The sequence below is a fragment of the Papaver somniferum genome, chromosome 1, assembly GCF_003573695.1.
Source record: "Papaver somniferum cultivar HN1 chromosome 1, ASM357369v1, whole genome shotgun sequence".
NCBI classification, from domain to species: Eukaryota; Viridiplantae; Streptophyta; class Magnoliopsida; order Ranunculales; family Papaveraceae; genus Papaver; species Papaver somniferum.
Window position 1 is genome coordinate 124,676,495 of NC_039358.1, and position 72,089 is coordinate 124,748,583.

General features: G+C 37.2%; 4 protein-coding genes and 1 long non-coding RNA gene across 6 annotated transcripts; 2 read left to right on the forward strand and 3 right to left on the reverse strand.

The window, feature by feature from the left end:
• Positions 1-11,554: 11,554 nt before the first annotated feature.
• LOC113350383 lies at positions 11,555-12,070 on the reverse strand. Its single transcript, XM_026594511.1, has 2 exons — positions 11,680-12,070; positions 11,555-11,595 (listed from the first exon to the last, which is right to left on the reverse strand). The coding sequence occupies exons 1-2, from the start codon at positions 12,068-12,070 to the stop codon at positions 11,555-11,557; spliced, it is 432 nt and encodes a 143-aa protein (XP_026450296.1).
• A 476-nt stretch (positions 12,071-12,546) lies between these two features.
• LOC113350391 (protein FAR1-RELATED SEQUENCE 5-like) lies at positions 12,547-13,566 on the reverse strand. Its single transcript, XM_026594523.1, has one exon. The coding sequence runs from the start codon at positions 13,564-13,566 to the stop codon at positions 12,547-12,549; it is 1,020 nt and encodes a 339-aa protein (XP_026450308.1).
• A 10,028-nt stretch (positions 13,567-23,594) lies between these two features.
• Positions 23,595-28,007, forward strand: LOC113299459 (cellulose synthase-like protein D4). The gene is made up of 5 exons (XM_026548477.1): positions 23,595-24,408; positions 24,496-24,891; positions 24,991-26,206; positions 26,298-26,638; positions 26,728-28,007. The coding sequence occupies exons 1-5, from the start codon at positions 23,951-23,953 to the stop codon at positions 27,689-27,691; spliced, it is 3,375 nt and encodes a 1,124-aa protein (XP_026404262.1). The 5' UTR covers positions 23,595-23,950; the 3' UTR covers positions 27,692-28,007.
• Positions 28,008-30,409: 2,402 nt separating this feature from the next.
• Positions 30,410-35,972, reverse strand: LOC113299468 (AT-rich interactive domain-containing protein 5-like). 2 transcript variants are annotated; one of them, XM_026548491.1, is made up of 12 exons: positions 34,862-35,972; positions 34,734-34,773; positions 34,149-34,201; positions 33,994-34,039; positions 33,186-33,278; positions 32,977-33,075; positions 32,827-32,875; positions 32,645-32,744; positions 32,088-32,160; positions 31,931-31,981; positions 31,318-31,410; positions 30,410-30,961 (listed from the first exon to the last, which is right to left on the reverse strand). In XM_026548491.1, the coding sequence occupies exons 1-12, from the start codon at positions 35,689-35,691 to the stop codon at positions 30,857-30,859; spliced, it is 1,632 nt and encodes a 543-aa protein (XP_026404276.1). In that variant the 5' UTR covers positions 35,692-35,972; the 3' UTR covers positions 30,410-30,856. The 2 variants fall into 2 exon arrangements, with proteins under 2 accessions (XP_026404276.1, XP_026404272.1); XM_026548487.1 differs by having other exon boundaries at positions 32,088-32,175.
• Positions 35,973-36,358: 386 nt separating this feature from the next.
• LOC113332513 lies at positions 36,359-37,825 on the forward strand. The gene is made up of 4 exons (XR_003351552.1): positions 36,359-36,493; positions 36,622-36,687; positions 36,820-36,898; positions 37,797-37,825. It is a non-coding gene; the product is annotated as an uncharacterized LOC113332513 (long non-coding RNA).
• Positions 37,826-72,089: the final 34,264 nt, after the last annotated feature.

Sequence of the window (72,089 nt, forward strand, 5' to 3'; positions counted from 1 at the left end):
AGTTATTCGCGCCGTGAGAAACCCCCGCCCCTACATCTGGTTCTTCAGGGCCTTCCTCGGGTGGGAGCGTACCTTCAACGTATAAGGGGAAGATTGTAAAACCTGCTGGTGGGGTTGAACCATCCAAGTAGATTTTTGTAGAGAGTTGATCTTTGTTGATTATGAGGCTTCGTGAGATTCCTTTTGTATTTTCTTGTTTCCGCGTATCATTGCCAAGCCTGTAATCAACTTTTAATGAATTGATCATTGTTTTAACTTTTATCTGTGTTGTCAGACTTTTTTTTTTAAATATTGTTATGGTTAATTTGGAAAATAACTGAATGTAATCAGGGATAGCGAAGTGTTTGAGTGCGAACCCGAAGATATGTGTATCTTCGTGAACGTCTTGAGACCTGTCACCCCACTGGCTAATCCTGGGACAGAGGATTCCCAGACGGTGGGGGTCGGGGCAGCGTTCTAGGATATGAGTTGTTTGGAATGTACGTTCATTCCGTCAACCTGCTGCCATAAGATTGGTTGGGTATCTCTTTCTGCTGGATGCCTTCCCCATGGTCCCACACTTATAGACGCTGATAGGGGAGTCCCGAGAGATTGTAGGTGACTACTTTCTCCAAGTAAAATATAACAACAATTAACACCAGCGTTTACGTGGTTCGACAGCAGAGTGTCTACGTCCACGGGTGAAAGATATGTGTAAGTGAAGTGTTTGAGTGCGAACCCGAAGATATGTGTATCTTCGTGAACGTCTTGAGACATGTCACCCCGCTGGCTAATCTTGGGCCAGAGGATTCCCAGACGGTGGGGGTCGGGGAAGCGTTCTAGGATATGAATTGTTTGGAATGTACGTTCATTTCGTCAACCCGCTGCCATAAGATTGGTTGGGTATCTCTTTCTGCTGGATGCCTTCACCATGGTCCTACACTTATAGACGCTGATAGGGGAGTCCCGAGAGATTGTAGGTGACTACTTTCCCCAAGTAAAATAGAAAAACAATTAACACCAGTGTTTACGTGGTTCGATAACAGAGTGTCTACGTCCACGGGTGAAAGAGGGTTAAAGTGTCTATTCAGTTTGTTGAGTTACATTTAAAAGAATTCCATTGATGGAACCTCTGAGGTAGTAAATAGTAAAAAACAGGAGGATGAAGTATTGACGCGGAGGCTGTATTTAAAGGTGTAGGGTTCTCGTGAGGTGTTATACTTACACGCAGTCGTCTTGTTACTATGTTTCTCCATGTATTGTGACTATTTTTTGCCAAAAGTTTGCTTGATTGATAGGTTGAGGTTTGCTAGTCCTCTCTCATAGATAGAAACATGTCGATCGCAAGCGTCGTTTTCTTCTTCTGGCGCTCTTCATGCAGATGCAAGGTCTGCGTTGCCCTCTACGTGTATTATGGCTTGAGATATTTTGCATTCCATGGGTGTTTGAGGATCTCCCCTTTTAGGTTGCGCAGATAATAAGACCCATTTCCTGCAACATCATGTATGACGAAGGGTCCCCCCCCCCATGTTGGTGCTAAATTGCCCCACTTCTTTTCTCGTTGGTATTGGGGAATGGTCCTCAGCACATACTGCCCTTCTACGAAATTCTAAGCTTAACCCTCTTATTATACTCCCTTGATAGTTTTCTTTGATAGTTTTCCATTTTTTGTAGTGCTGCCTCCCTCCTCTCTTCTAGATCATCCAACCTTTCCAACATCATGTCCGCTGTGAGGTTCTTCTCCCATGCTTCAGTCTTCGTAGTTGGCATGATTATTTCTGTTGGGATAATAGCTTCGGCTCCATAGGTGAGTAAGAATGGGGATTCTCCCGTGGCTTATCTTCGAGTTGTCCTATAAGCCCACAAAACGTTGTGTAGTTGCTCACACCAATGCTTATTGTATTCGTCCAACTGCTTTTTGAGGATGAGTGCGAGGGTTTTGTTTGTGGCTTCTGCCTGACCATTGCTTTGAGGGTAAATTGGTGTTGACTTGTTCTTTCGAATTTTGAAAGTATCGAAGAGTAAGTCGATGTTTTTTCCCTGTAATTGCTTGACATTGTCAGATACAATCTCAGCTGGTATGCCAAACCTGCAAATGATGTTTTGAAAAATGAATGTGAAGACATCTGCGTCTCGAGTCCTTGACAAGGCTTTAGCCTCTACCCATTTGCTGAAATAGTCCGTGGACACTTTCAAGAATCTTCTCTTCCTTGATCCTTCGATTAGGGGACCCACGATGTCTATGCCCCATTTTGAGAATGGCCAAGGGCTGTCTACTGGGTTCAACATTGTTGCGGGTGCGTGGATTTTTTGGAGAAACGCTGGCATTCTTCGCATATTCGTGACATTCTTGCAGCGTCTCGTATCATTGTTGACCAGTAATATCCTTGAGTTTTTGCCTTATCTGCTAGGGATCTCATTCCACTGTGATTGCCTGCGTCGCCGCGGTGTATGTCTTTCAAAATCAATGTCCTTCGGATCTGGATAGGCAACGTAATAATGGTCCGAGAAAAGATTTTTTGTACAAAATTTCTTTTCTCAGATCATATCTTCCTGCCTTTGACTGTATTTTTCTGGCTTGCTTTAGATCCGAGGGTAGTATTCTTTCTTTTAGGAAAAGATGAATCTCAGATCTCCAATCTTCTTCTTTGCTGAAGTCTTCATCTTGATCTGCCTTAGTCATGATGTCGTCTTCTTGGAAATCATCCGCGATGAATTCTCCCACGTCATCATCTGCAATATCTTCTTCTGCGTGGTTCCTCTGCTGTGCAGCGCAGAGTTATTGAATATCAATTGAAGGCTCGTAAATCCTAGTTACTTTGATTGCTTTGACGCCCTTGTTTCTGAGCATCGATGATATGTAGACCAGGGCATCCGCGTGCCTAAGTTCCTTCCTTGCCAGGTGTCGGAATTTGATGTTTGGGATTTGTGATGCCAGTGTTTGCACCAATACCATGTATGCTGACAATGTTCTGTCATAAACATTATATTGCAACCCTATTTGTCGAATGACCAGCTTTGAATCGCTTGTCAGACGCACGTCAGTTATGCCCATTTCTATTATCAACTGAAGGGCATGCACCACTGCTTCATATTCAACTATGTTGTTGGTATTCCCCTTGAATTCTAACCTGAAAGCATGTATGATCATGTCTCCTGTTGGGGTGGTGATTACGATGCCTATCCCCGCCCCTTCTTTATTTTTCAACCCATCTACGAAGACTTCTCATTGCCTAGGATTTTTTGGTTCCAAGATGTCTATAGGGTCTTTACCTTCGTCCATTTCTGGTAGTCCTGCTGCCTTTCGTCCTTCGATGATGACTTCTTCGCAGTTATCCAATGGTAAGTCTGCTAGGAAATCTTCTAATACTTGTGACTTCTGAGAGTGTTGTAGCTCATGGATGATATTGAATTGATCTAGGTGAGTATTCCATTTTGCAATTCTGCCTACTTTTCCTGCGTTTTTAAGGACTGCTTCTAGCGGAGCTTTGCATGGGACGCGGACGTAGTGAGTCAAAAAGTAAGTTCTGAGTTTCAGGGTTGCCCATACTAATGCCAAGATGAGCTGCTCGATCTTCGTGTAGTTCCTTTCTGTTGCGTTCAGAGTCTTGCTGATGTAATAGATGGGCTGCTCTATCTTCGTGTTGGTTTTAACCAATATTGCGCTGACTGCATCTTCTGTTGCTTCTATGTATAGTGCCAACACTTCATCAGGGTCTGGTTTTTGTAATATAGGGATCTCAGCCAGGTATTCTTTGATATTTAGAAAAGCTTCCTCGCACTCTGACGTCCATTCGAATTTGCTTCCTTTTTTGAGAATGTTAAAAAAGTGCTTACATCTATCCGAGGACCTGGATATGAACCTCCCCAGCGCAGCCAGCGAACCATTGAGTTTCTGAACCTCTTTTAAATTCTTTGGGGATGGCAATCTTACGATGGCTTCAATTTTAGCGGGATCGACTTCAATGCCCCTCTTCGTCACCAAATATCTGAGGAACTTTCCGGAAGTGACACCAAAAGTGCACTTCTCTGGGTTTACCTTCATGTTGTGCACTCTCATTGCTTGGAAAATATCTTTTAGGTCTTGGTGATGATCTTTGCGCAGCTTGCTTTTAACGAGCATATCATCCACATATACTTCCAACGTACTTCCAATCCATGGTTTGAAATTGCATCCACCATTCTTTGGTAGGTTGCCCCTGCGTTTCGCAGTCCAAAGGGCATTCTTACATAGCAATAGAGGTTGTATGGTGTATAGAATGTTGTATGCTGCTGATCTTCTTCTGGTAGGAATAATTAATTGTATCCAGAGTATCCATCCATGAATGACATTTCTTCGTATCCTTCAACTGCCTCGACAAGTTGGTCGATGCTTGGCAGTGGATAGCTATCTTTAGGGCAAGCCTTATTGAGGTTGGTGAAGTCGATGCATATCCTTACTCCGCCATTTTTCTTCGGTACGATGACCATGTTTGAGATCCATGTTGGGTACTTAACTTCTTTGATGAATCTTGCGTCCAGTAGTTTGCGGAGTTCCACTTCAACTACTCGATGGTATTCTGGAGCTACTTTACGCACCTTCTGCCTAAAAGGGGGGTACCTAGTTTTATTCGAAGTTCATGATGAACTAACTTTGGGTCAATTCCCGGCATGTCCCCCAATTTCCAAGCAAAGATGTCTGCGTATTCCTTTAGAAGTTTGATTAGCGCGGCTTCTCTTTCTTCATCCATCAAGGTGCCTATTCTGATAATCTTCGGGTTTCCCTCAGTACCTATGTTGACTTCTTTAGCTGCTTCGACAGGTGTAAACGTGGGTTTTGGTTCCCCCAAGAGAGGAACATTATTTGATTGCTATTTGGTGGGCTATCCGTCTTCTTTTGTCGCGGAGGTGCTGGCTTCTGCGCTGCCAGTGGTGCTTACGTTCAGAAGGCTTTTTCCGGAGATTTCTTCCAGATATGTATCTATGGTTATTTCCTTATTTTTGGCTCTTCGGGACTGGTGTTTTTCTTCCCGCTCATTATTGATCTGATTCTGTAAGGTCTGACATTCCCGTGCAGTTACTTGGTCTCCTTTAATTTCCATGACTCCCTGGGGCGTTGGGAATCTGAGATATTGATGGTAGGTTGTCGCTACTCCCTTGAGCTTGTGAACCCATCTTCTTCCGATGATGGCGTTGTAAGGTGAAGGTGCATCTACGACGCTGAATCGAGTGTCCACTTTCATGGCCCTGCGTCTACTTGTAAGACAATGTCCCCTAGGGGCTTTGTAGCTGCGTCGTTGAATCTGTAGATAGTGTAGTAAGATGACAGCAGTTGCTCGTCGTTGAGTTCCATACGTTTGAACATGTCATAGAACAGGACGTTGACTGAGCTTCCTCCATCGATGAGAATTTTCTTGACATTGCACCCTGCTATTGGGAGTGTGAGGACTAGAGGATCATTATGGTCTTCCATGTCTTCTTCCACATCGTCTGCACCGAAAGTCATGGGCGCGTCCATCCATTGTTCGTGCCCGTTTACCTCTTTCCCATCGATCTTATAAAGCTCACAATAATCTTCGAATTGTTTTCTTAATCTCTTCCCAATCTGGGCGGTTAGGGATGGTCCTTGAATCTCTGAACATGAAATCGTGTTGAGGGTGCGGTTGCCTTCTGGTAATTGAACCTGCTTGCCTCTCATGGTTCTAACTTCGTTATCAATCTTCCGTATATATTGCTTCAGGTCTCCTGCGTCGATTAGTTTTTGAATCATTATCTTGAGATTTTTGCACTTTTTTGTTTGATGACCGTTGAAACAGTGGTATTCACAGTATTCCTTGGATTTTTATGATCTAGGAGGCTGCTTTCCCTTGGACCATGGCCAATCGAAGTTATCCCTCCCTTTGATCTCTCTCAGGATGCGCGAATAACTGATATTCAGATTGGTATAGATTTGATCTTCAAATTTTCAATCACCTCTTCGTCTATCATCCCTTCGTTCTTTCCTTTCTTCGTTGGGACGTTCTTCTGTGATTCCTCTTTTGGACCCGCTGGCTTGATCCACAGAATTTGTGCATGTGGGACGTTGAGTATGAGCTCTGGGATTTTCACGCTGAATTTCTTCTAACATTGCATGCTTTTCTATGATTATCCGGAGATCTCCTTCGGTGGTAGGGATGATTCTGTGGATCTCGACAAATAAAGGACTCATCCTGTCCATCCCCCATTTGTAGCAGTTGATACTAACCACGGGATCTACGTTGCCAATAGCTTGGAAAATCTTGTGCCATCTATTAGTATATTCTCTGATGGTCTCTTTGTATTTCATCTCCAGCGATAATAGTTTGTCCATGCCGGTATTGACAACCTTGTTGTACATGTATGTTGCTAGAAATTTTTCTGTGAGTTGTTCGTAGGAGTCGATGGAGTTTGATGGCAAGTTATCAAACCATGACAACGCGGACCCTTTTAAACTTGATGGGAAGTATCTGCACAGTATGGAGTCTTCGTTATCCCAACGGGCCATCATTAGATTATAATATCGAAGATGAGCCGCAGGATCAGTTGATCCGTCATAGCAATCGAAAGCAGGAACCGAACACTTCTGCGGTATGGAAGCCCTGGCCAAGTGTGGTGTCAGCGGGGTAGTGTTCGCTTCCTTCATCACTTGCTCTAGCCTTCCGCCTCCCTTCCTAGTCTTTAGCTCCTTGATTTCTTCCAGCATCTCAGCACGCAAAGTTTCCATTGCGATCTGGTGTTCCTCATGAATGGTAGATTTTGCTCGTGGGAAGGTGGTACCGTCGTAGTAGTCCGAGTTCTCGGGATTGTAATCAGGGTCTGATCTTTGGCTGCTCCTTGCTCCTCTTCGATTCAATGGAAGTGGGTTGTTTGCGATCACCATTCTTCTATCTTGATTAGGTGCTACAGCCTTGGAGTTGGCTTCGTTGTGTTGGTTTTAAACCTCTGCGCTATGAATGATTCTTTCCTTTAGTGTCTGGTTCTCTTGTGCTAATATCGCCACAGCATCTGCGTATGCCTTCTGGTTCTTCCTTAATTCTGTCAGCTCGGCTATCATCTGAGCGGAATGATTTGACCCTTCATTTGGTGTTCCTGCCCGGCTATGGTTTGTTCCTCATCCACGATCTGTATTACTGGTTCTGGTGGGTCTAACTGTGCACCTTGGGACCTCGACGGTTGTTGTGAGGGTTGGCCTGCTATCAGAAGCGGTTGCTTGGCTGGAAAGGGTATTCTGTTCGTTGGTTAAGGGCATCTCATAGAGGGGTTGTTGTATTCCTGACTCTTCCACGACTTCCTGATGTTCCTGTAGTTGAGCATTTGTTACTCTGGGAGCTCCAACTTTGGATCCGCCAGCTCTTGAAGCTCCTGCTTTGGCTGTCGCGGCATTTACTGCGTTTGCTGCGATGATGTTGGCATTGATGGGGGCCATGCTTTATGCATTGTCCTGCGCCCTATCCGCTGCCTTTATCTTTTCACCTCTCTGCTTACTCCTAGTTACCACTGGGGTTGTCCTTGGCATCTCTTTTGAAGGAGCTTTATCCTTCCCGACATCTTTGCTTCTCTCCATCTTTTAATATTTTCCTGAAAGAGAGAGAAAAAATCACGAAGACAATGAGCCCCACATGATATCTATTAGCGTTTTGAGTCCTCAAGGTGTATAATCTTGAAAATACTTAAGGCGTCCATCTGTGTAGATGACCGCAGATCTGTTCGAAGTTTTGATTTTCAAAGACCTAAAAACATAGAAAATGCATGAAGAATCAGATCTACTTAGATAAACGCGGATCTGTTCATAATTTTGATTTTTAAAGATCTGGCGCCAGATTGTGAACACAAAGATCTGGTATCATCTGAGTATTCACAAATAATGCGCGCAGACTCATGACAATACAATAAATAAGCTGCGGCAGAGGGGAATGGATAGGTTATGTCGAATCCTTGACTCAGAGTTCTAATACTCTTCCTCGTCTCATCAACTACAATCATTGTTCTTGGCTCATACAATAAGATAAATAGTGGACGAAATATAAAGTGTACGAACATGATATACCATAAGTATCGAATTGAACATGTAAAGTATAAATGCATGAATATAGATGAAACGATTAACTTATATGATTCATCACTCAGATCTCTGTCTACGGGATTGGGTTTTTCATTATATGTATGAGGGTTACAGAAATAGTCGAATGACTTTGAGACCAATATAAGCTTGTGTAGCAGGAGGAACTTCACTTACACTTTCTCTATCTCTCTGTCTCTCTCCTATTCTCCTCTCAATCTTTTTCGGCCCCCTCTTCACTTGGGAGAGAGGGGTATTTATAGGGAGGTTACGTGGGGTCCACTTCTGAAGCCCGTTATAACCTTATCCTCTTGTGTTTTGTGTCACTCACGCACAAGTCTTCGTGTTCTCGGCTGCATCTGCGTGTTCTGTCTGGATACGCAGTATTATCTGCGCTTCCAATACAGGCTGACTGACACGTATGTTGTTTGAGGGTATTTAATGCAGGTAGTTGAGATGTCTGTCCGCGGTAGACAGCTGTCCTCTGCCCCTGTCTTGTCTGCGTCAGTCTGACTATCCCCAGCCGTAGATCTTAGATCTTTCTGGGGATAGGATAAAGTGACTCTTGGGTTATCCTCCAGTGCTTCGCAGTGTTCTAGTGTTTCTGTCTCCTCGATCCTCTACCGTTGGATCTGGTGGGTGGTGACGCTGTCTTGACAAGGTGCGTCTCTTGGCTGTCTACGTGTGATATCATATCTTGATGCTCTCAGCCGCATGTCCTCGACGTGTGTCTTTGTGGATACGTGGCGGAAGATGAAATGTGTACCTACAATACGAAATTGGAAATATTGTCAAATCATGATTAAGGAATTTTAGAACGTGCTGTTTTCATTTTTTATTTATTGACACTAGTTAATTAAAAAAAAAATAAACAATTATAAGTTGTTTCTTAATTTTTGTTAATGTGAAAGCAAAGAGGCCGATTATACATGTATCCTTTATGTGTCAATTTTAAGTGATAATAAACATTGGAAATTTGTGATTTATGTAAAGCCACAAGTATATATTAACCAAGTCAAGTCATACTTTTATGTTAAAAGTGAGTGGTTTGAATGTTCTTCGGATGAAATTAAAAAGATGATGAAGATTCATTAATATTATTTTACAATCAATCTCATATTTCTTGAATTGTAATCAATCTCCTAATCGAATCAAATAATTAGAAATCAACAGCAATAAATAGTTTCTAAGTCAAGTTTGGTTGTCCACCAAACCCCGCTTTACTTTTCTGTCTTTTGGAAACCTCAATTTTCTCTTCCCGTAGAAAAATGGACTAAGATAAAGATACAAGTTCATGATCTGCTTGCCACTTGGAGGCCACTACTAATTTCATCATATAAAATAGAAAATATAGATTTTGTAAATTTTGCTACGTTTTACTTCCAAAATGGAAAAACTTTCCAAAACTTTTAAGATAGCAAACACGGTTAAGTTAAAGAACAAGCTTTTTTACTGCTCCCTCCAGTCCTAGTTTAGATGCAAAAATTGGATTTTGCACATAGATTAAGAAACACAAAGAGAATAGTTTTTTTCCCATAATTATCCTAAATTAGTATTTAATGTTCTCAGTTTTTAGATGTCTAGATTTTAATTAGAAAAATTCAAATTAGAAGAAATATATAGAGAAAAGTATTTAAGAATGTGTCTTGAAAATTGAAATACACAATTTTCCATGTTATGGCATGATTCCAAATTAGGGACAAATCAGGATAAAAGGTGGAAAATATGGAGTATATCAAGTATTCTAGGACAAAAAAAAATTTCCCTATTAGACGGAGGGAGTAAAAAAAAAAAGCTTTCCTACTAAAAGGCTAAGGCTTCACATCCCACAAACCACATGCATTTTTTTGATTAATTAGGCCAGCACCATGTCGAGTTCCACTATGTAAAGTTCAGGGAGATTGAACCAAAACTTCGGCACCAGCTAAAAAGAAGAAAAAAAATACCTCATTTCTCATGAGTTAGTATAGTGGTTAGTTGTGGCCCCTAGATACTACTAGCAATTACATGGTCCGGAGTTCGAATCCTTACCATGAGTATTATCAGGCCACTTGATGGTTCTCATTCTTCTGGTACATCTAGCTTAGGGCTGCAATAATCCGCTCACATCTTCCATTTTGGCCATGGGAGCAGATCCGTAAACAAACTGTTTTGAGAAAAGAAAAAGACAAACCATCACAGCCGTTGCATTGCATATATCTGAGGGTCAGTATTACGATGATGTGGCACTCCGTATTAGCTCAATTTTCTTATACGGCTAAAGCGAAGCCAAGCCGTATCTTTAATTAAGGAAAGCTTAATAATTTCCTATATCTCCATAATATTTTTCTTTTGTGAAATCTCCAGAATCTTTTTCTTCTGCGATAAAAAGCTCTTATGAAACCTGCAAATATCTGAAAGGCCATTGTATATATATTTTGATCGTAAATTGGAATCCTTATCCAATTTTCTTTAGCTTCAAATGAAAGGCATCAAAATGGATACCCAGAAATAAGACTATTTACGTCATTAATTAGGTATTATATCCATTTTTCCTGCACTTAATTTTACTCGTCTACGGGCGATGCAGCATCACATGATTGGAATCTCTAGGAGAAGCTTTGCAAAAATGCAGAGATATTTTTGAGTACCCCTATTTTAAGATGGATTACAAGTAATAAGCAAACCATGACATAGTCCAGGTTAACCTTCAATAACATGGGAAAATGGATCTTAATAGTCTGTGCGTATTCACATTTTCAGAGATATTACGTTCGTTTACTTCAAAAATCACTCAATCCAACTACAAATAAGGATTGTGAAGACCCTAACACTAAGACAACTGAGTATATCATCACTCCAAAATGAAATGCCTTAGACATAAAGATTGTTCTCAATATAAGAGAGAGTGGTCATCTGAGTACAAGTTCTGCAGCTTGAGTACAAGGCTCCAACGGATCAACCATCATCATATACCAAGGCAGAGAAACCAAATGACTCAACGACACAGTTTAGAAAATATCCATAGAATCTTTTGGATAATTGCAAAAAAAATTATGTAGCTTTCAGTGTTAAGAGTTGAAACGAAACCCATCATCTGCGGTCAAAACTAGTCATTCTGGAAGAAAAAAAACTTGTTCAATGATCTAACATATTATTTCGAAAAAGAAAACAAGTAAGAATTATACCAAATAAAGTATGATTCGGTGGCATATCTAGTACTAAAAATATGAAAAATTAAACAAGAAATAAAGTGCTTGTTCTCTTTGTCCTTGCAGTATATGATTTTTGTCTTTGGCACCTTCTCCATATCTGCAACTCGAGAGGTGGCATGTAAGTCCTTATTATTGCACCTAAACAACTCCGTAATTATGTTGCGAACTAAACATATATATGCTGACTCTTTTAGTGACATACTTGATTGAAGATCTCGGCACATGTACAAAAGTTAAACTTACACACTTAATATCATTTCCATTCATGAGAGCAGAATATTTATAAGCTTTTATCATAGAAAACACACCTACTGCACTTTTCATGCTATATACGCATCATCACACTGGCGTCTTCGCTGCTTAAACCTGCACGTAGATGAAAGTTTGCAATAACTCGACATTATTGAATAGTAAAAATAATGCATATATAAAAGACATACTACTACTTACCAGGTTCAACAATATTTAGCTGCTCGGAATCCGGTGGTTTTGGACAATTTCTTTTGTCATGGCCTTTATTCTTACAATTTGAACACTTCCTTTTCTTGACACCAGTACACTCAACAAAACTTAGCATTCTACCAGTGCTACTAGTCTTTCTTTTCTCTTTTTCTTTATCACTAGGCCTACCTTTCACCTGAGATACATGGGGCTTCCCGATGAACGGTGGGCAAGATTTTTCAGGTGCAACACCATCTGGAATTTCAGAGTTCAAAACTTGAGTGGTTTTTTCAGTTTCAGCCACCTTATTGTGATCATCAATGATTCGAGCAAAAATCTCCTCTATACCTTCAATTGCCTTTTTATATAATATATTTGATTTTGAAGCAAAACACGACATCTAAGTTGACCTGCGACAAAGATGGATAACACTATGTTTGTTTACTCCCGACTCATCTGAGTCGTCTGGATCTGAGTCATCTGGATCTGAGTGAAATCACCTGACTCATCTGGATCTGAGTGAAATCACCTGACTCATCTGGATCTGACTCAATATGTTTGTTTTGAGTCAGATCTGACTCATCTGACTCAAAAAACGTGAGTCAGTGGTTTGGTCCCGTGAGTTAGGGGTATTTTGTTACCTGACTCAAATGGGTCCGAGTCAGGGGTTATGTCTGAGTCATAGGTCGAGTCAGATCTGACTCAAAATGCAAAACAAACGGTCTGACTGCTGACTCGGCCCGAGTCAGAGGTTGACTCAGATCCAGACGCCGAGTCAGCTGCAAACAAACAAGATGTAAGTCTGAAGGCTTCTGAATTCTCATAATCATTATATGTTGATGTTTCATCTATTATCCTAAATGAGTTGGCACCTTTCTACCATCTTTTCAGAATGAAATGTGAGGGAATTGTATCCACATCTAGCTTCGTCAGGACTTTTAACACATGTTTGCAGGGTAAACCTTTGAATTCAAAGTATTGGCACTCGCAATATCCTTCATACGTACCTGGCTTTATTTTTACGGTGAAAGTTTGCGGATAACCAATCTTAGAAGTCACCGAAAAAGTGCTAAAATCATCATCTCCATCTACCTCTTCAGCCTTGAATCGTAATGCAACTAATAATTGATCGCTGAGCTTGTTAAAAATATTTCGGGTATAAATTTCAGCAGCATGATTAAGTATCAAATTGCTTTCTTCGATAAAGCGGTTGGTATGCTCCGATACAAAATCTTCCTGATTTTGTTTATCAACGATCTCTTTCAACGCCTGATCATATCGAACAACAAATTCTTTGAGATTAGTTTTTGATGAGACAAAAGCTTTAAAAAAGGAATTCACTCCCTCACTTCGACTCGTCGTATTCATACCCGCATAAAATGTATTTATATGGTAAACAGGTACCCATGATTCTCGAATCATATATAAATCGTTTAACCAAGTATTATGGGTTAAACCAAATTCTACAATCATCTTGTTCCATTTCTCTTCAAACTCTTGTATTTTGTATGTATGATGGATACAACTTTTCATATCACCTTTGAATTTTGACTTTTTAAAATATACATGAGATAATTTCTCTGCAAATTTTTTCTTTATGTGCCACAGGCAAAGACGGTGACGACTGTTCGGGAAAACCTTCTTTATCGCCGTAGTCATGGCAGCGTCTTGATCAGTTATGATCGCCGATGGATGTTGTCCTCTCATAGCTTCAATCCAAATGTGAAATAACCATATAAAAGTAGGTTCAGTCTCATCTTGCAATAACGCACAGCCAAATTGGATGGTCTGGTAATGATGATTTACCCCAGTAAATGGTGCAAATGGCATGCCATACTTATTGGTCCGGTAAGTAGTGTCAAAGAACACTACTTCCCCAAATTGTCCGTATGACATACGTGACCTCGCATCTACCCAGAAAAATTTACTGCCCTACTATGTTCATCAACTTGAACCCGATAAAAGAATTGCGGATTCTCACTTTGTTTCATATGTAAATAATCCATGACATATTGGGCATCACCAACTTCAAGATTTTTATGCATAACATTATGTAAGTGATTCCAACGGTCTCTTTTTTTAATCCAATCGTTGCACCTCCAAAGACTGATGGAACTTTTCCGACCTGAATGTTTTCCAAATTAAACACCTCTGTTATATCTTTCACCCCTTCCGGCATGCATCTATTAGACCGCATGCGCATTCTCTTCCTCGGCGATACAAATTTGTGATTGTGATCATCTGAGAATGACATCACTGTCCAGATATTGTTTTCTTCATTAAAAAGAATATGCATCTTTGCGTCACAACCACATTTTATAGTATTACAACGTCGACCTTTTTTATTTATTCCCTCTACTTTTTCCTTTATTTCCTGTTTTCCCTCTCGTGAGCATACCATATAAGCTGCAGTCACTTCTCCCACACCTACACGAGTTTTGTTTGTTGATTGAACTCGTATTGTGAAACCATTTCGATGCCCATACTCTATATAATACTCTTTTGCATCTTTAAAACTTTTGAATTCCATACCTTCGTGTGGCGTTGTAATATTGATGTTTTTTTTTGGAGTACGGCAAGTGTCATTAGCATTCTCTTTTTCTTCTGTGAATTTATTTGCATCACCTATATCAAAATCAGAATCTTGGGTTGGAAAATTAGAGAATTCATCCACTGCTCCTGGATTAGAGATAAAAAGAAGAAGTTAAAAATACATAATCACCAAAAAGAAATCAAGTACTAATATTGTTGTTCAAGAGATAAAAGAACCAATACATGTCTTCATGAAAATGATATGTGGTTACAGAAGAAAAAGAAAATCAAATAAACACAACTTAATCCTAATGAGAATAATATTGAAATACCGTTGATGTGTGATAGATCGATTCCAGGGCATACTAGAAAACAATGAATTGGAGAAAGTTAAAGATGAACTACACTGCATTTTGACGATTTTTTGTATGAAAATTGTTATGAGAATCCTTACCGATACGGTTAGGGTCTATTAAGATTTCCTTAATTAAAGATACGGCTTGGCTTGGCTTTAGCCGTATAAGAAAATTGAGCTAATATGGAGTGCCGCATCATTGTAGTACTGACCCTCAGATATATGCAAAATATTTCCTTATATCTAGATCATATCCTTATTATTCATTATAGTCAACGATTTGCTGCTTTAATATTAGAAAAAATCAACTCTGGTTTCACTTATTTAGTCGTTCTCATTCACTTATTTCTTCTTTATAATCAAATGGTAATTCTTCAATACACCTTGTAGGATTCTACAATACGATATGAATCATGAAGATTGAACACTCTAATTTGAAATGGAACATTCAACTCGATTTCATCACTTCTCCTCGAGCACCATCAATATCAACACTCAAAACTATTCCGACTATATGAAATTAGGAATTTTACATTATTATGGTCTTGTTTTTTCTCAATGTCATGAAATTTATTGATGGGTATTGTTTAAGTTCATTCACCTACCCTGCATGCGTGGTCAAATGTGTAGGATGAAAACTGACCCGCTGTATCAATGGGTAGGACATGGATAATGATTTTTGGTATCCTCCATCGACAGGTAGGATGACAATATCGCAACACTAGAAAGTATTATTTCCCGATATTAAATCTCAATTTGATAATATCCAAATATACGCTTTATAAGCCTAATTTTGAAATTGTTTCATTCATCCTGACAAATTCGGTAATTAGATTTCATCTCTTATATATATTTAACATAAATAGAGTGATCGACTATATATATATATATACACACACACACATATATGTATTCATTTTTGATAGAATGAAAATTTTATTGCTCAAGGAGGTGGGAAGTTTTGGTCTCTTGCCATAAAACTATAGAATTCAGCTGAAAAGTTGTTGGGAAAATATGGTGATGATGCTGATTCTCTTGTAAATTTAGCAACAGCATCAACCACTTTATTATCATCTCTACTCACAAAAGAAAGATTACAATAATTAAAACCTAAACTTAAATGTTTAATCTCTTTAAGAATGTTTTTGTTCTCCCACTGAATAAGAAGAGAATTCGTCATTATTGATTGAATCACCAGTTTAGCATCGGCTTCAATGTGAATCTTGGGTAGTTGCATCTCCTTTTGCCCATAGTAAAACTTCACGTATCGCCATGAATTCACCAGTTTATGGACTTAGAACTTCATCTACATAGTGTCCTTTGATGCCTTTGCATGTACCTGCATAATTTTGGAGCACAATGCCCGTCCCATGTTGATTAGTGTTATTATCAAACAGAGCATCAACATTGAATTTAAATGTATCTTGCATAGGGGGTTTCCAGCAACATATTAAATTTAATTGTATATTAGGGGTAGGCATGTCATTATTATGAAAATAAGAATTTAAATGAAAATAATTTTTTGTGCACAGATTTAAGAGAATTGAGAGATACTCCCTGAAACACATAATCACATCTATCTTTCCAAAGAACGCAAGCCCCTATCATGAGTGTGTATAGCCGCTTTAAATCATCAAAAATTATGATATTACCAGCAAACCAACTCTTTTCCCATTCCGAGACACTATTGTAACCACCTTTCTTAGCTTCAATGTTTGTATTAACATCTATCCAAAGTGCTTTTGAATGATTACATTCAAAAAGGAGATGCTCTATTGAATCTACACTATTTTCGCAGATCACACACTTAGTTTCAGATAAATCATTATAATTAAAGAGCAATTTTGGATCTAGTTGAGTGAATACCATGGATGCATTTCCAAACAAAAATCTTAATCATGTGAGATGTGTTACTTTACTACAAAGATTTTCACACTGAGGCTTGAACTGTCCTCCCATTAATTTTAATATCTATGTTACTCATAATTAGCATCTTTTAAGTACTCTTGACTGTAAATTTTCCATCTTTTGCTGGCATCCATATCATGACATCTTCTTTAAAAGTATTCATGAAAATACTGTGTATTTTGAGAGACGTATCTAGATCAAAGAGCTGATTTAGGAGACCAATGTTCCAAGTGTTTCTATTTGGAATAAGAAGCTCTTCCACCTCTTGGTAAAATATGTAGAAGTCACTCACTGGAATTGGTCGTCCAGTCAAACCAGAATCCCTTTATTAAGCCAAATCTTAGTCTTCTTGCCATTGTTGACCTCTATGAAGAAGTTTCGTTGAAGAATCTTAAGACCTTTTGTGATCCCATTCCAAGTATAAAAACAATTTTGTTCCTCTATCTTATGATGTTGAATGTTTCCATCCTTAAAATACTTGGTGTCCATAATTGCCACTATCTTATGATGCAGAATGTCTCTATCCTTAAAATACTTGTCGTCCATAATTTGAGTCCAAAGAGAATCTTTTTCAGTGCATAGTCTCCAAGACAATTTAGTAAATAATGCAAAATTAAGCATCTTTAGATCCCTAAAAGCCAATACACCCATGTCTTTAGGTTTGCAAACTTTACGCCGTCCTATAGGGTTTGAATCCATATTTAAGTTATATCCCCAAAAAAACTTTCTTTGAATAGTAATAAGCTTGATAATGAGTTGAATAGGTATTTTAAAAGTCCTCATTTAATAAATATGAACAAAATTAAGAACATGCTTGACCATAGTTGCTCTTCCTGCTTGAGAGAGAGAAATAAAAGACCATGTTGGATACCTTTTCTGAAAAATTTCTTCTAGAGCTTTGGAGGCTTCCTGTTTAGAGTGATCAAGGATGAGAGGAGAACCTAGGTAACTTTATTTAGAAGTTATTGTTTTAAATCCAAGAATATGGGTGAGTGTTTCAGCTACTTTTGGCTTGGTATATTTGCTGAAATAAGCTGAAGATTTCTCAAAATTGATTAGTTGACCAAATTGAGTAATGAAACTATATAGAAGATCTAGAAGATGATTGACTGAAGTGATACTTACTTGAGTGAAGATCAAGCAATCATCTGCAAAATGGTTGGGGATGTGCAACCACCGTAATACCTTTGATGGTGTTATTCTATTGTGCTGAGATGAATTTTCTGAAAAGGAATTTCATGCCAAGAATAAAAAAAAAGTTGAGAGAGGATCATCTTGTCTTATTCCTCTTGAAGGATGAAATTCTTCACAGGGAGATCCATTAAGCATAACAGAAAGAGAGGTAGTATTGATGCGTTGATATATAAGATCATCAAAAATCCTCACAGAAGCCAAAGTATCTGAGTACCTTTATAAGAAAGTTCCATTCAAGTTTGTCAAAATCTTTTGACATATCCAGCTTTAAAGCCATCCAACCAGTCTGGACGTTATTTTTCTTCATGGAGTGAATGATTTCTCGAGTAATCATAGTATTTTCACTGAAAAGTCTTCCAGAAACATAAGCTGCTTGAAAGGGAGATATGATTTTCTCCATAAGTAGCTTCATCCTGTTAACAAGAACTTTAGATAGAATCTTAATGAAGCATTGCAAAGCCTAACTAGTCTATAATCAGCTGCGCAAATAGGTTTATTCTTCTTAGGAATAAGAGAAATATAGTTTTATTGATCTGTTTTAGAATATGCTTAGATTCAAAAAACCTTGTCACCATCATGCATACATCTTCACCCACTATATTACGCTGAATTTTATAGAAGCATGCTTGGAAACCTTAAGAGGATGGAGCACTCCGGTTTTCAATGCTCTTAAGAGTGTCAAAGATTTCTTGATAAGAAGGAGTTCTTTTCAGAAGAATGTTTTCAGCTTCAGTAATAATTGTAGGAATAAGATTGTATAAAATTATTCTAGAACTTGATTGGTAGAAGTACTTATTTTTTTGAAATAAGCAGTGAGATGTATACAAAACTCTTCTCTTGTGTGTAACCAATTATTGTTATGGTCTTGAATAGAATCAATGTTTTTCTTAGCTTTCTTCATATTGGTCTTGGTATGGAAGTATTTGTTGTTATTGTCCATGTCTTTAATGAAATGATCTCTTGATTTATGCTGATAGAATTCATTTTTGGTTTTGTGACATTTATGTAACTCCTTGTTAATGTAGAATATTTTGTTGTGGTTGTGTGAGGTTGTTTTTGAAGCAGATTCAACTCCTTTTGCAAATCATCAACTTCCTGGTTTATATTACCAAAATGTTCTTTATTCCAAACTAATAATTCCTTTCTTGTAGTTTGAAGCTTTTTAACTAGCTGAAAACCAACTGAGCCAGAAACACTAGTCTCCAAGCATTTATAATAAAAAAATCACAAGAAGCATCATTCAACCAAGTAAAGAAGAATTTAAAAGGTTTCCAACAGTTGGGGTTGTAACATCAGTTACAAGCATGACAAGATATGATCACTTCCTACTTGATTAAGATGCATGAGTTTAGAGTTAGGAAAGTGTATATTCCAATCCCCATTTCCTAGAGCCATGTATATTCTTGATCTTCTAGAACTAGTACCTAAATTTTTACTAGTCCAGGTATAGCCTTTACCCACAAAACCAATGTCCTTCAATCCACGAGAATTAACTATATTAACCATCAGTAGAGGAAGAGGTGCCACTATCATTATCTATTAGATGGAAATTGAGGTGACCTAATAGTATCTATGGAGTATTAGTAGCTCTACTAATTTGATGGATACATTCCCATTTTTTTTTCTTAGTATAATTAGAGTAGCCATACATAGAAGTCAGCAAGTTCTCGGGTTTACTAGGGTCAGACTGAATCACAAGATTAAACATGTTATTACTAGAGTCTACGACATCACCAGTGAAACCATTCTTCCTGAGTAATAATAAACCACTAGATATCCCAATAGGTTCAATGTAAGCCTGATTTGGGTATTGGAATTGATCAAGGAGAGAGTTACTCTTTACTTGACTGAGTTTTGTTTCAAAAAAAAAGAAAATTATGTCAGGGTTTTGAGATCTAATGCGATCACTAAGATGATTTCTTGTGAAATGATCTTCATTGTGAGATAATTAGTAGGACTGAGAGCAATGCTAACTTAGGGGGTGATTGACATCACTGAAATGGCTAAAATAATTCTGAGGTGAGTATAATGAAATGCAAAGAAAAAAAGGCTTAATATGAAAGCTATAAATTTAATAAAAGGGATAAGAAGAGTGCAAAAACTAAAAATAATAAATTTGACAAGAATGTTGTGAAAAGAGAAGGAGACAGAAAATAGAAAGAGAAGAAGAGAGAATTCTCATTAGATGTATGTAGAATTACAAGGAATTACATCTCTCTCTATATATAGGAACAGAAGAAACCCTAATTGTAAAATTTGACAAGAGTGTTGTGAAAAGAGAAGGAGACTGAAAATAGAAAGAAAAAAAGAGATAATTCTCATTAGATGTATGTATAATTACAAGGATTTACATCTCTATATATAGGGATAGAAGAAACCCTAATATTAGATACAAGGGCATCTTAGTAAATAAATATTAGTATACAACACTCCCCCTGATGACCATTGTGTCTGAGTCACTATGAATATAACAGGAAAACTCAAAAGAGAAAAACTTGAATATGCACGACTTTTAAAAGTGTTGGACACGCACACGTTGCCTCGTTAATACCTTGACAAAGAAAACCCAGTAGGAAAAACCTTAACCAAAGAAAAAGAGTAGAACGCGATAAGTCCAGTGAATGCACCTTAATTTAGTGATGGTGCTCCTCCTGACAAGTACTTCAATCAATTATTGGCATCCAAATCTTTAAGACGAGACTTTCCGATTTCGATGAATGAAATTCTTGAATGCAGAAGATATGCTTTCCTGATGAAATTTTCTAGTGGATGATGTCTTCTTTTGTGTTCGTCTTCTAATAGTAGTGTTCTCGTGTCTTCATGCTTTTCTAGATACATTGAGACTTGTTTCTTTGGTTGCTAGATTCTCGGAGATGATTCGCAGAAGTTGTTGATGTAGTTTCTTCAACAAAGTGCCAAGATGTAGATAAATTACCATAAGTTAGCAAAAAAGTATTTATGGTCATACAGTATGTGGATCAAAATGACATCCAAATTCCTGAGGTTTGTTATGTTTATTTGGTCAAAAAAAATGAGCTAGTTAATGGTGAGTATCCACCGAATAACCTAAATTGATACAACTCCCCCTTGGATGACAACCATGTTCAATTAAATTGTCTCACTAGAACCTTGCCAATAAAACCCGATGGGAAAAAATTTGGACAAAGGAAAAAGAGCACAAATATCAACATTTTGAAGAAAAAAAATCAACGTCAGCGAGATGTTGCCTCGTTAAAACCTTATCAGGAAAACCACATTGGACAAAACCTGAAACGAAGTGAAAAGAGTACAAATTTTAACGTAAATATGGATGTTTACCCAACTATATAAGTTTCACAAAAGACAAACATCAAAATAATAACTCTAGTCTATCTCAAAGACGAGTTTAAGCTAGCATAATTTAACTTGAGATTTAAGAAATAAAAAAAAATAGAGTTTATACTCCTAAAGCGTGGATTTTGGTGCTTTTAAGGACTCCTCAAGAGACCTATAAAGTTGAAATCATCAACTAATTAAGCCGGATTTTTGGTCTTGTACCAAATTTCTAAAAACACACATAAAGGATTGTTAAACCTGGCGCAATCGGTTCTGGTGGCTGCCTGAATATAACTTGAATCCTTTAAGGATTACAAATTCGAATATGTTCTCTGATCACATGAGTCCTTCAAGGACTACCACGCTAAATGCAATATATAAGGAGAACAATCATTGAATCAATTTTAGGGTCTAAGCAAAAATAAAAACCTCAAATCATTTTTACAACAAACATATTTCTCGTTTAACGCATTATAACCACACCAACATGTAAGTAATCGGCTTGGAAATTTCAAGGTGTAAGTCTTGGATCCAAAATTGCGTTAATTGAGAAATTAATCCAATCTAATTTGGATTGTATGCCAACAAATCATAAATGTATAGCATTCTGCGGAGGGGTTAACAACCATTATCATTTGTTATTTCATTAGTTACTATAAATTAATATTCGACATCTTTAGCATACTACGATCCCACAAAATTCTCAAGTGTATGCATATCTTGGAGAGAGAGAAAAATTCGCGGAATTACTGGTACCAGCGCTCACGGACATTATAATCTCCCCATCTTCCATTGAGGAGATATGAAGTATAAGAATGTAGATCTTTTTTTGATAGACTCAATTGGAGCACTATCCGTAGCCTCTTCTAAAACGCTACTTATTGATATATGTGATTGGATTTTCCTTTCAACGAGTAAACGTTTATAAAAGCAAAATGAAATACTCACAACTACCGTGAGTGTTAGTTCCCACGGATAGTGCCTCGTTAAGCGTTTATAAGCGTAACGGATAGTGCCTGGTTAAGAGAAATATTTTATTAATAGTAGCCTCTTCTAACACGCTACTTATTGATATATGTGATTGGATTTGCCTTTCTATGGAATCTAATTTCATCCTAGTTTAATTGGGTTAGATAGAAATCCAATTCCATAGTATATGTTATGACCATTTTGTAAAACTAGATGAATGAATCCAGTTTCACACTAGTTTAAATGGGTTAGAGAATTCAATTTCATATGAAGCCATGACGTGGAAGAGAGAGTTTTATATGTAATTAAATTAAATCAATATCGTAATTAGAGAAGAAAAAAATCGGAAAAAAACTTAAAATTAATAAGTACAAATAGTTATTATCTTCTTCATTGTAGTGATTAAGAAAACAATTGACTAGGGTAGGGTTTTTTATTTTTCTTCTTTGATTTGATCAAAAGGCACACCGATGGTGGAGAAACAAAAGGGGGCGATGGTGAAGAACGATGGAGCATATTTTATGTTGGTAAAGAAAGATAAGAGATGGTGGAGAAAGAGGGAAGATCTTGCCGATGGTTTTGAGGTAGGAGAAACAGTATTATTAAAGGTGTATAAATATATATATATATATATATAGTTCAGGGGTACGACCGTCAGTTGCACATTTAAAAAGTTTCTGTCCATTTCACCCAACACAAATCGTACCCGTCCATGAGAACCAGGTTTTCTATTTCTGTCCATTTCACCCAACACAAATCGTACCCGTCCATGAGAACCAGGTTTTCTACCTTTCTGGTCAAATCGCCCATTTTCTCTCTTATTTTCAACACAAGCATGCCAATCCTCAAATAACTTTAAGGAGAGCTATAAGCTTTGCTAGCTATATAAAGAGTTTATATGAAAAGCAGAAACCTAAAAATTCTGTTGTGCATCATAATATATCACTTAGGCATCGGAAACCACCTGCACCACCTTTTTTTTACTTTAAACTGTGATGCTTCTTATGATACAAACACTGGACTTATAGGTATTGCTTTCATCTTACGTGATTTTGCAGGACAATGGTGGGGAAGTTCTGCAAAATGCTATGCAGGAGTAAAAGACTCTGAACAAGCGGAATGTCTGGCATTTTTCGAGGCTGTCAAATGGAGCAAGGACTTACAACACACACATGTCGTTTTGGAAACTGACTTGAAAGGGATCGAAATCTACATCAGTAAGCAGGTACCGGTAATAATTTGGGAAAGTGAAGATATTCTGCTAGATTCCATGAAATGTCTTAGAAGTATCCCAAAATGGGAATGTCGTTTTATTCCTAGAAATTGTAATAAACCTGCTGATAAACTAGCTAAGTTCAGCGGGAAATATGGAGTCACGAGGGTCTGGCTTGACAAACCCGTAGTATTATTGAGAGATTTTTATTAGCAGATAATGTACCTATTTTAAGTTAAAAAAAAAAAAGGAAAAAAGGTACTTTTCCTAAATAACCTATTATTGGCCCCAAAAGTGCTACAACCGTCAAGATGTATCATATCGGTCACTTCCAGTGGCAGTGACCCGTTTTTCTTAACCTTGCGCTTATCGCCACCTTTTTTCTTCTTCTCTTCCTCCTAAAAACATGCAGAAATAACCAAACAAAAATTAACTCATTCATTCACCATCCAAAATTCTCTCAATTCTCTGATCTCTCCTTTTCTCATCCATCACAAAAACTCAAAACAAACAGACAAAAAAAACATTTGTTTCTCAAATTTGTTCTTTTTTCCCTCCATCAATGATGACAAGCTCAGACCTGCATTTGCAGGTTCCATTTCCATGCAGTAAACAATAACACCAAAACCATATCTATAGAACAAAAGTTTCTTTTTTAATTCATCACGGCATATTTCTGTTTTGCTCTGTTCTGCTTGCAGGTCCTTCTTGTTTAAAAGGCATTTCATTCGTTATTAATAATGAATGATTCAAATTCTATATTGTGATAAAAGAAGTGCTCGTGCTCATACAAAATGGACTCTATATCACAAAATCCATCAAAAAAGGGAGTCAGGGGAGGTGGCTCTATAGGTGATGGATCTCAAAGTGGAAGTAGTCGAGCGGTGAAATTTGCGAGACGGACGTCAAGTGGACGGTATGTGAACCTGTCAAGGGAAGATTTAGACATGTCGGGAGAGATATCTGGTGATTATACAAACTATACGGTTCATATACCTTCTACACCTGATAATCAGCCAATGGACGCTTCATCGGTTGCTGGCAAGGCTGAAGAGCAGTATGTTTCGAATTCTTTGTTTACCGGTGGATTCAACAATGTGACACGCGCTCATCTAATGGACAAGGTGATCGATTCAGAAGTAAAACATCCTCAAATGGCAGGAGCCAAGGGATCAGCATGCATGATGCCTGCTTGCGACGGCAAGGTCATGAAAGACGAAAGGGGAGCTGATGTCATGCCTTGTGAATGCAGGTGCATATGTTTTTCCTAGTTATAATATTCGTTTGACTTATGATCGGGCTTTCAAGTTAATGTAGTATGTATGTAATGGTCTTGAAGGTTCAAGATCTGTAGAGATTGCTTCATGGATGCACAAAAAGCTAAAGGTTTATGCCCAGGTTGCAAGGAGTCATACAAAAGAGAAGACTACATGGACGGCAGTACCAAACAGAGCGGTGGTCTTAACAATGTGAATTCGAAGATGGATAGAAGGATGTCACTGATGCACCCAGACAAGTCTATGTCAAGGGGTAGCAAAGGAGGTGAATTTGATCAGAACCCCTGGTTGTCAGAAACCAAAGGGAGTTACAACTATGACAGGGCATTCTCATCCAAAGACTACGATGACGATGAGGATTTGGATGGCCACAGAGAAGAGCACGAACTACTGGATAGACCATGGAGACCTCTTAGTCATGTAATTCCTGTACCACCTGCCATCATAATCCCTTACAGGTGTGTTCTTATTCACTCGTTTTATACTTATAATACAGATATATCTTTTGGTTTGGTTCTTGCTTTATGGGTGCTAATCATGTAACTGACACTGCACAGGATACTAATTGCGGTTCGGCTAGTGGTTCTATGTTTCTTCTTGACATGGCGTGTTCAGCATCCAAACGAGGATGCATTGTGGCTTTGGTTAATGTCGATTGTGTGTGAGATATGGTTTGCATTTTCATGGATCCTAGACCAAATCCCAAAGATACACCCTGTCAACCATGCCACTGATCTTGCTGCCTTAAGGGAGAAATTTGACATGCCATCACCTATGAACCCAACTGGAAGATCTGACCTGCCTGGTGTTGATGTCTTTGTCTCCACTGCAGATCCAGAAAAGGAACCACCTCTTACCACCGCCAATACTATCCTATCAATCTTGGCTGCTGATTATCCCGTAGAAAAGCTTGCTTGCTACATATCTGACGATGGTGGCGCACTCTTGACGTTCGAGGCCATGGCAGAAGCATGTAGCTTCGCCAATCTATGGGTTCCCTTCTGCAAGAAACATGATATAGAACCAAGGAACCCAGATAGCTATTTCAGTTTGAAGGGTGACCCTACGAAGAACAAAAGCAGGTCTGATTTCGTCAAGGACAGGAGAAAGATAAAGAGAGAATATGACGAGTTTAAGGTGAGAATAAATGGGCTGCCAGATTCAATAAGAAGGAGGTCTGACGCGTTTAATGCGAGAGAGGAAATGAAAATGCTGAAACACATTAGGGAGACAGGGGGTGACCCTTTGGAGCCACTAAAGGTTCTCAAAGCCACATGGATGGCTGATGGTACTCACTGGCCTGGAACTTGGGCTGTTTCTTCTAGGGACCATAGTAAAGGTGACCATGCCGGGATTCTTCAGGTGATGCTTAAGCCGCCTAGTAGTGACCCACTTATGGGATCTTCAGATGATGAAGACCAGACGATTGATTTCTCTGAAGTTGATATACGCCTTCCAATGTTTGTGTACATGTCGCGTGAGAAACGACCTGGTTATGACCATAACAAGAAAGCAGGTGCTATGAATGCTTTGGTGAGGTCCTCAGCTGTCCTATCAAACGGCCCATTTATGCTCAATCTTGATTGTGATCACTACATCTACAACTGCAAAGCCATACGTGAAGGTATGTGTTTTATGATGGACAAAGGAGGTGAAAATATCTGTTACATTCAGTTCCCTCAGAGGTTCGAGGGAATTGATCCATCTGACCGCTATGCCAACCACAACACTGTTTTCTTTGATGGAAACATGCGTGCACTTGATGGTTTACAGGTATTTGGTCATGCTATGTTTTTTTGTACTGAACTTTCATCTTCAGCTTGGTATTTGTAACTTATGCGCTATAATGTGCGTCAATTCACAGGGGCCAGTGTATGTGGGAACTGGGACAATGTTTAGGCGTTTCGCATTGTATGGGTTTGATCCCCCACAGGTAGAAAAGATTAGGCAAACAGTTCCCGACTCCGAGACTCATGCACTCAAACCAAATGATTTTGATGCCATTCTTAGTGCTAACCTACTACCTAAACGATTCGGAAATTCTGCCATGGTCTGTGAATCTATAGTCATAGCTGAGTTTCAAGGTCGGCCCCTCGCTGATCATCAAGACGTCCAGTATGGCCGCCCTCCTGGCATCCTTAGGGCACCTCGTGAACCCCTGGATGCTACTACTGTTGCTGAAGCAGTATCTGTCATCTCCTGTTGGTGTGTACATACTATGACATTGCGAGGTGTATTACCTATCAAGTTGAACATCAACCTTAAAATTGTTGCAATTCCCTGGGTGTTTGCAGGTACGAGGACAAGACTGAGTGGGGTGGTCGAGTAGGTTGGATCTACGGGTCTGTTACCGAGGATGTGGTGACAGGCTATCGCATGCACAATAGAGGATGGCGCTCAATCTATTGCATTACCAAAAGAGATGCATTCCGTGGTTCTGCCCCCATCAACCTCACTGACCGTCTGCATCAGGTCCTTCGGTGGGCGACTGGGTCAGTGGAGATCTTCTTCTCTCGCAACAATGCCATGCTAGGTAGCAGCCGTCTCATGCTACTCCAGCGTCTCGCCTACATGAACGTCGGAATCTACCCATTCACTTCTATCTTCCTCATCGTATACTGCTTTCTGCCTGCGCTTTCTCTCTTCTCCGGACAATTCATAGTTGCAAACTTAAATGTAACTTTCCTGGTTTACTTGCTCACCATAACCATCTGTCTCATCTCTCTGGCTCTCCTAGAGGTGAAATGGTCTGGGGTTGCCTTAGAGGATTGGTGGAGGAATGAACAGTTCTGGCTCATCTCCGGAACCAGCGCTCACTTGGCTGCTGTGGTACAAGGCCTACTGAAGGTCATTGCTGGGATTGAAATATCTTTCACTTTGACGTCTAAATCAGCTGGAGATGATGTTGATGACATCTATGCTGATCTATACCTAGTGAAGTGGACGTCACTGATGATACCGCCGATTGTGATAGCAATGATGAACATAACTGGGATTGTGGTTGCATTTTGTAGGACCATCTATAGCCCAACCCCTTCATGGAGTAAGTTTGTGGGTGGAGGTTTCTTTAGCTTCTGGGTGCTGGCTCATCAGTATCCTTTTGCTAAGGGTTTGATGGGTAGGAGGAGGAAGACGCCAACCATTGTATTTGTGTGGTCGGGTCTGATTGCTATCACGTTATCTTTGTTATGGATCGCCATTGATCCACCAAAGGCAAGCAAAGCACAAATTGTAGCAGGTGGTTTTCAGTTTCCATGAGAGTACTGTTGTGGAAAAACATCACGACTGATATATGTCTGAAAGCTGGGATCATAGAAAGATGGATGGATAGATGGTGGAGAACCTTTTGAAAGGGATCGAGGACTGATGTTTTGGGTGCAAGAAATGAATTCTCATCAGAGGGAATTGCATCTCCAGTTGCATAGAAGAATTAAAACATTGCTGAGAGATGCATAACATAAGCCTGTGAATAAATTTATGGCATTTAAATGTAAACTGAAGTTTGAGGTTCGAGAACTTTTTTTTTTGGGGATTTTAATAAAGTGCCACACTTCCAATTTGAAGTTTAAGAAAATGCCACTGTTTTTTTCAGAGTTTATTTAATGCCACACGTTTGACCTTTTCCATCCAAAAAAATTGTTGCCATCAGTTAGTGCATAGGTGGCATTTATCCAGCTTAGTAAAAGACATATACACCCTCAAATCTGTCACCAACTCACCAAACCCATCCCTTATTTTGAACAGTGTAAGTCATTGTCGGTCTGAGTTGGCTGGTTGGATCGGTCATCGTGCTAACCAGAATAAGCCATCGCCGGTACCGAGTTGATTCAACATAACAAAGATTAGATCGAGTTTCAACTGTTTTCTGCGCTTTTCTCAGGCAAATTTCAGCCATTTTCCCTGCAAATTCCTAACATTCATCTATACTTCCATCGCTGCTTCATTCTTTTCAGTTCTCTAACATCCAATAAACTTATCGTGTCCCTGCAATGATTCAATCTAACACAAACACATTCAATTTCTATCTTGAGCCCTAAATTCTTCTCTGCAACCCATAACTCAAACTCAAACACATTCACAACACAATCATCTCACAACACTACTAGGACCATGCCTATGAATCACTACCTCAACTCAAAACCCCTCTTTATCACAGACCCATTCATTCCATGGCAGTGAGCTTAATGTGCATTCGATCAGTCAACAACAACAGGAGCTTCAAATTTGTCTTTCCTTCTGTTAAATCTCAATTCCACCAGTGCTTCCATCTGCATAGACAACACCAACAACATACATTCAAACCCTAAATTCTAAACTGTAATCATGGCTTCATGTCATAACCACCATACTCATCTTATCCATCTCAATTCACTGTCTATAGATACGTCCATAAATTCAACAACAAAACTGCATAACTTAAACAAAATTCATAGAGAAGAACAATTACCTCAAACTCATTTACTCAAGCACCAGCCAGTTCATCCCAGATAACTTCATAATTCATCTGAGTTCCAAATACAAACTCTAACTATTGAACTTAAGCAAGTCTCCAATCGTAACTCTCAATTCAGATCAAACCCACCTCCAATTAATCATCTAAACCCTCAATTCAGTTCATCCATCAACATCAGTTCTTAACCAACCCTAATTCAATTCCCAAATATTCTATTCTCTCAATCAAACTCAATTCATCCATCAAAATCTTCCAATCTATTCAACCCATCCTTTAATTCCTTCTTATTCACCCTTAATTGAATCTCGAAATTCATTTCAGGAACCCTAATTTCTTCACAATTTCATTAACATCTCAATTCTTCTTCAAGACAATACTACAACTTCAATTTAACAATAACCCTTTGATCTTCATCTGTTAACATCCCGTTTAGCTTATCAATTCCAACTAAACTCAACATCAAACTCTAACCTTCACAGAAACACTTCGCTTCAACTCAATCGTGGATTCTAACCAAACCCAACTATGAACTCATCAGCACCACACTCGGTTGATTGGTTTCACTAATTTTCTGCAAGGTTTTCTCAACAGAGATTTCATCTCTGGAACGCCGGAGAAAAAGAAAAAGGAGAAGGAAGAGAAGAAAGGAAAGAGAAAGAGAATTCAAGTGTAGTTAGGTAATGTTGCTTCTTGTGACTGATTCAAATCGACCTAATAGTGTGAGTCATTGTCGAGTTTGGACCAAAACGAATTCAAGGGTAGTTAGGTAATGTTGACACGTTGTATTGACTTTTTCAATGATTATAGACCGGGTTAGTGGGCCCTGCCGGAATATCTAACGGTTGTGGCATTTAATAAACTCTGAAAAAAACGGTGGCATTTTCTTGAATCGGGATTTGCAAGTGTGGCAGTTTGTTAAAAATCCCCTTTTTTTTAATAGAGAATACTGCTTATTAGTAAAGAGTCAGCTAGGAATGCAGTTTGTAGCTTTATACTCCCATTGCTCTAAGAAACAGTTGAGCTACAGAATATTTATAAAAAGAAAAAGACCTCACACAAATCTTTAGTTCTTTACCCAGAACAACACAACAATAATTAAGAAACAGCAACGGCACCACAAGGTCATCACATTAGAACCCTATAGGGAAGAATGACCACTGGCAATGCCCAGGGTAAATACCCAGGGTACCATCTCCAGTGCAATGCCGAACATGATTGACCCAGACATCAGTCCGGAGATGCAAAACATGAAAGCCTGCAAGTACAACTATGCAACTCAAATGTGGACTAACTTGATTAGTAGTATCAGTAAAGTTTAGGGTGGGATTTAGTCCCCGTTGGAAGAAGGAAGAACCTCCTTTCCTAAACAAACCCAAACTCTACTTGCAAGCTTTTAGCTCAAGAAATTTTCCGTTGAACTGCAATTATCATTCTTAGCAACAAACACTATATACAAATTAAGAATAGCGCTTCATTTTCTTCATCAGAAATTCGATACCTTGAGTTCTCAAACAACCAGCACATGCTGAAGGGAACCATTTTAATTGAACGTGTAAAAATATATCATCAAAACAACCACCTGATTATCATCATATGATATATTCTACTTTTTAAACCCAATAACAAACTCCATCCATAATTGAATCAAATTCACCAACCACCTATTATCATCATCAACAACTAAAAATTAATCCCAACCAACCACTGATCATCATCCTACTACATTAACTCCTATCCTTGCTAAAACATGTTTGGTGGGGATAAACAAACAAAACACATTAAAGAATCTTCCTTCATCATAAGCCGACTAGACTCTTAAAAGTTTGGTATTTAGTCACTTGTACAGTAAGTACGGGAAAAAAAGTGCACTATAGACCAAACCGAAGCTTGTAATTAGTTGCTGCCTTTCAATATTTACTGCTCCCAAAAATTTCTGGAGATAGGTTGTTGGATAGAAGACCGGTAAAGTCCTAAGAATCTAACTGTTCAAACGGCACACGAACAAACAACTGGCCGTGCAAAGTGACAATGGCGGATGTCTGATGCGGATCAATTCTCGAGGGTAAAGTAATCACCTGCAACAAACAGAAACCCGACATTCGTTAGTACAAAATACCGTGAGAAATCCCTAGGATTATCCCGTGCCTTTTGGGAATGTGGTTTGATCTAAAGCTCTAAATGCCATGGATCACAGGGTTCCACATCCTTAAATCGAGTGCAGGATCTCTGTACGGAGTATCCACGGGATTTCTCCCAATCAGTTTAGTACTGCCTTTTTTTTTTTAAAATCAGTTTGTTCTCGATAATTTCCAATCAGTTTAGTACTGCAGTTAGTAGCATTAATGACCCGACTCAACATCTAATGAGGTAGCTCTTATCTCCGTCGCCCACCAATCATACAGGAGAAATTATTAGTTAAGTATGCATATACCTTTTTGAACGCTGTCACACCCCAGGGATTATCAGGTTCCTCTGGCTGACCAGATATGACAACACGCCCAGATGGATCAGACTGAACACGAACCTGTGTTCAGACACAGAGCATTAAGACCATGAATAATACGTACTATCTATAACAAGTAAGAGTTCACAAATATTGATTGTTTGAATAGGACGGTTATAGCCATCTCTTATAAGTTTATGTGTGTGCAAATTCATGGGGCTAAGATAAACTGATGAATTCCGAAAGATACTCGCCCCAAAATATGGAAATCCAAGGGCACTTTTGCATCCAATAAAAGCTATATTTGCTCACACTATAGATGGTATATAGTCCCCAATAAACGATATATTTACTCATTAGAGATGGTAAAAAATGCAACCGGGCACAATAATAATATGAAGATAATTTTTGCTTTAGAAAATTATCCTTTCATCAGGCAAATACCCTCAATAAGCACAATGATCAACAATTTTCCATTACTAAATTGTTAGTGTACAGCTAAGTGTGGATTCAGTGCCCAGATAAAATTCAAAACCACATTCAATATTGAGACAGCAATTCAAGTAATATAACAGAAAACAGATAAAGGAAGTCAATTTACCTCCTCCCGCAGAAGCCCAGGAACTAAAGCGTAGACCTCAAAGCAGTCTCTCTGCCAAAAACCACATTTCACTTCCTATGTTAACACGTCGATAAGAAGAAAAAGAAAGCTGATATCCGCCATAGTTCCATACAATTAAGCAAGGGGGGATACTTACAGTTCTTCGAACATTAACCTTTACCCAATCAGCAGGGTGTCCAATGTCAATAACTGATGGCGTTGTGTCCATTCTGTGGAAACAGAAACTTTGATGTTTTTAATTAGTTCTAGGATAAGCAAACAAGTGCTGACATGAACAGGAAGAGCGGTTTCTATGCTTCTTCAATCTTCACTACCCTCGGGCGAATGGTTGGTATTCCTGCTGTATTCAAAAGTCCTACTTGTGCAGTAACCAAAAAAAACTCCCTATGCATGAATATACTATACTTTGGACGTGTATAAAGTCCGAATATTCAATGTATCAATCACTTGGTGGTGGAGGTCTGACTGGCACCAACCATGGCCAATGAGGAAACAAGAAACAATTTAGATTGTGTAGTTGTCTTAACAACAAATAATGAAAATGTGGGTGGAAGTAAATGTGGATGTACGCATGAAAGCTGCAAATGGTAAAATGAAAAGAAACCAAGTTTGTAATGATGCTAAAATAATGGCTAGGGATCTTATCCCCAAGCAGCCCAGTCCGAGATAATGAACAATGTTTTTGATTCTCACCTTTGAGGTGAGCTTCCCCGTTGGTTATTTGCTTTAAAAACCGTACGTGCAGACTTAACATAGTGATCCATGTCAGCAGGTTTTTTACGTTTAAGTAGACCTGAGTCGGCAGGAAAAAAATATGTCTCAAACTCCAACATAGTGATGTTAAGAGATTCAAAATTGAATCTGAGGCGACGTACCAGCTCTGAGTTGACTTTCACGGTTTGGTGTAGACATGGCGTTCTTATCCTACACAAACTAATAAATTAGTATTGACGTAGATGCCTCAATAGCTAAAATCATCACCAAACAATGCAGCACCCCTGACCTTATTGACTGGGTTTACTAACCTCATCATTTCCAAGACGCTGAGAATGCCACCCCTTCATGGCACGAGAAGCAGCATCCCTTCGTGCCCTACCTGATCCTAGTACTTGACTACCAATTCGCTGCAGGTATAGAAAATATGAGACCTCAAAAAATAATAAACAAAGAATACACGCAATATTACATGATTTTACAACAAAATAGTATGAAGGCAATCCGAATGTTAAACTACCATATTGCCAGCACTCTTTGGGTCTGCCGGGGAAGAACCAGGAAAATGTAATTCACCAGATTGAATTTTATGCTTTTCGTACTCAAGAAGTGCCTGCACCATGAAATAATTAAGGGAACAGAGCAGGTGCAAATAAAATTTAAAAGTGATCAGTTTATTAAACAAAACAACCATAGTCATAAAATAGAGGAAGTGCAGAATGAGATAACCAACAACGTTCTAAAATGACGTCAAAAAAACTGCAACTGGCATATAATATGTTAATAGGTAGACTCCCCATGTACTCTAAACTGATAGATTTAAGAATCTACGTGCAATACAATTTGAATCAATATTTAATTATAAGAAAAGATAGTTTGTTACAGAGGCCTCTCGAGTATATATACTAACTCACTCAACTCAGTCACTAACTCTACATAAACCACACATGCACATGGCACACCTACACTCACAACCTTCACTCTATCCCCCACACACTTACATATGCTATTATTAACATTATTTGCCTAAATATCATTCTTCTACTGCAGATATAAAGGAAAAAAGCCAAAAGGGGTTGGATCACGTCCTTGTAATATCCACAGGGTTAAAAGGGAAATAAACAGAACAAATACTTATTAATTCCTGAGTTTCTTCTAAGTGAATTCACAGCAACAGTGGTTCGTAAACATCTGTAGGGGATAATGCACCCAATGGTTAACAATAACCCAAATTAGTGGAGGCACAGACAAAAAGAACCCGTTTATATATTTATCACTGCAAACTGCCTATATGCTAAAAGTATGAATAAGGAAAAAATTAGATGTACCTTCTCATAGAAAATTCTAAATGTCCAAGACACAGTAGTACAAGTCCTGCAGAAGCAAATTTGTTTCACTAAACTTTGATGGCCATTATAGCGTGATAGAAGCACAAAAAAGAATGGAGTTTACTTTAAAATCTGATACCCATGAATTTTCTTACTTTGGAGGGTTGAAGCTTTCTCCAACTTGACGCCACAACTTGCACGTGGTAACCTGCATAAGAAATCCACAAGTTTGTTGAATACAAGTTGGATATCCAAGTGAGCATAAATCTTAATATAGTACAATTTATGGAATGCATAATTTGTATCTCATGTGAGTTGGGTAGACATACAAGGTAGGAACTTCAACTTTAACACGCGTGATGTATTGATTGCATAATCCATATCTTAAGTAGTTCACACAAGATAGGTACAACCACAAGATGCATTTGCACTCATACTTGTCGGAAATGAAAAGGTTTAATCGATTTTATTTTAATACTCATAGTAGGAAACAAAGGTTTAGATGTTCCTCATTTAAGTAATGCCTCGACTTAAACAAGAGACCACAGAAATATTTAAACTTTTTTCCTTTCCTTTTCTGGAATTCCTATAGATACTTCTCAGAAAACATCCTGTAAACATAATATCATTGAAATAGTAGCTAATGAAGTTCAAAATAAAGCTTAAAAACACAGAATCAGTCATCAGATTAACCATGTTAATAAAAAGAAAAATAAATACAACATTAGGATCTTATATACCTGGTCATAGCCTCCCAATTTAACCACAGCTCTGTATAACCTGAAACACCCAAAACAACAGAGATTAGAAAATATTAGCTCATTAAAAAACTTCAGACTAATAAAATTTGAGAGCTTGGTAAAGTTACTTGAGGAGATTCAGCGCTTCTCCATAGAACTTAGGGGGCTTGAAATCAAAATGATATTCCTTGCAAAACCTCTCCAATTCCTTCATAAAAGCAGCTTGTTCAAACTCGTTTCCGGATTCACTGCCCCCTTCCTCGTTCAGAAATTGTGGCTGCTCTTGGGCTGCAACTAGGTCTATATGATGTTGTTTCTGTAGAGATGATGTCGATGAAGACTCTTTCAACTTTACTAATTCCTCTTTATCAGACTCACTCTCAGACCCTTCACTTTCTTCCTCTTCCAGCTCCTCAATTTCATAATCATCGTCGTCTGCCTTCAAATAAGAAACAACAGGTTTGGTTTCACGCTTTTCTTTCACAGCAGGAGTATCTTCCTCCAACTTATCAACATCATCCTCACGGTTAGCAGCACAAACATTGTAATCATCTTTAGTTACCTCAGTCTTAACTTTAGTAGCCTTTGCTTCCGAATTAGCATTAGATTTGTCTTGTTCACCAGCACCACCAGCACAAGCGTTGGGGTTTTGATTAGCAGCTGATAAAGTTCCATCTTTTTGGTTTCCTTGGACATGGATTGGATTAATCTCTTCTTCTTCCTGCTCCTGCTCCTTATTGGGTAGGTCGTTTATCTTAGCATCATCTTTTTTTTCTTGAGTAATCCTAACATTAATCAAGTTTTCATCTTCTTTTTCAGCAGCCACCATCACATAATCATCACCACCACCATCCTGCATCTCCTTTTCTTTTTCTCCACCGCCATTAGCAACCATCTCTTCCATTTCTCCAGACAAGGTAGCATTATCATCATCATCCCCCTCATGTTTCCTCCTCATTTCTCTCAGTCACTCTCAAAACCCTAGAAAGAAACTCAAACCCTAATTTTTTTCAAAACCTAAAAGAAAGAAAAATGTTTGAGCTTGAGAAATATACTGTAGATTTTAGAGGGGGAAAAAGAGAGTTATTAATTGGTACTGTACGTCTGCTGCAAAAGCAACAGGGACGGGGTTTTGTTTGGATGGAAACAACTACAGAACAGAGAAGGGAAATGGGGTTCAGACTTCAGATCGTGTTGTCAAAAAACACAAAGGTTATTGAGAAGACAGAACAGAATGAGAAACACCGTTTGTTTATTTACGGTTTAATAGGGCGCGGTTTTTTAGTGAATGATAATTACAAGGGAAAATTAGGCTCAGGCCCAACCCATGGATAACCCATAATATGAGGCCCCTAGATAAAAGAGTTTTATTAGTAGGCCCTGAATTAAAAAATAAATTTAATAAAAGCGAAAAGACTAAATTAGCCTCAAGTATATAAGAGACGTCACCTACCTTTCTCTCGTTCAGACGTCATTATTTCATTTCCAAGGAGAGAGAAAACAAATCTCACTCACCTGAAACAGAAAGAAATCTAGAAAAAAACCGAAAAAATCAAGAAATCTTCCTGAAATCTGTTCCAAAACAAAGATCGAGATCAAAAACTATTCATCATTTGCTAACCCCTAAATCAGAGAAACAGATCGAAAAAGTTTCAGATTCAAAAACCAAAAAAAATCAAAAGAAACAGTTTCAGATTCAGTTTCATTATTCGCCGTTGTTACTTTCCTGTTGATGAAATACTCCGACGATTAATCACTAGGTAAGTTTTGATTTGAAGCTGTTAGTTTTGATTCCTGTTGTTACTGATTCGTGGGTCGAAAATTTCTGAACTAGGGTTTGTAATAAGATTACAACAAACATAACTCATTCTGACTGATAATTTTACAGATCGGAGAAGGAGAACAATCGTTTGTGCATAAAATCCATGAAATAACTGATTAAATAGAAACAAAGGTAAGTCATGGATGTGATATAACTGATTGATTTAGTGGATTTCATTTCTGAGATGTTACTGTTTGAAAACCCTAGAAACTCTAAGTTGAATTGCAATCAACTAACTTGATTTTATTACTACATCAACTGCAGATTCAGAATCAAATTTCTTTTGGAATAAAAATGGTGAAAGGAAAAATGAATCCCCCTAGAAAAGATGATACAATTACAGGTACTAAGTTGTGAAAACTATTGTTGTCATGGTCTCATGTTTATTTCTCATATAACGCTTGTGAATATGTAATTACACAGACAAGGACATGTGTAACTATAAGTTACACACTCAAAATGTAACCACTGACTGTGTTGTGGTTTGTATATTGATTGTGTAACTTATAGTTACACATACCAAGTGAGCCTGTCACCACTGACTTGCCTAGGGATGTGTAACTAGTAGTTGCACATAAAAAATTGGTTGTGTTTAGGATGTGTAACTTGTAGTTACACATAGAAAATTGGTTGTGTAAATTGAAGTTACTCATTAATATGCATGTGTAAGTTAAAGTTACACCTTGTAGAATGTCTAGAATTGAGTGTGTAACTTGTAGTTAAAATCTACTAACTGAAGAAATTTAAAAGTTTCTAATGTAAGTGATGCTTTTGAATGTATAACTACGCAAACAAGGGCCTGTGTAACTTTAAGTTACACATTCAAAATCTCACCACTATGTTGTGGTTTGTATATTGAGTGTGTAACTTGTAGTTACACATACAAATGAGCCTTGCAGAAGTGGTTGTGTAACTTGTAGTTGCACATCTTAACTGTGAGTTACACATTCAAGATGTTACCAATGACTTGCAAAGTGGTTGTGTAACTATAAGATACACATTGAAAATCTAATCACTGACTTGCCAATTGACTGTGTAACCTTAAGTTACACATGCATAATAACATAACCTTCATATGCATGTAAGTTAAGGTTACACAACACAGAATAGAATGATTCAGTTTGTGTACTTGGCAAATACACATAGTTTGTAACATGATTTTCATTTTGTAGTTAAAAACGAGTGTATTTGATAAGTACACAACATACTGACTCATGCTATTTTTTGTGTGATGTGTACAGGAAACCTAAGGCAGTCGTTGAATGCAGTAAAGGATTTAGTAAAGGTGATAAAGCCTATAGGACTGACTGATAGGGCTCAAAGATATCTTAGGAGAGCTGCTTACGGAGAACTCGTAATGATGTATTACGATGACTATGATACAACTGTACCAACTACAACAAGACAGATAACTACCAACAAACACGGCGTCTTGAAGCTCTTGAACTGCTTTGACATGGATTGTGAGACACCATGTTCATTCAGGTTTTCTGATGATAAGATTATAGAGTCTACACCGGCAAAGCTGGCTGGTATATTTTGCATGCAGAGGATTGGAAGCAGAAAGGGTCAGAAGCTGTTAAAGTACTATTGTCCTAGTGATTTGACTGACAATGTTTTATACAGCAAATACTTCACCGATATCAAATCTACAAAGCATCAGACGACGGTGACTAAGACAAACATTTTAGAGAAGATAAAACAACTTATGGCAAAAAGGAGAAAAAGTGGGAAAAGAAAGAAAGTTGATGAAAAGGATCTAGTTTGCCTGATAGGTCTTTATCTTTGCTGTGTATTGTTTTTTGGCGACAAAAATGCCAATGGAGTGAACGCGAAATATCTTAGTATCGTTGAAACTTATGATACGGTGCTCAAGGTGTCGTGGCCTGATTTAATACACGAGCACTTGTTTGAAGAGATTCATACTAATCTTAGTTGTTTGTCAAATGTGAAGGCTTGTGTGCAATACCTACTGGTAAAAAGCTTGTGTGTAATTTCTATTCCAGCAGTTTTAGTGTTACGTGATGGATATTTTTGTTCAATCGACTAATTAAAATTTATATGTTGCAGTTATTGTTTGCTGAACACACGCCAGCAGGATTAATCCCGAAAGTTGAGAACCACGAGGAAGATATCCCGAGGGTTGGGAGATGGGATATATACCAGATTTCTGATTACATTTGGAAAACAGACATGACACAGTTTTCGGTAAGTGTTATATGTCAGTTGGTTTAGGTTTTGTAAATTTATGGTAATGTAATTTAGATAAAGCTTTGATGTAATCAAAATTGTCATGTGTAGCTATAAGTTACACATTTAAATGTGCTTGTGTAACCTTTAGTTACACATATCCACTTTACATTAGATACATCTAATGTGCTTATGTAACTATAGGTTACACATATAAATGTGCTTATGTAACTTTAAGTTACACATACAACCGAAAAAATGTATATTTAGAATGTTCATCTGTTAATTGCAGCCAACTCCTCCTAGCTTTGTGGCTGAGTTTTCACAGCTTGAGAAGCAGCTGGGTATATCAACCGTGGTACCCAGCAAGGACGACCTGCAAAGTTGGCTGAAAGCGCAAACTATTGAGAATAGCCATCTGAAAGAGCAACTGCAAGAAAAGCAAGCAATGCTTAAAGCAGTGTATGCAATTGCAAGAGAAGGGATATCAGAAGGGGACCTTTCAGGAACAGCGGAATTCAAGGTTCACAAATTTAGTTGCCAAATTATCCAAGCAATGGGTATTGATCCTTACAAAGTGACCCAGGAAGAGTTTATGCAACATGAAGATGATGTACATGGAGATGGAAGTACTGAGCAAGAGAAAGAGAAAGATGACGCGGAAACTTCCTTCAATGAAGAATGTAAGTAGTTGTTCATTTTTAATATGCTTCTTTAACTTGATGAGGTACCCAATTAGTTGACACTAAGGTCTTTGAACCTTTTTAATTTCATATTTTACTTGTTCATTTTTAACTTGCTTGTTTAACTTGATTAGACTTAATAAATGTTGAGTAAACTGATCATATGGATGTGTAATCCCTAGTTACACATGCCACATGCATGTGTAACTTCTGGTTACACTAGTTAGATGCATGTGTAACTCCATGTTACACTAGGTATCCATGCCATATTCATGTGAACATGAAGTTACACATATTAGTTATCCAAGCCAGTCGATTACACATGATATATTCTTCTTGAAATTTTATTAAAAAAATTTAACATCATCATCATCATCCTAATTCTCGTTTCAATACTTGTGCAGTTCCATGTATGAGCCTTGCAGCTGGAAATACGCCAACAATTCTGCAAGCTCAAACTGCTGCAGAGGGGCACAAAAGACCACTCAGGACATATAGTTCGAGTATGAAGAGTGTGACAACTTGCAAGACTCCACCAAAGAAAAAGCCTGTCGCAAAGCAAAAGCCCACTCCTACAAATAATGTTGATGAGGAGCAGAAGAAAGATGTTGAAGAGACACCTGTTACGGATGAGGCACAGAAGAAAGCTGCAGATGGTGGAGTTGTGGATGGGGCAGGTGATGATGTAGCTGCAAAAGTCAATGAGGATACACCTGGAACTTTTGATGACAGTTCTGCTTCAACACAGTTTGAGGACTCCATGGTGATAACTGCTACAACACCGCAAACACAGCCTGACAATGCTCAGACCTACAGTTTGGTCCAACTAGGAGCTAACCCTGATGATATGACGAATGTTGAAGTGAGTGAAATGATAGATGAGATCGTCAGCAACATTAACAAAACTGAACATGGACCCGCAGTGACGGAGAATGCAGAACCTACCTCAACTGGTAACCACTCTTCCGTTCTATGTTTTGTTTGTAATGGAAGTGTAACTTCAAGTTACACATTGTAAAAGGCATGTGTAGCTTGAGGTTACATACAATACATTATTATTTTGGCTTGTGTAACTTTAAGTTACATACATGTGCTAATTTTACTGAGATTCTGCCTATATTTGTTTGTGCAGCTACAACGCAGGAAAACGTTTTTAGCCTTGGATTAGAAAAAACTCCAAAACCTGCAGGAGAGTTACTAAAGGAAGCTGCAAATACAATAAGAGAAAGGCAACCATCATTAATACAACAACGTGTGCTGAGGAATAGAAAAATCCCAACACAAGATCTGAAACAATATCAAAGAAATTCAAAGAGGATTAAGAAGAAAGCTAATGAAGAAGAAATGGCCGCAGTTCCAGAAGTAGAAGAAGATAGAATGGCTGAGGTTGCTGAAGAAGATGATGGAACAATGAGAAACGATGTGAAAGGTTCAGAAGTTATCGAAAGGCTGGAAGGCGAGAAAAAGAATAAAGTGCTTGAATATTTCAATACTCATCCGAAAACGTAAGTAGCTTGACTCCAAGTAGGCTTGATTCTGTTATTGATTGTTGTATTTTACTACTTGATTCTGTTATCTTGATTGATAATAGTTTACTTCTTTGTAATGCAGAGACATTGCTTGGATAGAATGCGACGAAGATGGTAACCAGATGTTTGATATATCTGGAGAACTAATGCTACAGCTTACAAAGAAAGAATCCTATTTGGAGTCAGAATTCATCGACTTCTACATTAGCAGATTGAAGACAAAGATGAACTCTAACAGCAAATATGACAAAGCGATATTCCTGTCGCCAAAAGCATACGTAAGTACTTCAATATATTTAAAATCTTATTGCATTTATAATGTGTAGTATATGTGGTAAGATTATGATAACATACTCAAGATTTTTTTTCCAGTGTAAAACCCAAGGCCCTGTGTGTAACTTCTGTTTACATAATCACTTGTTCATTTGTAACTTTTGATTAAAAATGTGAGTTTGACATTCCAAATGGTTTTTGCAGATCTCTTACTTGAAGGATTACGAAGAATTCAAGAAATTTTGGATTCCGAAGCTTGCGAAGGAGTATGTCAAGTACAAGAACGATGCAGTCAGACTTTTCGCCCCAATGTGCAACAACAACACACACTACACACTTGCTGGAGTATGACTTGAGGAGCTCTAATCCTTGGTCCTACATGAACTCGTCAAACGTTAAGGAACTCAAGGGTGAACACCTTCTTCAAGCCAAGAAATATGCATTTGCAATTACTACAGAACTCAGACTACGCTGTCCTTTTGCTCTTGGGATGAATGAAAATGCCAAGAATCTCAATGCGCCCCCACAAGGTACAATTCCTGACTGTCTTCCATGTGTATGCAATTACATGAAGATCAGGATGAAGAATAAACCACTTGACAAAAAATTAACCTCAACTATGATGCTATGGTGGACTGACAAGCTGAACCGCATGAGAGGAAGCATGCTATACAAGATTCTTTCGGATCCATCTAGAGATGTGTAAAGCAGTCATTAGGATTAGAAAAAATTCTATACTCGCAAATATGTTTTAGCCACAAACAGATGTTAGACTTGGAAAATATGTTGTTAGAAACTTTTAAATTTCGTCAGTTAGTAGATTTTAGCAGTTCTTAGTTTTGCAAAATATTTTTGGGTTGAAATTCTTTGAATTAAATTTTTTTATCTTGTTAGAACTACTACTGCTGTGTGTACAGGTTTCAGAAAGTATGCAACAGGTTAAGTAACTACACATCTTAATTTGATGCAGAAAGTGTAACCTGAGTTTACATATACATTTATCATGTGTAAGCTAATGTTACACATCCATATATTTGAGTGTAAACTGAAGTTACACAAGCCATTGATCGGATTGTCCAATAAATCAAAATAAAGTTACACCAGCATTTATCATGTGTAAGCTAATGTTACACATGCAATCACAGCAGTGTAACTTCCGGTTACATATCCATATATTTGAGTGTAAACAAAAGTTACAGAAAGCATTTGACCACTGATCAGACGTATACAATAAATCAAAAATAGAATAAAACGCATTTCAACTGTGAACTGACAAAATCTGAATGAATCATCCTTACACATAATCAACGTTGAAGAAAAATAAAAGCGTTTGGTCCATGAAAACCAACATGAAGAAAATTAAAAAAACAAATAATCAAAGATAAATAACAATCAAATCATTAGTTGCAGAAATGAATTTTGTTAGGCTCAAGCTAGTGGGGTGTGAACTTCCGAGGATTCCTGCAACCTGCCTTGTTGTGACCTGTTTCCTTGCAGTTGCTGCAATGAACTTTCCTCTTCACCTTCTTCTCGTGTTTACTTATAATCCTTTTCCCTGGTGGTCTACCTGGATGCTTCTTCACGGTAGGTGGGTTGACGGTGTCGTCTGGATGATATTCAACAGGCCTGTTGTAGTTGGGAATCGGTTGGATGGCATGCATATAAGTCTTCCTAAAATAGTCGCTTGTAAAATACGGTGAAATGAAATCAATAGCCTCACGTTTAATCTTGCGTATGGCTGCAAGAGCATGAGCACAAGGAAAACCATATACGCGCCACCTGGAAGAAAACAAAAAACAAATCAAAAATCAGTTAGTTGCACATACAAATCATAAAACACTCAAAATTAGCTAGCTACAGGTGCATGTACAGGATGTGTATCTTTAAGTTACACATATAAAATAAATTGTAACTATTATTAACACATGCATATATCTAATGTAAAGTGGATATACACATTCTTAAACAAAAGAACATACAAAGAGAAGAAAAAAGCATAAGAAACCAAACCTTTGACAGGTGCAAGTCTCGTGTTCGAGGTCCACCATGTGAGACCTTTCACTAATAACTTCAAACACGGTAGGGCTAGCAACCAATACTTCCCAAGCCAAACCTTCATCTTGAAGAGCCACAAGCTTTTCTTCATACTCAGGGGTTAATGGAGTCATCATATTAGCACCAATTTCACGACGCTCCGCCATCAAACACATTATTTTCCTCCTAATCTGAAAAGGAGAAAAAAACTCATCAATGCATAAAGTGACAAAACATGAAATAAAAAGACAACAAAACACACACACACACTCAATTAACCTGATCAAGAAGAGCAGATGCAGGCATCTTCTTGTGAACCAGAACCCAGCTATTGACTGATTCTGCTAGAGTACTAGATGTTCGTCCATACCGACAACCTTTGAAATAGGCATTCGCATATGCTTCAGGTGGGATTGTCTCGATGTAATCAGCCACCCAATCGCAGTTCAAATCTCTAATCTTCTGTATGGCTTTCGCATGGTTTTCAGGTGAGAGTGCGTATGTCGCCTCTCGGAAATGGTCCATCACAAGTGAGTACCTAGGATCTGTTGCAGTGATGGGTATATTCTTCGTCAAATGATAGTAGCAGAAGCTGTGGAACCCATCTGGATAAACAAGTGGAACACCTTGCAAGAGTCCTTCATGGCGATCCGAAAGGAAGGTGATTGGCCTCCCATCACCAACAACTTCTTTCAAATTCCTTAAAAACCACTCCCAGTTGTCGATCGTCTCAGAATCGACTAGTGCAAAAGCAAGGGGGAAAAATCCTACAAAAAAATTGTGCAGAATCGAAAGAATAATAAGTTTCACACATGCTAAAACAAATATTTAACTTAAGGTTACAGATGCTATTTTCTTAGTTACACACTGAGTAAAGTAATGTGTAACTGAGAGTTACACATGTGTAACTGTTAGTTATTTGTCAACTGAAGTTGTTCATAAAAAAAAAAACACATAGAAAAAACATACCTTTACCACCATTGATCCCAGTAGCTGCCATCAAGCAACCTTTGAATGTACCAGTCAGGAAAGTAGTATCCAAGTATACCATTGGACGACAAAACCGGTACCCTTTGATGCATGCAGCAAATGCGATGAAAATCCGCTGGAACTGTTTATTTTCACGTTCAAACTTTATCACACTACCAGGGTTGGTTTCCCTTATAGCATCAATATACCATACCAAGTGCGAGTAGGACTTGACATCGTCGCCATAAATCGTATCATAAACCTTTTCCCTAGCATTATATGCCTGGTAGTACTCCATGTTGATCCCATAGTTGGTCTGGAAATCAGCAGCAATTTGCTTGGGCTTCTTGTGAGGATTTTTGCGAACTTCTTCCTCAATCAAACTAGACGAGAAGCTGGTGGAGTAAGTTTGGTTCAAGTTGCGTCCACCAGCACCACAAATGTGCTCAGGGTTATAAGACCTGACCTGAAGAGATTCATACAAAATATAAACAATTCAACCAAAACACAATATGGTGCCAAAAACATCATGTGTAAACCAAAGTTACACATACTGTAACAAAACATAACATATGCTAAGCATTAGATGACAGAACACGGAAAACCTACCTGAAACATTTCATTCCTTTCATCGATAGAAGCTGCATGGAATTTCCAGCCGCATTTTTCATCTGCACACTTAGCCGTGAACCTAGAACGCTCATTGTGAGTTACAATCATTTGGAAACCAGTGCGAAGACGATACTTGGTAAAAGCAACCCTGACTTGCTTAACTCCTTCAACAAACACATGGCCAATATCACCAAGAACCTTGGGCCAACCATCCGATAACAAAGGTTTCGCTGGCTTACTTTTATCTTCCAAATACATTGCAACAGTAAGATTGTTTGTGGACGAAGACGAACTACTAGACCCATTAGAAATAGAAGAATCTGCCCTAGAGCTAGAGGAAGAGGCCACACGAGGAACATTTTGCAAGAAAATATCAACACTGGTCTTCTGTTTACTATTTGTGATAGATATAAGAGCTTGCAAAGAAAAATCACAGTCAAGCGGAAAATCTTTCCCACTTTCTCGAAAGAAGAAAGTAATACCAAGTGGAGTATACTGCTTCCATTCCTTGCAAACTTGTTCCTTAAACTCATCAAGTTTGATATCAGTATTAACACGCAGGGTAATGAAATCAGAAAAGTAGCGAACAACAGCAATGCAACTAACAGCAGCGCAACTAACAACAGCCATGACAACCTGAAAATATCAAATACACAATAAGAATATCAAAATTTGAAAACGAACGCAATTCACTCGGGGGCGTTGCCCCCTCGTGAGAAGTATATTCTATGCGGCAAGCTAAATATAAGTAAAAGATACAGATGATACAATTGTTTACAAATAAAACATGTTACAGGACATATATATGTAACTTCAACTTACACATTCTTCAAATACAACAGGATATATATGTGTAAACTAAAATTACACATGTTGTAACTAAAAAAACATCTGCATCTTCCTCACACATGCTTAAAAATACAAAGAGGATATATATGTGTAAAATAAATTTACACATGCTGCAACTAAAAAACATCTGCATCTTCTTTAAGCATGCTTAAAATACAACATGATATATATGTGTAACCTCAAGTTACACATACTTAACAAAAAAAACAGCATGTATACAAATCAATTTGAAGTTGTTTTTTTGAAACAAAATTGTTTCTTCATACTTCTCTCAGTATCAACAAAAAGTAAAACAACAAATTAACAGATCGCACATGAAAGAACAACAAAATAATTCAAAAAAAAAAATTGAAAACAGATCTGAAATCAAAAACAACATAAAATTCTTACCTAGATTTGTTGTTTTCTTTCTTCTGAAACAATGTTTATTTTGTTCCTCTTCTCAGTATCAAACAAACATGTGTAAGCATCAAAAAACATGTGTAAGTATCAAAAGTGACAAAAATAGATCGAAACGGTAAAATCAAAATCAATTGAATTTGAAAACTAAATCGAAATCACAATTCGTACCTATTTTGATTTATGTATTCCCAACTGTCTTCTTCCTCTTCTCAGACTCAACAAATTCGAAACAGAACAAAAATCGTAATCAGTAGAAGATCGAGATTCAAAAAATCGATGACAAAACTAGTGAATCAAGCAACAGAAAAGCTAAAAATGAACAAACCTATTTGTTGTTCATCAATGCAGCTTCACTATCTCGTCAGATCTGAAAAACAGACGAATACACCTCAACGAATTGAGAGAAAATTCGTTTTCTTCTTCTTCTCGTTTATGTTGTTCTTCTTCTCGTTTTCTTCCTATCAAATTAACGAAAATCAGTATGAAACTATCAAAATTCACGAATTCTTCTGAAGAAAAATCTCCAATTCTGTTTCTGAACGAGAGCGGAGAGAAGAAAGAGCTGAATCTGATTTGGTTTTCAGTTTCTGGTAGGTATAAAACGTCTATAAATAGGGAAGGTTAATTTCGGTATTTTTACTTTTATTAAAAATCCTGATGACGTCAGCAATCCGGGAAAATTGAAAACCAGGCCCCAAAAAAAATATTTCTGGGCCTAGAAATATCAAAAACGGAAAGTGTGGAGTTGAGGGTGTAAGATCCATTTTGTGGGGCTTGTATATGGTTGAACCCATATAGTAGGGGGTTCTAGTATTTTTCACTAATTACAAAGGTTATAGAGTAGAGATGATAATTACATTAAAGGCCGTTGAGGAAAATGTAAGGTCACAGGTCACGCTAGTTCTGGGGTAAAGGTACACGAATAGGGGTGTACATACCTTATCCATACCCGCCAACCCTACTCTACCCGCCAGTTTTTTAACCGTATCCTATCCACTATTTGGCGGGTAGGGTGGCGGGTAAAGATTTTCTTAACCGCCAGTAAACGGGTAGGGTGGCGGGTATAGGCCATATCCTACCCATCCTACCTAGAAGTGCACATACCCTACTCCTACCCGCCAACCCTACCTTACCCGCCAGTTTTTAACCGTATCCTACCCTATCCATTATTTGACGGGTAGGGTGGCGGGTAAAAATTTTCTTAACTGCCGGTAAACGGGTAGGGTGACGGGTATAGGCCATATCCTACCCACCCTACCCGTTGTGCAGCCCTATACACGAATGATGGCTACATTACATATGTGTATGCTAGTTGTGAGTTTTTGTACCGAGGGTGTGGGTCATGGGTGTGTGGGACTTAGAAGATGGGGCAACCTATTCCCCATAGAAAAGAAAGCATTTACGAGGCTACGGCGCTACACTTTATGATGGTCCGTGGAACCTAGAGAATTTGTTAAATCTCAGTAAACATCTATCATCATTTTTCAATCCTAAATAAAAGAGGTTATCACCGCTAGATTTTGGTTGCACTGTAATGTAGTCAGAAATGAACTAATACACCTCCGAAAATAACCAAATCCATAAAACATTCACCTATTCTAGACAGACAACAAGAAAAATCGATCCTCACATATTTTGGGAATTTGTGGGTTTCAATGGACACTGCCACTTGGGGAGTTTAGCATGGGCCACGGGTATTTGTGTGTGGCGATTTTTTGTGGTATTTTTACTCGGTCTGTTGAGATTTTTTTTGTAAAACATTAGACATGTAACATTTGAACTTCAGTAGACATTCACTTGGGCAAGAAAAGTCATATCATCTGAATATCCTGGTATGTTATTATCTGTGAACCCAACATGAAAAGCAATATCAACTACAACCATCTCGGTGGATTGTGTCAATCCTAACTTAGATTGGATCAAAATTAATACAGATGAGACGGCTAGAGGACAACCTGGACTTGCAGGCGCAGGTTTCATATGTGGGGATTCAGCGGCAAAAACTGCGATAGCAGTAGAGCAACCATTAGGCATCACCACATCGATTATTGCTGAGACTTAGGCCATGTTGATTGCATCCATAACGACAATATAATGACCAAAAATACAATTCGAATCAGATGTGCTTTGGTTCCTGAACTTTGATACCAAACCTCCATGGTATATAGAGGGTATGATTGTTGAAATCAAATTAAGAATACACCAAATTATGCAATGTGTTATCCAACGCAACTACAAGGAACGAAACCAGACATCGGATGGTTTGGCGAATCATGTAGCGGATGGCAGTCAGACGGGATGTTAGAGCACTGCTCGGTCGAACTCGCAAGTTTTGCTATCTCAAGCTTGTTGTCAAAGTTGGATGCACAAGACTATATCTTGATTGATCTAACATTTAGAGTATGGTAGTTGAGTATCAGATATCATTGAATAACCCTCAAAGATTGAAGACTGGAAATCAAACGAAGACATTTAGAGAACTTCGTAACCAAAGAGGTATGTGAAGACTAAATCATCTTATTTGCCCATGGCATTTACCATTTTATCTTTATGAGACTATATTGTATGTTTTCAGTAGATTACATATTGTAAAGAAGAAATTTCAAGTCAAGCTTGTCTTGATAAATCTTTCGAAATATGTTTCAAGCAATGGATTTTCATAGATCCTTAAGGCCTATCCCTGTGCACATGTCAAACAACATACTTTGCCACTTTTGCACCCACTATGGGTATGGCGAAGTGGCAAACGTATGTGTCAAAGTTTCAAATATACCACTTAGGCATACGCGACAGACATTCCAACGAGCGATAGAAAGTCCATCGCTTGAGGGTCAGAAAAACGCCAGCGCTAGTCTTTCTAGCGCTCGTCAGTTTAATCATCGTTCAGCAGTTCATGGTCCAACGGCTAGAATTTTCCTGATGCGTGTCGTTAATGCGACAAATTAATAAAGATATTTCCCAGTAATTAACTAGTAATATAGCGGTAGTAAGTGATCGTTCCCACAGAGAGCTATGTAATTGATAGGTTATTTGAATCAGAAAAATAACGTAAAAGACAAAAGGGGATTGGTTTGATTAAAGTAAATAAAAATATAATAATAAAAGAAAGAGATGATCAAGGAATCCTTCGTCGTTACCAAGCGATAAATGGATTAATATACTTATTTATCATTCGTAAGAACCATTCATCACCAACCATGGAATAACTTCTAGATCAGTGTTATCCCCAAAAATCCTTTTACCACTGGATTCGGAAGTTCACGACTACCAGATTCTATCCAACGAACCACCAAGTAGTAGATCACTCAAGATGTAATCCAGTCGAACGCTTTAAGCTTTGTGAATTTAGGTTGATCCCAGTAGTTGAACTCTTAGATCAAGGTCCACTTGTTGATGTTGTCTTCACTCGCAATAGATCCACAGAATCCCTCTGTAAGGTCTCGCGATTTCTACTTGTGTAGAGATTTAATCGACGATTACTTATCTCATAAATTCTACTAGCGATAGAACAATCAATAGACTAATCTAGTATGCATCCCAAATCAATCGAAGAATCACTCATAAACCCTAGATATGGTAAAGACAAACGATGAAGATAAAAACTCTCAATATATTTGTATTAATAATAAAGCTTCACGCTTAGAACATTGAATTCATCCTTAATCAATAAATGATTTAGCTAATCATATTACAAAGAAGATGAATAATGGTGGTTTTCCCCTAAAGGGGTAAACCCTAGGTTTTTGGTGTAGAATAAACCTTAGCTTGTGATATTAGATGATATACTATGATGAAAGGCCCAATACCTATTTATATAGGTTTACATTGCTTGGCCATCAAGTATCTCCGTCGGTTAAGGAACTCGACCCGAAATTACAAAGGAAAGACCCTAACCGTGAATTTTGGTCTTCACAAGTATGCATACCCCTTCACATACTTAATTTTGTAGTAAAATCCTGGGAAATAAGTATGCATACCCGTTTGCATACTGAAAATCCGTTTGCATATCCGTTTGCATACTTTTCTTGTCTTCGGTTTTCGATAAAAGGCTTGTTTTCCCCACAACTTCTTCGTCTGAACTAGGAATGACCTTATTCTTTTTGCACTCTTTTCCTCTTTCAATTCTCTTCAATATAGTGATGAGAAATCATGAATTTGAATGAGTTAAGATTGGTCTTTGGCCGTCTCTTGATTTTGAGCGTTTTGCTCCTTTTCGTCGCACTTCTTCCACTTCTCTTCGACTTGGACACTTAGAATACTTCTCTCATTAGCTCTTTTCAGCACTTTGTAGCTCCTTTTTGGATGATTCACCTAATAGAGGCAAATAAGAGAAAACAAGAGTAATAATACGAATACATGCAAGAATAATAGCTAAAACAAGTATGGACAAGACACTAAAATCATATGAATTATGCACTTATCATTTCCCCTCTAAGAGTCAAAATCATTTCAACTCACACCAAATTTTTTAAATCTCTCTAGAATTTCTTAAACTCGCGCATGTTCCATACTTTTAATCACTCTTCAAATTTTTCAAAGAGCATGGATAGAATTTTTAACATGGTTGAGTTCATAGAAAACGAACATGTTACCGTGAATCAAAGAGTTGTTAACCGATCCAATGTGCAAAATCAAACAAAAAGACATCAAAATAGAAGACAGAGTCAAAAATCTACTATTGAGGAAGATGAATGTATTTGCATGAATTTTGTTTTTTTTACTGATCATCCTATCATTAGTGGTGCACTCCGTGCCCAACCATTTTGGTAAAATATATTTGAGATATTTCAAGATGAATCAATGAACCTCAACAATCGCGATGCCCGCGGGTTGAATCAGCGTTTTAATACAATCAATAAGGAAATTATTAAGTATGTTGCTTTAGTTCAGCAAGCGGGTCGAAACATGAGGGATGGTGAAACCATGATGGACCTTGAACAAAGGTTTCGTGCGGAATATCATCACATTAACGGAAAATACTTCCAATTTGGAAGTTGTTTTGAGATTTTGAGAGTGTTTCCTAGATATAATCCAATTTTTATGTTTTAGTTTCTTAATTGTCAACTTAAGCCTAAGCAAAAGTTTTAATATTTACTTTATTAGTTAAAATCAATGTAGTCAATCTTGGCCGAGATGGCTGAGATCTCGCCGAAAATTCCGGTTTCGGCTCTCAAAGTAGCGGAATGCTTAATTTCGCAGAGGTCGGAATTTGGACGGAATCATCTAGAATTTTTGGTTGAATCTCGGGTGACTCGGTCGGAATTAGGGAAAGTTAGTGGAAGTTTTTGAAATTTGTCTGGATCTAGAGTTTTCTATTATTTTGAATGAAGACTTGTTTCTATAATAAATTGGTGGTTATTACACACAAATATGTGTGAAAACGTTTGAATAATGTTTGATATACATATTGTATGTATAAAATTCGAAACGAAATTTCGGTAGTTTTTTCGAAATTTCACCGAGAATCTCCCCGAGATAAAGTTGTCCCAGTATCTCGGTCCGACCTAGACGAACCAGAATCCGGAATTAACTACATTGGTTAAAATTAAAATGTAAGACTAAATTAAGGATAGAATGCAAGCTTAAATTTCAATAATACGAGTCAAAATTTTTGAATTCATAAAAGCATGTGAGTTTTTTTGATAAACTTCGAATTAATCATTAAAAGTCATTTTACAAGACATAAAACTAGACAATAATAAGTTAAAATATAGACTATAAAAATAAAAATCTGGGACAATGTTCTTCATCTTGTTTATTTTGTTCATTTCACACAATTTCCAATCAATGCGCTCATGAACTGAGTTTACTTTGTGATCTTCTTATTTGGCTTCAAAGTTGTTTTGCCTTGATTTTCCTTGCCTTGAACTCTTCTTTCCCTTTTCTTAGTTGCAGGTTTGAGTTGGTTAATATCCAAAACTTAGTACCCCTACACGTACCTACACAATAGCGAACTAATAAGATGCTCACCAACTATTTCACAAATATTTTTGGCATTGGTACAACTCTCATAAACACTTATAAGACAACTTTGTTCACTAAATCACTTTGTGTTTGTGAATCATGGTTTAAATCTTGAGTATTAGATCATGGATTAAAGTCTTCACTTAGGTTGAAGCAACTCTTAGGATGTAAAGGACGTCATCTAAGGGAATCAACTAAGTAGAGCCTTACGAGGTTCAAGAGATGTATGGAGCACGACTGCAGCTGAATTGCTTGGAGGGTTAATCCAGAATCAACTGCATTCCAGTATGAAGTCTGATAGTAGGATGGTGTCTGTAGCTGATAAATACAGTTTGGTGTTTAAAGCTGGACGAGATCATGCGGTTTTTCTACAAGTGCAGTTTTCCTCGTTAACAAAACTTCCGGTGTCTTGTGTTTTTCCTTTCCCGCATATATTGTTTTATCATTGTAATAGGAATATCACAAGTAGTGCATATCCAATCTAGGTGTTTAAGTCCTTATTAATTGTGATAAATAACGAAGCTTGTTTTTGTTGAATTTGTATCTTGAAAGATAGATAACAAGTTTCGTACTTAGCAGAATTCAGATTCTCTTGATTTAGATACAACTAGATTGAGCTTGGATATTGACTTCTGAAATCCTCCAATAACTCTTTTACGCAGTCAGGTTCACGACTTTATTAATCTAGACATATTGATTATGGAAGGGAAATAGAAAAACTCTATATACATATTGTTTAGTGATTATTAATTTAGATCTACTTGAAATTGTATTAGGTTTTTTTCCATACAGGAAGCCGAACAAATAAGTTGGTAGTGCACTTGATACCTTTTCTTTTTCAATTGGTACGACAGCAGGCAAACACTTTTAGACCTAACAAGTATGTGTTTATGATGATGTGAATCTATGGAAAAGAGTTCAATTTCTGTTAAATTATCACCAGCCTTTCGATGGCACAAATTATTTATGGTGGAAAATAGTTATGCGCTCATTCCTTCAAGATTGTGATTTTCAAACATGGGTTCTCATCGTTAAGAGGTATAATCCTCCAACAGTTCGAGAAGGCGAAACAATTATTAACATAACTGCATATAACGATACTTAAATTATGATCCAAGATCTTCAACATCATGTATTTACGTGCACTACATCGAAGCAAGCTAAGGATATATTGGAAACTGTATTTGCAGGAAGTACCTCAGAAAAGGAAGCAAGGCTTCAAAACCTAACTTCTGACTGGGAAAACCTTCGTATGGTTGACGAAGATTCGTTTGGAGAATTTAATCACAGGTTATCTGAGATAGTGAATGCCTCTGCAGGACTATTTCCTCAAGGGATATTGTGATGAAAATTCTGAGATATTTGCTAGCTCGATACGAGTCAAAGAAACATGGCATCACTGAAGCAAATAATCTCCGAACACTTTCCAAAAGCAGTCTCGTTGGAAAGTTAAAGATCTTTTGTTACGAGCAACGCACGGCTAAATAGAAAGCTTATGCCCTTGAAGTCGTGACTGGATCAAGTCATCCTCTTCCAAAGGTTGGCTTATCTTGGGTTGACGGGTATTGAGACGATCACAACAAAATAGACTCCATTATGTCTATGATCATATAACAAGTCAGGGAACTCCTCAAGAAACGAAGAAAATATGATCTGGAACGCGGTTCTATAAATCCAATTTTCAGGACAACAGATCTTCTCCCCAAGATGAAAATATCTTTCAGTGCTTCAAATGTTGTGGCTTTGGGCATGTGCAAAAGGAATGCCCTCGTAAGAAATACTATCAAGGAAATGGTGTTCTTGTCGTTTTCCTTGATGATATGCCTGATAGCACTTCCCTGAAGGTTATGAAGAAAATCCATCTCCCACAACAGAAACATTTGTAGATCCTTATTTTGACTTAGATGACGAGTCGGATAAGGAGATTCTTGAATTCTTGAGTAAAAGTAAAGAAATTCACCGAGAAAATCTTTAACTGAAGAAAAACTTGAATACAGTATGTTAGAGCACTGCTCGGTCGAACTCGCAAGCGTTGCTATCTCAGGCTTGTTTGTTAAGTTTAGTTGATCAAAACTATATACTTGATTTCTAGTCTACTTATAGCTATGTCTCTGATTAGGATAGAATGTGTAGTTGAGCTTTAGACTTCACGGCGTTCACCAATTGAAGAAGAAGATCTACTGAGGAGCTTGGAGGAACTTCATCAACAAAAGGTATGTGGAGACTAAAACTTATCTATCACTTAGAAGTCTATTCTATTTTATCTTCAAATGAAACTAAGACGTATAACTATATAGACTTTTACATTATACACATTTGATATTTCGAGCCGAGTCTACCTCGCTTATCTATTTCTCGAAATACGTGTTGAAAGATTTTTGCTTTAGCTATGTTCATCATATTCTTGATGAGTTTAGTTGGAAACAATTTATTTGTTGGAAACTAAATAGTAAGTCAAAAGATGATCATGTGAAAATTATCTTGAACATCTTACATGATTTGTGTAAGACAGTCATTTGATGTTAACTCGGGAAGTTTCGTATTGATCATTCGATCACTTGAAAATTACTTGAAGCTAATAGTATGTATGAGATTACCATTATCATCTTCTAAGGATGTTTCAATGATTGAAATAAGAGTTTAGAACGATTACCCATGTCTGGATATAACACGGTATGCTTATCCAGTATGCGAACTGTATTGTGATGATTCAGGTCCGGAACTCTTGTTTACGTACCTAGTATGCGAACGAATTTACCTGAGAAGGCCCGACACTCTTGTTTGCGTACCTAGTATGCGAACGGGTTTACTTGAGTTAGGTCCGAAACGGTTGTTCACGAACCGGGTTTGCGAACGGCTTGACTAGGTCAAGGTCCGGAGCTGCTGTTCGCGTACCCAGTTTGCGAACACAATGGTTAAGTTCTAAAATCGGTATTGTATGATTCTCATGCTCATGAACTAAAATATTTTTTTATTTAAGGAATGCAAATTAACTTTGCAAACCATGGCTTAATGTTCATGAATTGATTCTTGCATAAGTACTTTGTACAATCATGAATCAAACCGATTTCGTTTCAATTTGTTCATGAATATTTTTCTGAGATAGTTAATAATTGAACAACTCTATTTGAAACACAATTAGATTCATTTAATTATTTATCATGATTGATTGATCATCATATTTGATCTAGAAGTGTTAGATGAATACAACTAAGTCAAAAGTGTTCATATGGCTAACTTCGGTTAACTTTTATTGAGCCAACCCAATATACATGTTTAGGTACGGTTACCCATATCTAAATATAAGTATATTTCATTTGTGTGTAACAAGCTAAGACCATCTAACGGTGGAGATTGATTGCTTAATTTCTAAGCAGGCTTAGCTTGAATCTTAAATCAGGAATTCATTTAACGGTGAATATTGAATGCTATGTTACTAAGCTATCTTAGCTTTGATTCTAAGCAACCCTGATTTGAAAGACTATATAAGGGAGAACTCTATAAACTAGAAAACCTAATCCCGACACTTTCTTGTGTCCTAGTTGCAAACTAGAGTCGATTCTCCTTTAACCTAGGTTTTTCCAAAATCATTATTAGGTTAACGACTTGAAGACTTCATTTGGGATTCGTGAAGCCAGATCCAACTATTTTCTCCGTAGTTATGTATTCTGATCTTACTTGTTTTATTGCATTGAGTTTTATCTTCTCTAATATTTACTCGAGATTCATCTCCGATAGGTAATATATAAAAGTAATCACAATAGTTCTTCGTCCCAGACTCTTGTGATTCCGCAATAACTTCTTCTGTTAATCTGTTAGGTTATTATGAGGTGACTAATATTTCTAGCCTGCTATTCGGGAGTATAAGACCGGATTATTAGTTGGTTCATGTTCACCTTGATTTTTATACCAAAAGACAGAGAAAAAAAAGAATAAAGGATAGACATATATGTGGAAGACAAATTTGCTTATAAGTCTTTGACTTTGGGTCGTAGTAACTCTTAGTTGTGGGTGAGATCAGCTAAGGGAATCAAGTGCGCAGAATTAGTCGTGGTTCTAAAGGCGTAAGGAACGCGACTGTACCTTAATCGGTGTGAAACTTGGTTAGGGCTCAACTACATTCCAGTCCGAAGTTAACTTGTAGTAGGCTAGAGTCTGTAACAGCTTAATACAATGTGGTGTTCAAATCTGGACTAGGTCCTAGGGTTTTTCTGCATTTGCAGTTTCCTCTTTAACAAAATTTCTGGTATTTGTATTATTTCTTTTCCGCATTATATTTGTTTATATAATTGAAATATCACAGGTTGTGCGTAGTTCAATCAGTTGATAAATCCGACCTTGATTTTTGGATAGAACTTGATTGACACTTGGGCATTGGTCTTTGGTACCATCCAAGTTATTTCTCATGTCAATCAGGCTCATGGATATCTATTTGTTCGATTTGCTGATTGTATTGAGAAAGAGAGATAAATATCTTTGATATATTTCTTGTTTGAGTCTCACTTTTGTGGTGGTGCTCTCATAATTATATTGGAGTTTAGTCCATACAGATTGTCGAACGAATTATTGGGTGTGGTTGTTATACCCCCGCTTTTTCATAGTCGAAACATCTCTTCATGTAAAAGATCTAAAGTTTGATAAATTCAATAAGAATTTTACTGAAACCCTACCTCTGAAAGAAAAAGAGATTGATACCCCTAAAGAGTGATCTACAAAGGCTCTTCAGAAAGTCTGACAAGATCTTGGCCATGCTTTTTTGTCGAAATTCTTTTGGAAACACTAGTGCTATTGGGTTTAAGAGTGGTACCTCGTTTACCAAAAACAATACCTTTATTCTTGCTGGATCTATTGAGGATGATGAGAAAAAAAATTGGTGATAACAAAGGAGCCGAATCTCAAGGAGATTACCTCTCTAAACATTGTTCCTTTTGCGGAAGTAGTTGACATGTTCAAGAAAAGTATCAGAGATTCAAAAAGAATAACAAGATTATTGTAGAGATCCGTAATGACATGCATAGGATGAATCAAGCCTTGAAGAACTTTAAAATTGGATTTTATTTTAAGCCACATCACGAGAAAACGACAAGGAAAATCATGAAAGGTAAGAAATTACCAGATGATCATAAAAGTACAAATAACCTTGTTGTGCCCGCCTACGACACTATTGGTGCGTTTGAAACTCACTTCATCACTACTTAATTGAAGTGATATGTGCAACCTCAATAAATTAACTCGAGAATATGAGGTTGGCATAAAAGTCATCATGAAAACTATGTTTTTTGATGTCAAGGCTGCTCATGTATTTATGTTATAGCTTTTTTATGATTTAAACTATTTTGTAATTGTTTTATGAATCCAACTGTCTAGTTCATGATTCTACCTGAAAAAAGATAACCAAAGGTTTATATTGAACTGTCGAGGCTTTGCTCCAATAAATTAAATTCTTTAACACTGTTTTTTCCAACTACGTGTATGTTGATTGTTCAGTCATTACTATCCTCTTTGCACCACAATTGAGCTTATCTGACTCTACTACGTCACTAATAGTTAATCCAAAAGTTAATGACTCAATATCGGTATAAAATTTTCCTATGCTCTTTGTAATGAATTCTCCATGCCCATCTGACTCCTAAACAAGAGACACGAACAGGATCCATGAGAAGTCTTACATAATAAGCTAAGGAAAATATGCGCTAAGATTATCATAAAGTTGACATTTTAACTTAATGCTTCAAGAGAGAATTACTTTGTTCATAGATAGACATATAACAATTATTACAACTTGATAATCATAAGAGAATTTCAAAAAGTTTGTATTATTATGATGTCTTAAAAGGTTCACGATCGGACTGGCTTACACCTAACCGTGTCGTACTGGTTTCACGAACTCCTATATGGAATGCTTGAAAGACCAGTTTCCTTATTTTTATGGAATTCTTGTCTGATGATTCTCATATGTTGTTCAAATTCCTTGAAATAGGTATAAAATTATGGCTCCAATAACTAAAGGTGTTACAAATAAGGATCCTGTAAAAGCTGTCAATGTTTTATTTTTTTGAAGGAATAAAATTATTAAGAATAAAAAAGGAAAATCATCAGGAGATGTTGAAGCCTCTTCATCTTCATGTTTACTGTCAACTATCACAATAATAATGGTTTTAGATTTATTGTGAAGATCGTAACCTGGAGGAATAACCTGAAGTTTCGGATCAATCACTCTTTGAAGGAGGTAACTTACTATGAACATATGTATAATTTTTGGAAGAATGCCTTGAGTGATCTTAGGGATAAACATAGTGAGTTAAATGACATCTCTAAAAACCTGGAAGAATTGAATGATCCTATTATCAATGAGTTCTTCAATAATGAGAAGGAATTCCCCTCTCAATCTCTTGGAAATGATTTGATGCATTTCTAGTTAGCTCCTTGTAGGAATTTTTATTCTTATTGTTTTAAGGAGGAACACTAACTTTTAAAGTAGCCTATTCATATCAATTCCAAATACTATCGTATTGAAATGATTAAAGTTTATTTATTTTAATCTTATTTTGGAGATGACCGCAATACCTAATATTTATTGATTATTATGTGTATTTCTTATTTCGTGAGATTTATTCTTTGTTATCATATTTCTGGTGATTAGGACGGATATCTCGTATATTCTTATAGGTTAAGCTCTTAACTCTTTGTGTTCATCACTAAATGAGAAGTAAACTATTTGGGTTATTTTGTTTTTGGTACTCGGGTTTTGTCCAACTTTTGAGTTTCGTCTAATATTTGTCCAGCTTTGCATTTGGTACTTGGAAATAACGTTGACCCACGTTGACTGTAAATTTTAAATAATTTTGTAAAATAAAAATATTGAGTTTACAATCGTACCCATGAAGTGGGTTTAGAATCCAACGGCTTTAATAACACTATTAAGCCTATGGTCTAGATCAAACATTCATTAGTTCCCTACTCCTCCGTCTCCCATTACGAATAACACGACACGTCTGTTGTCGCCAGCGAAGAACAAAATCTATTGTTAGGTTTTATGCAAAACATGATTTCGAGAGGCCGGAAAACAATTCCGTAGGGGGTGTTTAGTGAAGTTTTCCCCCACCAATTGTTATCTACGTATAATCAATATTATTGTAGTTCCATCTTTCCCATTCTCTGAATAAGGTAAGAGATTAGATTTTTTTGTCATCTTAAGCTTAACAATTGGATCATCAAAGTATGATTTTGTGATTACATGGTTTTGTGGCGTAAAACATCTATACTTATCGATATCATTATTGAAAACGTGGAGGTACCAAAATACACCACCAACTTTTTCTTACGAATTAAACCCGTATGGACTAAACTCGAATACAATTCCGAGAGTTCAACTTAATAAATCTCAATCAAGGAATTATACGAAGAGCTTATATCTCTTTCTCTCACAATTAGACAGTTTACAGAACCGAATCCGTGAACCTGATTATGTGTGAGAATACTTGGACGATTCCAAATATCAATATCCAAGAACCAATCAAGTCATATCCAACAAACAAGGATGGACGTATCTACTTTGATTGATTAACGTACAACCTGTGATATTTCAATTATAAAGATAAACACTATAATGCAGAAAAAGAACACGGACACCAGATTTTTTCATTAACGAGAAAACTGTAAATGCAGAAAAACCTCGTGACCTAGTCCAGACTTGAAGACCAAACCGTATTAAACCGCTACAAACACTATCCTACTATCAGAACTACAGAATGGAATGTAGTTGAGACCGAATAAACCGTCACAACAACTCCATTACAGTCACGCTCCTTAAGCCTCTTGAATCCCAACATGACTCTGCGCAAATGATTCCCTTAGCTAACATCCTTTATATCCTAAGAGTTGCTTCAACTCAATTAATACCATATAAGCCTATTTTTGATTTATGTTCTGATCAAAGATCAAGGTGAGGTAGGAAATCGATTGAAATAATCAAAGTCTAGCAAACCTCAAAATCCGGTCTTGTGACTCCCGAAGAGCAACCTAGATTATTATTCACCTCACAAGTCGAAACTTGTGGAATCACAAAGTATGAGACGAAGATACTTTGTGTAGATGGGGAAAAAACGATTTGCTGTTTTTTTAGGAAAGTGAAGAGACGACCGTGCGGACGAGACTCCTCAACCGAACAAACTGCTTAACCTCAAACAGATGCACTGCACGGGAGTCAAGCAAGCATGCCTTAGGTCCGGCCTTGGTCGGTCAAGGAAGCATGCTCGTGTCACCATAATGTCTGTGTCTCAGTCCTGAGAGTTTTGGTATTTTCTGGTGTGCGTTTGAGCAATATTTTGGATTTTCAGAAGAGTTTGATCTTTGACCGAAATCCTTGATTTTGCTCGAATGAGCAAGTAGAACTTTGCTCGTTTGATCAATATTTTGAGAATATTAAAATAATAATATTTTAATATTTTTTGTGAATAGCCTAGTCGGCCATGTGACCATTTGACTTTTTGGCCTTTTCATGGTTTGAGCAATATTTGAGAAAATATGAAGAAATCAAGGTTTTTGCTCAAACGGAGGAGTTTCATGAGATGAGGGAAATAATAATTATGAAAACAAGGGATTGCAAAGTGTGGGACCAGCCACGGCTAGGGCATGGCCGACTGGATAAGTAGCCCGGTCCCGTGACACCTTCCCCTATTTTTATTGTTTTTCATCGTTTGAGAGAAAATATGGAGAAACCGTGAGTTTTTCTCAAACAAGGAAATTTTCTCGAATGAAGGAGTCTTCATGAGATTATGAAAATAATAAAATAAGAAAAAATAAAGGAAGAGGCATGGGGGACCGGTCACGACGGCATGACCGGCCGGACGGTGGGCCCGGTCCCTAGGCGTCTCTTTTTATTTTATTATTATTATTTTCTCTCTCCTATTTTGTGTAGGATTCCTCGTTTGTACATATTTTTTAATGCTCATTCGTGCATTTGGGTGCTCGTTCGGCATCATCGTTGAGTACACTTGCACCATTTTCTTGGGGCTTACTTGGTGATAGTCCAGACGCCCGATTGTTGAGTAATTATTACTAATTCATGAAAGTCAGCGGAGAATGATTCATGAAACGGAGTAATAAAATGAATTGAGTATTTATTACTAATCCATGAAATCCAGTCGTGGAATTCAAGGAACGGGTAATGAGATAAAATGGTTATCTATTACTAATCCATGAATCCAACCGGGGGATTTAGGGAACAGAGTAATGAGATATAATACATTACTTTCTAGGAATTCAGTGGATAAATGTCACGATAGAATTAATCTATTGCAGAATAGAGATACGAGATAGTTGAAGCATCATACTCATTCTGAAGGGTGCATAGTCAAGGAACAACGTGCAGCGTCGACGTCCTGAAGGCGTTAAGACCTCTAATAAACATTTATGTCTAGAGAGCCGCCTGAATCTATACACGGTCTCTCTACATAGTCAGGGAACAACGAGTATCATGACGTCCTGAAGGCGTTAAGCCCTCCAAAAAACAATTATGTCTAGAGAGCCGCCCAATCATTATTTTATGTAGAGGTGGGTCTCTCTACGCAGTCAGGGAACAACGTGCAGCGTCGACGTCCCGAAGGCGTTAAGCCCTCTAATAAACAATTATGTCTAGAGAGCCGCCCAATCATTTGATTCTACGTTGAGGTCACGATGAAATGTGTGCAGCATCGAACGCTCAGCTGAGAGGTCTTTCGAGAAACATATTCATCATGGCTCTGAGAGGAATGCTCACTCAGTCAGAGATCGTGAAACGGTTCACGGATCATAAAATATGAATCGTCACATGCGTTCCTGAAGCCGGGTCAGAAACATGCAGTATCATGATTTTACGATTTTAGCACTTGTTGAAAATCCACCATCAACACTTTGTGATTTATATCTATCTTGTTTTAGTGAGAAACTCAATAATCAAAACAAGATCAGGATACACGAACTATCAAGATAAAGATAGTTGAACCTAACTTCACGAATCCCCAAGTGAAGTCTTTTTAGTTGCTAAACCCTAGAAGATAAAGATATTGGTTAAAGATGTAGTTGGATTTTGCAACCAAGCTATTTGATTTATGAATTAGTTTTCTCTCAAAATCATCGTTCACTTTCTACGGTTTATAATAATTGCATGATTGATGTATTGCAATATGATTGAATGTTTGTTTGGTTGAGTCTAGAATTGATTGAACATACATCCATATCTATAGCTATTTTAGGATTTATCATCGAGCGATAACCTTGAATACGAGTAGCATGATATGATTACGGTTTGTAGTGATACACTCTTGTAATCATATGTAGAAATTGACCTTTGTGCATGATAAATTGCGCATGACAATTCGGACAAAGGTCAATTTCTAAATATTATTACAAGAGTGTATCACTACAAACCGTAATCATATCATGCTACTCGTATTCAAGGTTATCGCTCGATGATAAACCCTAAAATAGCTATAGATATGGATATATGTTCAATCAATTCTAGACTCAACCAAACAAACATTCAATCATATTGCAATACATCAATCATGTAATTAATATAAACCGTAGAAAGTGAATGATGATTTTGAGAGAAAACTAATTCATAAATCAAATAGCTTGGTTGCAAATTCCAACTACATCTTTAACCAATAAAAAAATTCTAGCTCATGTTCATGGAGTTCATAAAAAGAAGAAAAAGAAAAGCTTTCATGTTTCTAAACCCTAGAACAAAAGTAGAAGCAAACATGATCCCTCGATTGATTATACTAATACCTTTTTATAGGTTTACATTGCTTAGCCTTCACGTATTTAGTTTGGTTTAGGAACCCGACCCAAAAATATGACCTAACGACTCCAAACGTGCCCTTAGGCCTTCCAAAGTGTAAATACACGTTTCCTACTACCTAAGTTTGCGAACCCAGTCCGCAAACTTCAAATTCCAGCAGAAATTTTCGGAATTAAGTCTGCGAACCCGGTATGCGAACCTAGTTCGTGGACTTCACTGTGTTCGGAATTTGATAAAAACTGTTTTGGTCACAACTTCTTCATCCAAACTCGTAATGACCTCATTATTTTTGCATTCTTTTTATCTTTCAATTCTATTCAAGATGATGATGAGAATTTGAATGAGTTAAGATCGGTCTTTGGCCTGTGTCTTGATTATGAGTGTTTTCTCCTTTTCGTAACACTTTTTCCACTTCTCTTGGACTTGGGCACTTGGATACTTGGAATAATTCTCTTTTTAAATATTTTCAGCACTTTGTAGCTCCTTTTTTTATGATTCACCTAATATAGACAATTCAGAGAAAACCAAAGTAATAATACGAAAATATGCAAGAATAATAGCTAAAGCAAGTACGAAATGGATATTAAAATGATATGAATTATGCACTTATCAAATTCCCCCACACTTAACTTTTTCTAGTCCTCGAGCAAACTAAATAAAACTAATCCTAAATACAACAACTCCATGTCGTGAGGATACAGTTACTCTTAGCATGAATAACATGCCTTTAAACCCCTAGGTGTCCCTAGTGGACGAGTTATAGTCTCATGAGGGCTTACAAGAGGTATACCCACAAAACCTACTCCAATTTCTCGCCTTGGAAAAACCACTAAGGATAGACACAAAGCAAAAAGCCAAATAATTAGCTTGCATATGTTCTTTAGCTACAAACATCCCACATACATTCCAATCATCACACATAAGCAATTACTTACATGTGACATTCAACCTGATTGCAAAACTCTACTAAGGTAGTCATCGTACTTGTTGCAAAGTTTATCACAACACTCGCATATTGAAATCTCATGGATAGATAAGAAAATGGAAATGGAAAAGTGAAGTGTGCAAATGTTGACTTAACTGAAAGATGTTACCCACAATACTTGTATGAATGTCATCAAAGGATATATGTTTATAGCGCACTAGTTGAGAGAAGCACCCATTTAACTCGATCACATGATTAGATACTCTAAGTGCATGTTCCTTGTCAACAAGTATGTGATAGTTTCCTTGGATCCTGCACTCCACGCTTGCTTAGGCGACGAAGACATGGAAAACGTTTCACACATACTGCTATCAAAGTGTCAAGAACCTCATCAATAGTCTCTTTGACTTGCTATATAATGATGATATGGTTTTTGTTTTCATCGACTATGATTATCCGCGATTCCAGACCTATCATTTATTAGTATCGATAAATGAAGAGGAGCTTTATTTATATATAATTTTCTTTTCTTTTCTTTTTTTTTCCTAATTTTTTTTTCCGGCTCACTCTTTACTCTTTAAGAGTGTAAGACAATTGTCTTATGGGGCTTTTATATAAACTCAACCAATGATTACCTTTCTACAACATCCATGGCAGTATCAGGATCCCACCAAATCACTTTAGAGAAACATATAACTGCAAAAAATAAAAAGAAAGTGATTCAGTAATGATTAATTGCGAGGATGACTCTTTCAAACGACTACCGTAGCTTAGTTTAACATTCAAATATGAACGTATATATTTAAGGATTGAAATAAATGGAACTTAATCTATAATTGTAAAAACTATTTCAACCTTAAAAGGTTTAGATTGTCATCCTAATTGGCTCATAATTAACTCCAAAAGATGAAGTCTCAAGAATGCAAGAAATCAAAGAGTATGATTTATTTTGTGTATATGAAAATAGTAGAAACTAAATACTAATCAATGCTAGTCTGTTAAGTCAAAATTTTGATCGCTGTCGTATGCGTCAAAAATAATTACTTTCTCACTACTCAAAATATATAATATGGCAAGGGCAAGAAAGGATCGTTCCCACAGAGAGGTCTTGGGTTTTCAATATGTTTCGGTTTCCTATATAAAACAACGGGGGGATTTTCTGATTTTTTGTAAAGAAAATTAAACTAAAAGCAAACAAAGCAAAGCAAACACGCAAATATGTGAAGATATTGGTTAAGGATTTCATCTTCAATCACAAACATGTTTTCAACACAATAACTATAATTGAATTTTAATCTCAACTTTTATCAAAGGCCTAGGTTTTTGATGTAGAACTTGTGATATGAGTAATGCTCTAACAATTATTACTCCAATCAAACCAGAAAAAAAATCAGAAGAACAAAATTAATTTATGTCGACCAATATCACAAATCATGGCTTTAAAAAAATTCCCAAAATTTTCATCTCTCAATTTAGGGTTTCGGGTTGGGTTAATTATTCTACCAATTTATAAAAAATCGAAATTAGGGGTGTTAAAAATTAGACCATCATTTCATCTTTATCAAAGATTAAAAGAGAAAGGGAGACTGTGAGAAAACTAAATTTACCTTCAAATGATAATATATAATCGAAGTTCTTCATCGATTTTTTACGAAACAACAAGGTTTCTATGAAGATCAAGTAGTGGAAAAATAGCGAGAGAACCATCTATATGTAAGAGAAACAACATCATAACAATTAGAAAAAAAACGAGTGTATCTAACACCTTTGTTAATAGTCATCATAGAAGTGAAGTTCTTCAAAGAATTAAATGATTTAAAACAATGGTGTTGATTGAATTGGATCGGAGTTGTGAATGAGAGAAATCTGTGGGTTTGAAAAAGATGGGCTAGTAAATGTGAGGAAAGTGAAGGTTTTTCAAGTAATTACCTATAATAATTTTATTTTATTGTTTATTTTTATTTAATAATTATTAAACTGAAGTCGATATTTAACCGAGTCAACGAGGGTTAACATTTTTTCCAAGTACCAAACGCAAAGCCAGAAAAATGTTAGACCAAACTCTAAAGCTGGACAAAACCTGAGTAACAAAAACAAAATAACCTAAACTATTTTGAGAATTGCAATATTGATCTTCCCACGGTTACACTTTGTGAATATATTGCAGGGACTCCATAAGATATTTTTAGTTGTCGCCTTTCTTCGCAGAAACCGTAATTGACAGGGAATAAGATCGAGAACTTTAATCTCTACGCCCATACATGGCTAGAGAAGATATAACTCTTATGTTGAGTCATATCGTTAAAATGATGCTCTTTGTGCGTCACTAGCCTAGAGAGTAGTTTTTTCGATGATTATTCTTCTCACAAAAGTAATGTATCTTAATACCACTAACATTAAGTTCGTTGCTTTAAACTTCTTTGTTCGTAACTGGCGAGAAAAGAGAAAAATATTTGGGATACAAATTTTATTTGTTCGTAACTGGTGGGTAAATTTGTTAATGTCCAAGAAAATCCTTCTCATGTAGTTAGAGAAAGGTCATTCATGTTATTCTTTTAGGAATGACGTCAAATACGGGAGAGTTCAATTTGAACTTGTGCTTAATTAATATATCTTTGTAGGAGGGAGTGCGGCTGTGGAATTGTAGGAGATGACTATACCTTTATGTCTCATTGATGAATACGCTAAGTTTGTTTGGTGGAATATTCTAAATAAAAAGTTGTTATGTTATCTCTAGTCTCGATAACTCTTCGGTGTAACTCATTACAATTCCTTATTTTTCGCCTTTGCCAATTTTGTTGACAAAAAGGGGGGGATTATTTAGCAGTATTCTACTATAATATATGGCTTTTTGGAACACTATGTAAAGGGGGGTGGATTATAATAGAAAGAACCGGGGGGTACACCATATAACCGTAGTTGGGTTTTTACTAATTATGCAAAAGAGGTACTAAAGACTTAGGGGGAGAACAATATAACCGTAGTATTGATTCAATTTTTTTGGTACGACTGGACATTGAGGAAGGTAACAATTATATGCATCGACGTGACAACCATTGTGCTGAGTGACCTCATCATTCTAGGAAAGCTCTAAACAAGTATTATCATAAGTTGTTATCCCTATGGATCTTTAACAACAAATATGTTGAAATAATCATATGCAAAACCATAGAAGAACTTGAAAAACGAAGATTTTAAGACGATGTTGAAGAACCAAATAAATCAAGCATGATGGATTTTAAGCTGAAAGGTGTATTTATTTTGAATGCATAAGTATTGATAGTTTGTTGTCGAAAATTGAGAAAGGGCGAGATTGTTAGAGCATTGCTCGTCGAAATCGCAAGTTTAATTTGCTATCTCAAGCTTATTGTCTATGTTAGATGCACAAAACTATATCTTGATTTCTAGTCTACTAAAGTCAAGTCTCGGACTAGGATTAGAGTATGATAGTTTAGTATCAGACATCACTGAATAACCCTCGAAGATTGAACACATAATACCAAACAAAGGCACTTGGAGAACTTCATCGAAAAAAAAGTATGTGAAACCATCCTATTTACTCACGGCATTTACAATTCTATCTTTATGAGACTATGTCATATGATTTTAGTAGATTTCATATTCCAAAAAAGAAATTTTGAGTCAAGCTTGTCTTGATAAATCTCTCTAAATATGATTCAAGTAATGGATGTTCATTCCTTAACAATCTTGGTTAAGAACAATTTATTTTTCAAGAGCAATTTTTTTATTCAAGTTGATCATTTGGAAATGCCCCAAGTAGTGATATTTATTATCAATGACGATTGGGAATGTTTCAAATTGTTTAAAGAGAGTTTTCCGAACTACCGAGATTCTGGGCACATGGTAGGTACGCCTGCCCAGTATGCGTACCCTAGATATCTGAGTTTTGGAATAGGGTAGGTATGCATACCTAGTATACGTACCTAAGTTCGTACCCCAACAACCTAAGTTCACAAATTGGTAGAGCTGGCAACCGGGCGGGCCGGGGCTGGCCCGTTACGGGTTCTACGGGTTCGGGTTAATACGGGTCGAAACCCGCGGGTGGAAATTCTTCGCGGGTTAGCATTTCTTCAACCCGTACCCGTAACGGGCTGAACTTGCGGGCTCACGGGTTAGCCCGCCCGTATATCAGATCTGAATAACTCATTTCACATAACTCATTTCATATTTAGATTCATTTCAAATTTTCAATCAACAACAGATTCACTAGTGACACTATCAAAATTTAAAAATCTAGTGAAACAAAATGATAAAATTGGAAATCTTAACAAGTAACAACTGTTTAATAGTAATACTAATACCAATATACCATTATACCAGTTACACAGTCAGTCAGTCACAGTTACAATTACACAGTTCAACAAAGAAAAATACCCTTTGAGAATCGATACCGTAGTAACTAGTAATACCATTATACCATACCATAGATCCTGCACAAAATATATATTGTGGTTAAACCAAAAACTGATAACTGTCCAAAAAAACATCTCCAATCTCTTTTCTATACAAAATTTGGAGACACTGTGATAATTGTCTGTCCAAAAAACAATTTGTCCAAAAAACATTCTCATTTTCCATGTCTATCTTTGAGTTGCTCCAACTAATCATTATTATGAATCTGTAATTCCAAGCAAAAATAAATCAAACAAAAAAAAAGAAACAAGTCAGAATTTGCATATTTACCCCGCTTTATATTGAAGAAGTATGCAACTACGCATACTAATTAGACGCATAAGAACTTACTTCGCCATCCTCCAATGCCTCATCCTCCAATACACCAAGTTCAAATCCTAATACATCTTCTCCAATAAGCCCATTTTCCTCATCCAAATCTTCTTTTCCTACATGGATAAAAAGTTAAAAACCATCGAAGTTAAATATGAAATTTAGTTAAAAATCATCCAAATCGTCATCCTCACTACTCATAACATCGTTATACTGTTCTTGTACACTTGACATCCTAGAATAATGGAGCCACAAAGAAAAGGTCAGACTCAAAAATCAGTAGTTCAGTACATTACTTTACTTACTTGTAGGAAATAAAAGAAGCATACTACAATAAGTTAGATGCATTATATTTATGCCTAATGGTGAGCATAAGAACAAGCATTTACTTTCACAAACCCTCACCCTATCATATCTCAAAGAAACATACACAGTGCCATTCCATGTACAAGACGTAAACAGCGTATCAGAAGCACAATACTCAGAATTTGAGAAAACTAAGCTAAAGTCTAAATAACAAACTGATTAACAGGTACCAACAACAATATTGGGTGCAATCTTAATGGATAAATCAGGAAGAAGGCCTCTTATGATTGTAAGTGGACTGACAGTTCAATGAGTTCATGTTAGCCTACAAGTATAAAGAGACACCTTGGTGAAAAATGTAGTCTGGTTTGCTTACTTGCTTTTCAGGTGTCTGCGACAGAAACCTTCCTTGGATGCTCACTTGCTGGACTCTCTTTCTATCTTAAGGTACACTGCCAATAAATATTTCGGAATCCTTCTCTTATCCCACTGAATTTGTTCTCAAGTACACTGCCAAAAAAAAAAGAATCTTATTTATTGTTAATGGTCCCTTCCCAAATATAATGCGATGAGAAATGAAATGCAAGGTAAAGGTGCTTTCAATGTTTTTATGAGACATATAAGAAGTCTGAAAATGAACATTGGGTTTGGCAAAGAAAAGATCATGTACTACTCCCAGTTAGACATCCATCCTATATTTTTTTTGTTTAAATCCACCTTGAATTGCTCAAACATTTAAAGCTACAGAAAAATTTAAAACTCTCTGCAAATATAATTCAATCTAGTTAAGGTTATCAGAACTGTAAATCGCATTCACCGCATGATCGTGATGCTACTACAGTCTGGATGCCATGCTTAGCTGCTTACATATCCTATCACAAAAGGCCAATCCTCTTACTAGTGTCAGTCAACCATTGACCTTGTCCACTATATGCAAAAAATTGTGGAGCCAACTAGGAGAAACAAGAAAAAAAACATCCCCTTTGCGAACCATTGACCTTGTCCATGTGATTTATTTGGGTACACAACTTACAACTACACATATATATAATCTTAAGTACACTGCCAATAAATTAGAGTATGTAATTTGTGAAACAGACCCATTAGATGTTATTGAGCTGGGTTCCCCTACTAGCTCTTGCTGGAGTATTGGTAAGACTAGACTCTTAAATCAACCAACAAAAGTATCACCGAACAGAGTTCTAAACAATCAAACAACAAGAGTACTCCGATAGATGAATAAAGAAACCTATCTCAAAAGTGAACTAAGAAGTGAGATGATTTAGCCAAGTACAGATAATTTGTACAAAATACAAGTCATTAAGCATAACCTAACTAGTAGTCACTACCCCATATCCTTAGATTCTCAATCAGGTGAATTCTCCCTGAAACTTTGTCAGCTTCTCCTTAAGCTAATCAAACATAGACAAATAAAGCCAAAACCCAATTTCCCTGCGGGATCCTAGAAACCCCCTGGACCCAATTATCAAAATTCCCATATGGGTTTTACTTCTGTAGTGTATAATTGAACCTATTCAAATAAGTATCCTTCTAGAATTAGGGAAAAAATAATGATCAATCAAATCCAACACACACAATTCATAGAAAATCATTAAAAAAAAAGTTCAACAACAGTACTTAATCAGTATTCAATATTTCAATAAGATCCATCTATGATTCTATAGAATCTATACTAACACAAACCCTCACACATTCAAAAATCGAAATCACTGAGAACTAGAATCATATACTGATATAAATATAGTCAAAAACTCAAAATCAGATTAATAAGACCACAAAGGTAGACTGACTGCAAATAGTTAGATTAATAAGACCACAAAATCAGAAAAGTTTTTATATTAACAATCCAAAAAGAAAATAGACTACAAATTAAAGTAATAATACCTTTTGAGTTTTGATGATTGAGATTCTTTTGTTATCCACAAATCAAAAGAACAAATTCCGCTTGTAGGCTAACATGAACTGAATCCGATTGATTTATGTTTAATCTCAAGAGTCACGGACTCACGAATCACGATTGATTTAGGTTGCTAAGAAGAAGAAGATGAGAACATTGAGAAGTGACAGAGTTCTTCAGACTCTGAGAATTAGAGATTCACAGTTCTTCATATCAGACTCTGAGAATTAGAGAAACGAACGAAAGGGAATCATCTAGGTTTTTCTTTTTCTTATACCACGCGTAGAGACTAGAGATTAGAGAAGTTAGAACACGTATAGACTCTATAAGACAGACACGTATATGACTCATGGGAGGGGCGAGTCAGGCGACGGCACGTGTCTTCACAAGTTACCCAGGGCGGGTTGACGGGCTGAACCCGCGGTTTTGGCGGGACGGGCCGGGTTAACCCGTTTGTGCACGGGCCTGCAATTTACCAACCCTAACCCGGCTTGTTTAGAAACCAGCCGAGCCGGGTTAGGGTTTTTACGGGCCGGGCCGGGTGAACCCGCGGGTTTTGGGCTTGTTTGCCAGCTCTACAAATTGGTCTATAGGTATGCTCACCCATACACATACCTACCGAGTATCGAACTAAGCAGATGCTCACAAACTATTTTACAAATACGTTTGGCATTGATAAAACTCTCATAAACACTTCTAAGATAACTTTGTTCACTAAATCACTTTGTGTTTGTGAGTCATGCTTTAAGTCTTGAGTGTTAATGAACACGATTATGCTTATAAGTTCAAAAACCATATTCGCTAAGAACTATCATTGTACATAATTCCAGAACCCTGGACCATAATGTATATTCTTCCATGAAATTTGAAGGAGAATTTCTCACATGCTTACATGAACTCCCGACAAGAGTTCCATCTAAAATGAGAAAGTTTTTGCTTGAATCTCAAGTTATCTTAGCTTGAATTGAAAGTTACCTAGCGCCTTGAAAATCTATAAATAAAGAGACTCAAACAACTGGGAACGTCATCCCTGACACTTTTGTGCCATAGTTGCTTTCTAGAGTCGTGCTAAATCAACCTAGGTCTCGTATGTGAAACATAATTAGGTTTACGACTTGAAGATTTCACTTAGGGATTCGTGAAGCTAGGTCTAACCATCTTTTACCTGATAGTTCATGTATCTTGATGTTTTTCTTATTGATCGTTGATGTTTTCATCAATTCCCTTCAAGAACGAGATAGACAGATATCACAAAGTTCTCTTCATCTCAGACTTTATGATTCCTCAAGATAGACATTTAAAACTCTTCTTTATTAATCGGTTTAGATTGTTCTTGAGAGGTGGTTAG

Coding starts and splice junctions, on each gene's coding strand:
- LOC113299459 (XM_026548477.1), top strand. CDS start 23,951: ATGGACTCTATATCACAAAATCCATCAAAAAAGGGAGTCAGGGGAGGT. Junction 24,892..24,990: donor GCCATCATAATCCCTTACAG/GTGTGTTCTTAT, acceptor GACACTGCACAG/GATACTAATTGCGGTTCGGC. Junction 26,207..26,297: donor GTGCACTTGATGGTTTACAG/GTATTTGGTCAT, acceptor GTCAATTCACAG/GGGCCAGTGTATGTGGGAAC.
- LOC113350391 (XM_026594523.1), bottom strand. CDS start 13,566: ATGTCATACGGACAATTTGGGGAAGTAGTGTTCTTTGACACTACTTAC.
- LOC113350383 (XM_026594511.1), bottom strand. CDS start 12,070: ATGTCGTGTTTTGCTTCAAAATCAAATATATTATATAAAAAGGCAATT. Junction 11,596..11,679: donor GCTAAATATTGTTGAACCTG/GTAAGTAGTAGT, acceptor ATCTACGTGCAG/GTTTAAGCAGCGAAGACGCC.
- LOC113299468 (XM_026548487.1), bottom strand. CDS start 35,691: ATGAGGAGGAAACATGAGGGGGATGATGATGATAATGCTACCTTGTCT. Junction 34,774..34,861: donor GAAGCGCTGAATCTCCTCAA/GTAACTTTACCA, acceptor TGGGTGTTTCAG/GTTATACAGAGCTGTGGTTA. Junction 31,982..32,087: donor AGGTTAATGTTCGAAGAACT/GTAAGTATCCCC, acceptor GGTTTTTGGCAG/AGAGACTGCTTTGAGGTCTA.